Source organism: Adiantum capillus-veneris, chromosome 5 (genome assembly GCF_014529385.1).
Source record: "Adiantum capillus-veneris isolate H3 chromosome 5, ASM1452938v2, whole genome shotgun sequence".
Classification (NCBI taxonomy): domain Eukaryota; kingdom Viridiplantae; phylum Streptophyta; class Polypodiopsida; order Polypodiales; family Pteridaceae; genus Adiantum; species Adiantum capillus-veneris.
In genome coordinates, this window is record NC_140935.1 from 124,876,919 (window position 1) to 124,949,007 (window position 72,089).

The window sequence follows — 72,089 nt, forward strand, 5'->3', positions numbered from 1 at the left end:
CATAGTAGACAACGATGGTTGATTTTTTCAATTATAGAAGAAAACGAAACATTCTAGTATATCAAGTATAGCTTTTTCAATATTGTTAGTTTCTTGTGACAACTACATGCATTTTGTAGGTAGTAAGCATATCTAGTCATAAGGATCAAATTTGGCTAGATATTGAATAGTTTCTATGGGATTCTACAACACATAATGTTGAACCCAGTTTTTTCATGTTTGTTGTATTTAGCACTTCATCTTTGTCCCCAAGATTCCCCTTGGTAAGAGATGTATTATTCTTTTGACATGCTCCATGGCTCCTTATGAACCTAAAGGACAATAGGGAACTAATAAAACATGCATATATTATTTGTATTGAGTGTGGCTATAGAAACTTTGATGATAGGTTTGCAGAATGGTAAAAATTCAACTTTTTTGTACCTATTTCTTTTGGCAAAACAAAAAATAGTGAGTGAGAAGAAATCATATGTTCTGATCACCAACCCATTGAAGTTAACTAGGGAATTTATCTCAAGTCCTACAAAAGTCCCTAATCTTATTTTTATGCAACAAAACGTAAGAAATGATTGTTTTGATGAAAATGTACTGTTCCATCAACTTTGGACGCTTGGTGTGACCAAAAGATGAGAAATTTTACAAGTTTCTTATTTTTTCCATGTGTAGTAGGCCTTGAACTATAACCTCATGAAAGGATTTTACAAAATGAGTGGATCTACTATGGTTTTGGAGGTTTTTTTCAAAACCCTGAAAGGACACTTTTATGTGCTGTCACGTTACCAACCTAGTAGCATACTGAGCACCATTGTTGCTCCCTTCTTGGATACATATGATTGTTTTGCGGAGCACGATTGTCTCTAAGACTCTCTTGAATAGCCTTGGTGAGATTTGCTAAAGTCATCTCAGATATCTTTGGCTCCTTAGCAATAGGCTTTAGGGTCATTGGCTGATGCCCCGATGCTTGTGAGCTAATAGATTTAGACTCAACAGACACTCTTTCTCCTTGAATCATTAAATTATCCTCCAATTGGATCCCATTGGTGGTGACTGCTTCCCAAGTGGTGATACCTCTAATGACTAGGCCATTGTAGATATCCTCATGTCGTAATCCCCTAATGAATCTATCAAGCAATTGGTTATTGTTGAAGCGCTCATTTGGATTACAACGAGAATTCAAATGCTTCAAGCGACTTATAAAGTCTCTCACCGACTCTCCTTCCTCTCGTTGGGCTTTCTGGAGTTGAGAGGCAACACCCCAAAGCACTCCCTCTCGTATGTATTCTTTTAAGAACAGTCTCCTAAGAGTAGGGTAAATCGTTTTTTCTTCCACCCTTAGAGTTCTATACCAATCCCCAGCCTTCCCACTTAAGGTTAGGCTTAAAGCATTGCTCTTATGTAGGTCATTGTGTTTTCCTAGAGAATCGCATATTTGTTCAAACACTTCGATATGCTTTCTCACATCCCCGTCTCCACTAAATTTTTGTGTGAGCTTGGCTATTTGTACTGCCTTACTTCTAGGCTCTCTATCAGGAGCGTTACGCATATTCTCAGCAATAGATCGACCAATAGCTTGAGCAAATGTTGCCAAGTCACCTAAGTGAGCAGGTACCGTGGGTGAAGGCGCTCCAGAGACTACATGTGGAGTAGGTATTGGCATTGGGCTTGGCGCATAGGAAGCCCTTGGGTTCCACGTTGGGTACGATGTTGTGCCATGTGGTGGTCCATAGTTCATATGGGTGGCCCTAGGCATAGCAGACGTCGGATGTGACATGCTAATGCTAGCCAGTATAGTCCCATGGAAATAATAACTTGGGTGTTGCGGTTGTGGAGCATAGGTAGTTGAAACAATGGGAGGGGTAGGGACTACATGAGTACGTGGACCCATAGGTGCATACGATTGGTACGTACTTGTAGGTACTATTGCAGGCATTGAGCTACCATGTAGAGGTGCTTTACTAACAAACGAGGTCCATGGTGTGTTTCTTGGCATGCCCATCATTGGGGTAGGCATGGTATCCGTGGTGTTATCCAGGGAAAGATGAGCTAGACTTGGAAAAGTAAAGCTATCACTTGCGGGCTCAGATTGCATTGAGACCCCTGGCGAAACAACATATGGGGGATCGATGGGACTCACTGGGGGAGTCTCCATTTGTGATAGAGTGGTTTGTTTCCATTTTCCCGTGTCTAAAAATCGCATAGGGCACGTCGAAGGTATGTTTATTCCTCAATTTTGCCTCTCGGACTGGATAATCCTATGGATGACATTGCAGATCATGTGTTGTTGTTCCTCTAGACTAGTGGCACTAGATGTAGATTGTACAACTTCTAACCAGCCCACATGGTATGTGTAGCCCATGTATAGGTCGGTCAAAGTATCTGTGTGTAGGTCATATTCCCAATTTTCATTGAGAAATACCCCGTCCAAACTTGGTGTACTAGAGGGTTGCCGTGAGGTGGATGCAATGTTGCTTCCCGTGTTTTGACTTTTAGTCACCGCTACCTTAGAGGCGACTTTGGAAGGTGGTAGCTCGGTAAGGCCCTCATTAAATGAGGTAGGTAGAATGTCCACGTGGACACTCTGAGGGAGTGTGGGGTCTAAAGGAGATGTGAATGGTGATTCTACTTCCCCACCCCCTTCGTTTACTTCACTAGCCATAGGTTCAGAGCGCGTAGCTCTACTAAAAGTTTTCATCAAACGGCTAAAAACACTAGTTCCAGGTTGTTGGTCCTAGCTAGGTACGGTTTCATTTGTTCCCCCGGGGCTTTGTGTAAGATGCTCTTCCATAATATCGTAGTCAGAGGAAGAGTCGCTAGCCGCTATATTTGGGTCTTGGGTTGCACTACCTTGGGTCCCCGCCGAGGGCGTAGACCCTAGCGTGGAAGGATAGTGAGTACCCCGGTAAATCGAAGCACTAGCTAGTTGTTCGGACTCTAGCACACAGCCAGAGCGTAGATACATGTGCTTTGGGTGCCCTACAAGTGTTGGCAAGTAACCTCAAAGGTTACTTGCTTTGTTTTGTGGGTGTTTTGCACCCCGTTTTCTATTTGATTTTTTCATGTTTTTGATGTTTTTTGAATTTTTTTTAATGTTTGATTTTTTTGATTGAAGTGTGTGATAGCTCGGAAACGAGCGTATCACTTAAAGGGTCGCTGTGTGCTTTACAACACAATTTTCGGGCATCTGACGTTCCGTTGGTCCTCAAAAAATCAATTTTTAGCTACGTGTGAAGCTAAAATTCGTTTTTCTAAAGGCGACTGAGGCCTAGGCCTGAGCGTGAGCTTGGGCTTGGGTCTGAGAGATATTCTCGATCCCGGTTCTACCTTTAAATTTTTTATTTTTTTAAAGGATAAGGTCGTCGCGGCCTGCGCGAGAGCACACACACACACACACTCTATCTACCTATTTCTAACTAATATACCTACTTTTACACACTAACACACTCTATTAACTCTCACTAATCTACTTCCTACTTACTGTACATAGAAAACTAACTACCTTAATGCACAGAGAATAAACACAGAACCTTTGAAATCTCTATTAACAAAGAAAACTAACTACCTTAATACACAAAGAATAAACACAGAACCTTTGAAAACTCCATTAATAAAAAAACACACAGTATAACACCAAATCCCTCTTCTCAACACACACACACTCCTTCCTTACCTTTCCTACAATAGAAATTGCACCATGGAGAAGCACAAAGTGCTACTCGAGCTTCATGTATGGCATTCCCCGGCAACGGCGCCAAAAATGTGTGCGTATGTCGCACGTGTCAATGCAAGGAACTTGCCGATACACCATGTGCGAGCCACAAATGGCTCCAAGCACACAACAAGCCTAAACTAGTAAGCTCAAAGAAGGCGATGGTGTGTCACTCACCGCTCTATGCTTGCTTCGTGGAGGATTCCTCGCCGAGAAGAAGAAGGAGACGCCGCTACGCCGCGCTCAACCGCTTCACCGCCGTCGTGCCTTCGTAATGCTCAATCGCCCACACACTCCCTCTCTCTCAGGCTCTCTCTCACTCTCTCTCTCTCACACACACAAAGAGATGAAGAAGAAGAAGATGGAGATGGAGCAAGAGCACTCTTCTATTGCAAAAATGAGAGAATGAGTGAATCTTAGGTTTAGTTGACTTTTATATGAGCTCGCCCCATTCACACTTGGGCGCCCATGCTTAGCCAACTAATCCCTTGAATGTTCCAGTTAGAGTGCGCCTCTCATCGGCGATCACTCTTACCCTTTTCCTATTGGACCGACAAGCCCGGTACCTGACTCTAGCAAATAAATAATACAATGTCCGCCGTAGGTTACAACATCCGTCGTAGATAATAGGGTGTCCATGAGCCGTGAGGGTTAACACTATTGTTCCAATGCACTAGCTTCATTTTGACTAATTCGTAAGGTGGTTTACTTATAGGCTTGATACCAGGAATAATATCTATAACATGATCCACAAAATGTTCAAGAGGTAGCCCCATAGGCAAATCTTTAGGAGATAAATTTTTGTATTCTTGTGATAACTCATGAAGATGTAAATATTGTTACTTGATTAAGCTTGAAGGTTCTTAGCATTCACTGTATGAGTAAGAAAATGTAATAAGCATGGATCTTCGTTTGCATTTGGTAACTATAGTAGTAATTTAACATCATTCTCACTTTTATTGCTAGCATGGAATATGCTCGTAGCATTATCATATATACTCTTAGTATTTAATCTTGAACAAGTAGTAGAAGAAGACAGACAAGACTACAACGCTGAGGAATTTTGTTGAGAAGTTCCATTACGCACATCAAAACTTGAATTAGACAACAAATGACACAAGGAAGAATTTCATGTATTTCATCTTTAAGAGAGAGTTGGAAAATCTCAACAGTACATATGAGTGTAGATGGTGATACATTCTTTTGTCCTAAGAGAAACACATGTGAAAGAATTATGCTCGTAGTCTTTTTTCAAAGAAGATCCTAACCAACACAACCACTCTCGACTTAGAACAACATCTTCTTGGTCCATATTCATTACGTGGAAATTTAATTGCATCTATGTCCTTGTGGTCATGAATAGAAGTGTTCTAGACATCAGAATCCTTATCCCAAATCATCTCTACCTTGCAGATATGAGTGCTAGGAGACTATGGCCCAACTTCAACTTCTTAACCCACTTGTAAGAAAGTTATGAGAGGCACCATCATCAACCAAGATACACAAACATGTGCCCCTTGATAGAACCATGCATCCTCACCAATTTGTGTGGACCAAAAGTTTATTGCCACATAGAAGCAGTAAGACAACACTCAAAAATTGCGTCAATGTGAGAGACTTCCACACTAGCATACTTTGAGGAGATGATTCAATTGGGAGGAGTTGCACCATGTGCACTACCTTGTCATTTCCCATCGCTGATTGTTTGAGTTTAGGACAATCCATCTTAGGATGATTTCCCAAACAATCAAAACAAATATTTTCTTTCTTTGCAAGCCCCAAATCCGCATTTTGAGAGTGGTCCACAAGGCCCCTTAGGTCTCCTAGATCTTCAAAATTTTGTGTCCTCTCGATGTTTTCAAGTTAAGTTGCGACTGGTCAATTTGTAATTATTCTTGAAAATTCAAACCTGTTTATATTGGTTAATTGGATGGTAGGACCAAGAGTTCGCTCATCCCAAAAAATTTGCACTTACAAGCATCAATATATGCATTGGTATATGGTAATGCCACATCAATATCCCAATCAATATAGGCATTGATATCTGTGTCAATATATACACATAGCAACCCACATATTGATGCGTATATCGATGTATATATCAATGCTTTGTTTGCGATGTTGATATCGATGCCCGCATCAAAACCTCAGAAAGAAAAGACCAAATTCAAGTGCATCAATACGAGCGTCACAAGTGTGAAGATCCCTTATGTAGAGCTAAGATGCTCCCAATTGTTTCTCAAATTATAAAGGAACAATGTGGATGGAAAGTTCTACAAAGAGATACAATACAACCATTTTTTTATTATGAGGTATGTTCAAGGAAATTCAATCTTTTAATATAAATCTTCAATCAAAGATTGTAATTTGAGGGTTGTAACTAATTATTTGGGAGTATAGCAATTCTATTTCAGATGTCCGTAGTATAACCACTACTTTAAAAAGAGAAAAATTAGATGTCCGTATAACCACTACTTTAAGAAGAGAAAATTTTCAATTGTTATCATATTACTATTTTAAAAAAGCTACCACATTAACACGGAATTTAAGTAAAGTTAATTCCACCTCTTAAGTGAATAAAAAAGAGTACCAAGCCTAATATCTTGCATAGATGGTTCAAAAATGATTCTTTTTTAGAGCTAATCACGAACTTTTCTCCTCTTGAAATCTTCCAAGGGTGTTATGTGTCGATATAGAATTGATGGGGAGCACTACAACCAAAGAATTATCAAATCAAGGTGTCTCAATGGCTATCTCTGCCATATTATCTAAAGGGTTTCATTGTTTCATCACTTTTGCTCCCTTTGGATCCAAAAGGATGTATTTGTACAATGTATGGGTGTACATAGGATTCATTTAGTTGTAAAAAAATGTGGCTTTGTAGGGATTTCAAAACTCTCCCATTAAAAAGAGTAATGCTGAAAAAAATTGGTATGAAAACTACATATCTAGAGTTTCATCCCAAAATCCGTGGAAACCAATAGGGAACGATAATTGCTTAGGAACTTTCAATTTTGCAACTAGTGTATCCATTCCTCCTAGCCTTTGAGCATCAAGAACTAGCAAGTAGCACACTTGTTCAGCTACATCATACTGCAAAGAAAAAGACAAGGTAAGTGTCAATGTTATTAATGCCGTCTAAGCTTTACTCTCATTGTTGTAAACTTATCAAATGAAGTTATCATCTCATTAAAGAATGTGTAAAAATTTACCTGAATGCAAAGCAAGTACCCGTCATCCTCCACAAAACTAGGGTGACTGGCCTCTTGTATAGATCCACCTCTAGGAACAAAGATTGGTTCACCAAGAAAAGATCGTTTTCCAGACCACCACGAGGCTGCGCTTCCATCTGAGCTTCTAACCTTGACTATGGTGTCAAAGGGAAAGTTTTGAAAGGACTTTCTTACACCAGATGATGCACCTATGTATGTGTATTCATGTTTGAGGCCACTGACCTTAACATTTACAGAGGGAAAATCACAACCCTTTTGCCAACCATTTGGTGTTTGCACCTTGGCAGCATATCCCTCATTCTCATGTGGCTTAAATGTTACTGCAATCTTTACTAGGTGGGGAGCTCCAAGATCTCCAAATTTAGTATACGAGTTTTGCTCATCATTCATTAATTGTGGATTAAGTCTTCGTTGCTGCCAATCATAGCCTAAAGAGGAAAAACCATATTGTCACATTAAATATCTGTTTTGATAATACTAGAGCATTTCTCCATAATGAATAGCTTAGCGTTATAAGAGATGTTGATGGATAAGTGCCAGAGGAATGCCATGCGAATATGTATTTTTACGTATGCTAAGCAAAAAAAAAAATCTATATCCAAAAAACAAAAAAAAATCTCAAGTGCTTGTATTTTGCAACAATGATAGAATTTGTGTAAGAACCTAGCATAACAAAGTTGAGATGCTGCCACAAACGTTTTTCTTTTTCTTTTTCTTGTTCAAGAGCATGGTATTGGCAATCAAACCTCAATCTTCATGGAATCATAAGATGCAAAAACCTAGCATGTTCTAGTATAACCAAACTATAAATGCATGTCTTTTTTTCTTGTTTGGGAGCTTGCTATTATAGTCAAACCTAGTTCTTCACACACTCATACAAACCTTGAAGGCCACTAGGCTACCCTCAAGAGTCAACATAAGTAGGTGTGTTGTGATAGTGCAAAAAGAAAAAAAAACTTGATGCTAATATAAATAACTAACAATAAAAACTGAATGTTATTGCTATTAGAAATAAGGTGGACAAAGAGAATGGAAAGTACGGTGAAGAAAACTTTCCCGATGTTGCATACCAAATATGTGTTGTAGAGAGAACCACTCATAAGTGCAAGCGCTTGCAGACATAACTATGCTAGTGGCCCCTTCCTCTTGTGTTGGTTCCTCATATGCATTTGCAACATGAAGCAACCATAAAGGTTCTGGTAGTTTGATAGGAATGCTCCAATCTCTTTGCCTTTCGCCTTCTTTTGAGAACCTAGGAAGTAGGTACATGGGAGCATAGTGTAATGAATCATCAAGAGAAAGAGCTGAGATCATGGGAGTTACTCCAGTGAATGCTGCTATTGATCCTGTTCATTTACATTATAATTATTGCAAGATGTGAGAATTATTGATCGTTTGATTATTAAAATGAGTATGTGAACATATATGCATGTGCACAAATCTTTTTCTTTATACATACATATAGAGTTACATCCAAATTACCTCTTCTCCTCACACACATCAAACACATATATAAAAGTTGAGAAGAAGAGGTGATTACATACATCTCACATTTACTACACTTTTCTCACAAATAAGAAGAGTAATAAATAGAGACCGGTGTGATTTTTATACATATTTATCTATAAAACACATATATAATTATATTTTTTCATGGATACTTGCATTGTATATGATAAAATCTATGTGCATACTTCTATACACTTGAGATCATACAAGTTAGGTGACTAAGGAAATTATGATAAGTTCATCATACTCTTGTTTTGTACACATATGCTCTAATAATAAGAAATTACAACTCATAGAGGTGAAGGCACAAAAATTTTACCAATTTTTGGTCATAAGAAGTACCTATATGGTCAAGCTTGATTCGATTAGCGATTAGCACATAATGATTATCTGTAAGTCCCCAATCATGAACCATTTGTTGTTCTTGCATTGCAAATTGCTTCCTCTGGAGTAGCTTTAGAGAAGAGTCAAATTCTGTTTTGAACAACAAGTCATTAAGATGAATCTTTTAAAAATTAAAATTGGCCAGCCTCTTGCAACTTAATATCTGAATGGCATGGTGAACTTTTCAATTTTAACATAATTTTATAGATTTGCCTTGTTTCTTCTCAATAGAATCATTAAAACACACTTACATACATGCCATGCGCATGCACATGGACGGTGTGCGTGTGTGCATGGATGTGCACTCATGTGTGGAGATATATTTGATGGCCAATTTGAAGCTTCTCAAATGGAGCCATTATATGCTTTACATGCACTGTGGACACTTCCTACTTTTTCAACTACCTTTTTCTTGTATGACAACTCGTAGACATAGAGAAGGATGGGATTAGGTTGAGCTCCTTACCATACACAGTGAATGTGCTTGTGGGTAGAACCATGTCTTCTGCATAGCAAGTAATGGCAACCAAACGCTTCCTTTTTGCATCAATTCGACAATGTGCAAGCATGCGCTCCTTAGGCATTAAAAATACTCCTGCCCACCAACATCAAATGGTAAAAATCATATCTATTTTACCATCCTTTATCCAACCATCATGCCACATAGACACATAGAAATTATGAGTTGCTTTGAGTAGGTTTTCGTGAGGACAAGGTTCTGGCTTGGGTTTGAACAAGGGACTATTAACCCACATGGCATGGCAAGGGGACCTAGGATAGCAACGGCTATATAGTTGTTGGAGGGGTAGAGAGCTATATGCCATAACCTAGACCCACACATTGGTATTAAAGAGGCATATGCCATAACCCAAACCATCACAATTTTACACTAGCAACACACACAAGAAACATCTATAGGGCTTTTTATATTGTGGGCACTCAGTGAGAAACACTGATAGGTAATTAATAGTAGCATTCACGGAAAAATAAGAGTATATAGTGACATCCTTAATAAAGAGATGTATTGTGCAAGCTAATTTTGGTTTTTAATTGTATTGACTTTAAAGGTTATGTTGTGATTGTCAGCCAAATCAGCTATTGAGAATCTACATTTTCAATATTAGCTTGTTTTCTTTAGACTTAGTGTATAGAATTGATACCTTTGAGGATAGGCCACAGAAGCTTGCTTGCTACATTAACCACCCTAGCTTTTATGGCTTGCATTAAAGAGTCTGTTGTGAATGCTTGCTTTACTTTTGTGTATGTAATTTCATGTTTCTTTGCCGAAGAAGATGGTTGAACTTCTCCAGAGGTCATGCTGCTCCAAAAGAGATTTAAATCTATAAGCAACTAATCACTCCAAACTAGAGCTTTAGAGATTGGAAATTTCATTTCATGTCATTCCAAGCTAATTTTTCTTCGGAGGAAATTTCACCTGACAAGGCCCAAGGTTTCCAAAGAAGAAGGTTGGAGCTCATATGGCTCCCCACCTTCCCACATGCATAGTAAGCGGCCGGCCCACTTATAGACGCTCGTGTTGGCCGTGTTCTTCATCACCTTCACATTGCCAATCCGCTCACCAGGCCTTAACATTGAGAATGGCCCCCTATATTTGAAGCACCATAAGTCACTCTCCTCATCATACTCCTCTTTTCTAGCCTCTGTATCCACGTACCTGCAAATTACAAAATTGGTAAATGGAAATATGTTGTATTAGCATTCTTAACTAGGGGTGCACTGCTAAGAAATATTTTATACAATGTGTGTTTAAAGGATAATTTACAAATCTTTCTTTTAACGTGCTCGATCCCCTATTATTAATCTAATTTAGTCAATCCGCAACAATTGCAAACTAAAATACCCCTCATGTTGAGCTCACATGGTACATAAGCAGGATGATAAAATTATATTCCTAGATATTCTTGGTGGCATGCATGCACATGATTGTATATACAGATGCACCCATGTTAGGAGGCTCTATAGAACATGAGCTATAAAGAAAATCTAGAATTTCTCCTTGTCAGGGTTCTTCTGGGTGGAATGCTTTCTGCCTCATAAAAGCGCTATGCAGGTTCGTTGGATCTCTAAAAAGAAGGGTCCAAGGAATCTCTAATCCTCATACTCCATGGCACAATGTAGAATCCTAAAGCCCTCCTTGAAGAGGTGATGCTACCTCCCCCGTATATCATAGTATATGCATCTATATATGTAATGCTCCTAAGTATGGGGCTCATAGAAACAAAGCTCAAATGTCCAGTCTTATGATCGATAAAATGTTTGTCCATCTACCTGTCTTTGTTCTAGCATGTGAGAAGAAGTGTGAATCTACCTTATGGCAACTCATATAACATGAGAGAAATGTGCATCTATATACTATGGTTGAGAGAGAGGGGGGATAAAGAGGATCATTCCTAAGGTGCAAAGCCACCCCATCATTGCATCAACCATTATAGAGGCCCTCTCATGATGGAGCTACACTAGACAAAGCTATTGTGCTCTACTGAGCTTGAAGACATCGATCTCACTGGCCATGCTAGAACCATGGTTAATCACATCCAAATCATAGCCATTGTCGTGACACTCGAAGACTTGCTTTTCAACTCATCAATGGTGCGCCTCTTGACCACATTATGAAAGGCATCATGGAATGAATATGGGAGGATTTTTTTCTATCTAGCAAATGAATATGGGATGGATATTGAATGAATATAGAAGGTTTTTTTTCTGTCTAGCAAATTTCAGTATTTTGTATCATTTAGCTTTAGATGCTATTGTAATATTTCACTCCTTAGGATGAGATGATATCAAACATGGATGTAAGTTGGCATTTGTCTCTTAGGCCACATTGGCCCTTTGTAGGCGTTCATATTTCTTGTCTACCCCATTTCCCATTGTGATATACACACACAACTTTCTCAATACATGATCAACTAATCATGTTTGAACATAAGTAAATTGTAAATATGGAGAATGATCTACCTTGCTGTGTATTCAACAGAACCCTCGTGTATATGGAACTTCCTCAAGTATCCGTGGCCATCAAGGGGGTGAACACGGGATCCAAAATCGTCGGAGAAGACTCCGGGACCAGTGAGGTAGTAGGCACCTGTTAAATCTCTAGGCAAGGTTCCCTCCACAAGCTCGAGCTTGATGGGCTCTATCACTTCTTTTCTTTGAGAAGCAAAAAGAGCTTGGTAGTCCCAAAATGCATGCGCATCTCTTTGTTCAACACCCTCCTCGGTGGGTATATTAAGTTTGTCTTCTTGCACATCAGGAGGAGCTATGGAAGGAGCTTTGGGGATGGTCCCTGTGTATATACCACGACATAAGCCAGCCAAGTCATTCTTTCATCGTGTGTGTGTGTGTGTGTGTGTGTGTGTGTGTGTGTGTGTGTGTGTGTGTGTGTGTGTGTGTGAGAGAGAGAGAGAGAGAGAGAGAGAGAGAGAGAGCACATTACTAGCCCTAGTCATTCTTGCATCAAACCTCAGCTAAGTGGTTGTGTACTAGAGAGAGAGAGAGAGAGAGAGAGAGAGAGAGAGAGAGAGATTCCTACGTGTAACGTATACCTCTACGTATGTGTCTGTTGTGTGTGTGTGTGTGTGTGTGTGTGTGTGTGTGAGAGAGAGAGAGAGAGAGAGAGAGAGAGAGAGATTCCTACGTGTAACGTATACCTCTACGTATGTGTCTGTTGTGTGTGTGTGTGTGTGTGTGTGTGTGTGTGTGTGTGTGTGAGAGAGAGAGAGAGAGAGAGAGAGAGAGAGAGCTCAATTGGTCGTCGAGCTTTTAGGGAGGTCGAGACTCGAGTCGAAAGCTTATGTGCACATGCACTTGCATGTGGAGGTGTGAGAGAGAGAGAGAGAGAGAGAGAGAGAGAGTTATACATACTCGTTGGGGAGCCCTGAATGCGGACCATGGAGGGGCTACTGGAAGGAGATGCAATGGAAGACGAAGAGGGTGCAGCAGGCGACATACAGGTGATGGTGAGCCGCTGCAAGCGCTTGTGGCGAGGGCTACACAATGCTGCGTTGAGAGAAGCACTTGCGCACATACTCTCCGCCATCGCTACTCTTCCGCTTCTACACACACACAATTCGTTCTCCGGGATTTATACGAGAGAGAGAGAGAGAGAGAGAGAGAGAGAGAGAGAGAGAGCGCTTATTTTTATTCAATTTCTATTATGGTTTTCTATAGTGGCAGCTTGTTTCTATTCTTCTAAGCCAAAAAAAAAAACCCATTTTCCAAAACTTTCCTTTATAGTCGGAAGACGGAAGGGAAGAGGGATTGCACGCGAGAGGGACCATTGGATACTCCGTCGCCTTTATCTATCTATCTATCCATCTATCTATCGTACTCTACGGGCCACATTCTAAACAGTCTTGAACAATTTGCCCTCGAGGAAACTCTAATTTTTGGCAAAGTCTGGCCTTGTAGCAAGCAATTTGTATCGTGGCCCCGACTTGTCTGCTCTATTGTGCATGGGTGGCCAAAGCATGGCAAATTCCAAAGATTTTACATACTTTTGGCTAATTTAGTGTATTTTTTGGATGGTAGCTCACATTTTTACCCATTAGAACCAGCAAAAAATCCCAAAGTGTGTAAAATGCCTGTAAAAAATCCATCTTGGATCAAATTTGGCTTCTACCTAGGTTGCACAGTTAAAATCTTCGTCTATGTTCTAGCTAGCTCCTGTATAGGGTTAATGTTTTACAAGTGCCTTGCCCTTCATATTTGCAAGATTTTGGATATTTGTGGCCAATTTGGTGCTATTTTGAAAGGGTAGGTCACCGTTTTACCGGTAAATAAGGGCAAACTACTCAAAAACAAGTAAAATGCTTGTCGAAAATCAACCTTCCTTCTGTGGAAAAGTATGATATCATAATTTTCAATTTTTTAATAATAAAACTAAATTAACTAAAATTTGTCCCAAGAAAATGGGTATCCCTAGCAATGTTGACAAAGTGGGGCCATGTGGTGGTAAGCTCTAATATACCTTGCCACCAGAGCTTGTCGACTCTCTTGTGCTTGCACTAGCATCTTGAATTAAATATGGCTTCTAGCAAGGTTGCATATTCTTTGATTTTGGCCCAGTGCCTTAAAAAAAGTTTAGGCTATTGTTTTGTTTAAAACTCTAATGGTAAGGCTAATAAAAGCCCAAATCCTTTTATAAAAAAAAAGGTTAAGCTTTTTCTTTAAAAATATTCAACAGTAGTAAGGCTAATTAAGAAATTATCCCAAGAAATTGGATATGCGGCCAATACTAAAAGAGCAAGTGGCCGATTATGATTGATGATGCTCTTTTGGAAGCCTTGAGAGCATTTGAATATTTGTTTTTGTCATGGTTATGGTTATGGTTGGACAAGCAAAGCATATTAGCATCGTATCAATCCATCACACAAAAGACAATGGCTTTGCTTTGCAACCCCCTCCAAACCTTCGCCCAAACTTTTATTCTCTATTCCTCCCATTTTTGGTTCTTTCCTCTTTGCTTAAGCTAGCCTTTTGGCTTTCTTGCACACCTAATCTTTTTTTTTCTCCCTATTTACGATAAAATAATCTCACCATCATCGTCCATTTACGATAAAATAATAATCCCACCATCATCGTCGATGTTTGTCGTCGTTTTAATGTAAATTCGCCACTCATAATTGTGAGTGTGGTTTTTCTTTTTCAAAATCTCACCATTATCTCTCTTAATGGCTTAAATAAAAAACTCTTAGTCATTTTTTAAAATAATGAATATGGTATATACATAATTAAATTTAATGGAACATGAAAAAATATACAAGTTATAGAAACTTTTTTTTTTTGGCCAAACCCACAATATGCGGGTGATTGTATTAGATAAAACCAAAAAAGTTACAAGATAATTCGTCCTCTGCACAAGCCACGGATGCATAACAATTCCAAAAACCATAACCATCACCTCAAGGTTGCCACTGACCTTGCAAGGTCTGCCACTCCCAATAAAGGCAACCCTCAAGATGTCTCAAAACCAACACATTAACCTTTTGGTCCTCCGCCCCCCCCCCCCCCCCCCCCCCCCCCCCACACAAATGGCCAGAATAGGGGAGGCCAACCCTGAACACAAGACATCTACAACCATAGAAAGCATAGAAACATACCACATATGAGCCTAGAGGGTGGGGCCCTAGTCCCCATCACGAGAAGAGCCGAGAGCCACCATATTGCAGCCTCTACCACTAACTGACCACATGCCCAATAAGAGTCTTCGAATATTGTCGCATAGTACTAGAGAAGAACCACAAAAAGAACAGAGCTAGAAAGCGAAACCACCATCCCACCATCACCAACTAGAACCCGATCCGACTCCAAGCGGTGTCCATGGTATAGAAACCTAAAGAGGGAGGGGGGGGGCGGGGGCAAGACAATGAAAGGTGAAGAAATGAAGCATAACATCTATACTATCTATAATGGGAGGAGGGATTCCGGCTCCCTCCCCCTAACATGTGGCGTATTCTCCTTGCTCTGGCCAGCTCCAATGGTGTGCTCTGCAACCCAACGCTCAGTGCACTCAGAGAGAGAAAGAGAGAGAGACGACGGAGCCACCGACCATACTAGTTAAGGTTAATACCTTAACAACACCATCGCCCTTCTCTTTTGCATTTCAGATCTTTTATAACGTTTTTATTTTTTCAAAATGGTGGGCACCTAATCTCACCCTTATCGAAAATGTGCCTATCACAAGAGCTCAACGTTTTTATTTTTTCAAAATGGTGGGCACCTAATCTCACCCTTATCGAAAATGTGCCTATCACAAGAGCTCAACATTACACTTATAAATTTAAAGTTTAAAAATGAATGTGCAAAAAGCTTGATTTACAAAAAAATATTAATCCAAAGAAGAATATACTTTAACTTAAAGAGGTTGCATCCTTGTCACTATATGGCACGGCTCCGGGTCAGAGGGGATCTAGGGCCCAAATTTGCGGCGCAAGGCAGCTTTAATCTCCGTCGTCGGATCACACAGTGAACTAGGGGTGAACTAGGGGTGGGTGAACTAACGGTGAACTAAGGGCGGGTAAGCTAGGGGTGGGTGAACTGGGGGTGAACTAGGGATGCCTAAACTAGGATATGATCATGTGCCATGCCAACATGGACAGTGACACGCGCTAGCGTAGTAGTAGGACATTCGTGTGGCAACCGAGACGTCCCAGGTTCGACCCACACCCCGCGAGGCGGGTGAACTAGGGGTGAACTAGGAGTGAACTTGGGGCGCCATTTTTGCCCCGAGTTCACCCCCAGTTCACTGCATGATCCGACGGCCGAGATTAAAGCCGCCTCCGCCGCCAAATATGGGCCTTAGATCCCCCCTGGCTAGAGCCGTGCCATATAGTGACGAGGGGATTGCATAGCTTCGAACCCCTGCAATATAGTAAGTTTTTAGAGAAACATAAACAAAAGAATTCCAAAAAACAAGTGATTAATCACAAGGCCTGCCTATAAATAAATTGAGCAAGAAATTTAGGTTGGCACATTAGCAAAGTCCCCTCATCTATCCTTGATTAAGCAAATGAATCTCCACTTGACTGCGCGAATGCTACTTTTCTCCTTTTATACTAAAGTTTTGAGAACTCAACGCAGTTATAGTATGCCTAGCTTTCACTGTATCAGAGCAACAAGGTGCAACAAGGTGCATCAAATACAAAACAGTGCATAATAAAAAGATCTTACATAATATATTGTTTTGTGCTAGCACCAATGTGGATGGTATTGCATAAAGAAGCTTATGTTATATCCCAGAAATCTTGTAGTGCCCCAGCATGAACAAGCAATTACAAAACTTGGAAGCCACACCTTTTGAACAAAGAAAGTAGCACCTCAGAGCTTCAACCAAAAAAGAAAAAGAGAAAAGGGCGAAGACGGTAACATTTTAGTCACCCCTAGACCTTCAAAATGTAGTTTCCTTTTTGAAGTCAATGCCACTCGTATCAAGATTCTGCTAGAAAACTTTATCAAACCCAGTGCAACAAATTTGGAGTTCAACTTTTATAAGTGTTCGTGATATCATACATACTTTTGAATATGTCCATATATTCACATACACATTCAAGAATAATTGCATACAAGACTATTAAAGAATAGTTGTATTTATCAGACTTACATATATATGGCCTTAATCAACAATGAAAATATTATGTGTAAACTTTTCATCGATCCTGTGTTGCTACACTTTATAAGATAGAAGAAGCCTCTTCAACCAGTTATACAAAAACATATCACTATAAACTTCAGCTTGGGGAGAATACATGTAACATAACCTGCCGCTCCTGGTTATATTGTAGTCAGTGATGTCTAACACAAATTCAATAGACAAACAAATTCCAATGATGATACTCATATGTGGTTCTCGGAGGTTTCCACATTGTTCAGTGACAAAGATTACAAGGTAATGGGAGTTTAACCCTCTTACACCTGTAGTAGCAGAGATGGTGTTGAAAAACCCCCTTGCCAAGGATAATTTACATGAACTTCCATTGAGATAGCTTTGGGTAAGGCCAAGAGGTAGGCCTCTCATATCCACCTGACATTTTCTGCAACAGCATCAAATGTGCACATGACCCACTTGTTTGATTATATAGACAAGTCCACTTGTGTCAAATACACTCTCCCTATGCTTTCCGCAGAATGACCCGCCTTTCTCTCCTGTATTCAATCTCATCTCTCTGGCTCATGATAACCAAAGCCCGTCTTACCTGCATTGAAATAGAAATGTTTTTAACCAATACCTTGAGGAAAGCAGTTGAGATAAGATGTGGCCTCTTGAGACAGCATTGCAACATCCTTAGAGTAAATACTTACACTGCTCTGACCCATCCACGTTTTGCCCAGTTCATCTACGAAGCGCCTTTCAGACATGTAACTACCAATATCCATGCGCCGCTTTATCTGCGTCTCAATTTTCTGCAATGTATCAATAAGTGTATCCACAATTAGCAAGGTTGTTATGTTGTTACTCCTGCACAGGACATCCAAAGACTTGCTCCAGACTACCTGAATTTCAGTCCTCATTTCAGGAGTCACAGTGATATAGTCCTTGAGGCATGAGTGAGCCGCATCCAACGTGGATACACAAAACAATCTAAGGGCTTCGGTGACATGTTCCTCTGTGGCAGTTGCATCTTTGCCAGAGATTCACTTATCCATAGAATAGCTTCAAGCTGCCTGACTGTTATGTGAATGGATTTTGCTTCACCGGACTCATGGCTTTGTTGCCGCATTTGCTACATTAATGAACAACCATTTAAAAGCCCAAAACTTTTGCTTTACCCTCTAACCAACAACTTTATCACTCCAACACATACTCAACCTCACCCTCAGCCAACAACTTTATGATGCCAACGTTTACCTGCTGGATTCGCACATAATTATTCTGCAGCATTGTTGTTGCAGTATCTGGAAGTCTTGCAGAGCAATGATGCCGGGAGTATTCAATGTACCTACAAACCAGGAAAGAAGTCAAGCAGGATGAGAACATCTTGGGTAACAATCCAACTACTCTAGTCTGAATACTAATGAATGTGTCATAATATTTACCTCTTTAACAAGTTATCTTTTTCTTTAGTGTCACCATGCTTGCTTACTGCACCAGCACTTGTATGAACACTTACTATATGCTTTGCAATTTGCTGTAATATGAAGATAGACATCAGCAAGGCTTTTTGTGAGCAAACTGTAGAAGGTCATCAATACATGCTCACTGAAGAAGGCAGAGGAGCAATTTGTATACCATGTCTCGCTGACAATCTCTAGAATCTTTGACAATAAAGATCAAGTTGAACCGAGATAAGATAGCAATCTCAAGGTCGATGTTTTCTTGAGCAGTCTAATGCAATGCATAAACGAAACATGAGCTGAAATGGCAAAAAGAATTGAAAACCTCTATGAGGTTACAACAAAAACTCAATTCACCTTTAAATCGTCATAGTGGCCAGACGGAGGATTCGCAGCTGCCAATACAGATGTTCTTGAGTTTAAAACAGTAGTTATGCCTGCCTTAGCGATTGAAATAGTTTGTTGCTCCATGGCCTCGTGTATAGCAACTCTGCATAAGACAGTGCCACCAATTGACATCAATTCACAGCTACTTAGGAAGTCATTATGAAACTTGGTATTTGGCAGTACCTGTCTTCTGAATGCATCTTGTCAAACTCATGAATACATACAACCCCTCCATCTACTAGAACCATAGCACGTCCTTCAAGATAGAATTCTCGCTGAAAAATATTTTAATATTTAAAGCCAAAAACAGCAAAAAATCATGTAATAGTTGCAATTCCTTAAAGATGCCACTACGGGAGAGTGAAGATGCAAAATATCTTACTGTGCTTGCATCTCGGATGACAGAAGCTGTCAAACCAGCAGCTAAAGAACCCTTTCCAGAGGTATATACAGCAATGGGAGCAGTCTTCTCCACAAATTTGAGAAACTGGCCAACAGATTATTGGGCATTAGATCTACATTGCAGGACGTACACATGACCCATAAGCAATGGCACTTGACAAACCTACGATTTGGTAGTAGACGGATCACCAAGAAGCAAGACATTTTTGTCACCTCGGAGGCGAACCCATCTGGCAGCTTCTGTGACAGCTCAACACAATGCACATAAGGCAAAGCGAAGAAAGAGTCTCAAGAGTCAAAACAACTAGAAGAATAGCTCGTTTCGAGACCCTCCAAGCAGGAGACAAGCAACTGATTTTTTAACATCTTCATGACCGAAGATTGAGGGGGCAATCAAGGCACATAATGCTTGATAGGTGATTGGCCTCCTTGCGAACTGCTTGAACTCGAGCTCCTGCCATAGATAAGATCATCAGGCAAGCGACAAAAATATTTTTATTATGATGATCCTATACCACTATGCTGAAGAAGACTTACCTCATCCGCTGTGAATGAAGAGATCCCCCTTGATGAGCTCTCAGTTGCCTGCTCAATTCCCACAACTCTAATGTAGGGTTGCCTTACAGCACAGCACCTTTTTGTCTGCAAGGATCAAGTGATGGTACCACAATTGAGTTTGTAAACTGAGCAACCAATTGCTACACAAAAAAGGGACCTATCCAAGATGCAGGATTGAGAGAGAGAGTGTGCACGCACCTGAGCAGAGGCTGGGGTCAAGAGTGGTGAGCTTGCACACAGGGGGCAAAATTCACAGCTTGGGTGATGTTGATGTTAAGTGGGCCTGTGAAGAAGGTGTTGTAGAGCTGGCGAAGACATTGCGGCGAGGTACTGATAACGACCGAGAGGTTAGAGCACCACGCAGCAGGAGGCGTCGCCACGCCTCCCATGACATACCCCAGGCAGTCCGACAATTCCAGCACCACCGAATCGCAGTCGGTGATGGAGGCCGGAGCTTGCACAGGTGTCTGCCCTGCTATGTCGCTTGCCAGGAGAATCATCGGCAGCATAACTACGCACAAACCCATTACTCCATAGCCGAACTTGCTGCTAGCCATCTTCTTGGATTCCCGTCTACTGCAAGCTCTCCTTGGCATAAACTCGAATACTAAAAAACGCGCATTCTTCTCCATGCAGAATCCTTTCAGAGAAACCAGATTGACGTGCGACACGCTACCGATCGCCGCAACCTCTGCTTTGAATTGTTTATCCATGTTGTGTTGTGTTGAAACTCCAACTTGATCCAACCTCTTAACTGGCACCTTGACAAACCCATTGGCTTCTCTTTGAGATGAGGTAGAAGCTGATAGGATCTGTAAGCACTCCATGAAGTCCAGTGCCCTTCCTCTTTCTTTGAAAGTGTCAGCTTGCACTCCCTGCCATAACTTGAGTCTGTGCCAAAGCATGCCACTGTTTGACATAGCTTCTTGCAAAATATATGTAGAGCTACTACAAACATGGGCTAACACCTTCCTCAATTGGTTTCTTAGCAGCCTCTGAGAATCTCGATGGCGTGCAAGGTATGGGCAGGGTCAATTGGGACGCAAGTAGAGTTGAAGTTTGGCATTTGGTATTCCTGTGGACAACTGCATTTTCTGGTGGGCTCATCTTGTGATGTGCAAGCGGGCTTAGTGAATGTGATTTGGAATCCAGGAGGACAACTACATTCTCTGGTTTCTGGGTTGCACTCATGCGCTCATCCGCTTTCTGCTGGTGCAGGAAGTGGTGGCGCAATCAATGAGACTTGTTCCTCGAACGGGCTGTATTTGTAGCTGACTGCGTTATGACATGGTCTGCTATATACACTGTGCAGTTCTAAACGAGCGATTTTCTTGTTCGTGTTGTTGACTCCATGGTTCAGCTGAGCTACTCGCTTGGTTCAAGACACAGAATGTGCGTAAGCTTTTGCAAGCGTGCCTGCTTGCGTATGATTAATGCATGCTGTAGACGTCAAGCCACTTGTGTCGCACGTACTTGGTGTCCACACACCTTGAATCCTTCATTAAGGGGATTACCGCAAGAAGATGGAAAGATAGGTCGACAAAAAACCAACACAAACTGGATAGAGAGCAAGAGTAGAAGAAACGGAAAGGAGCAAACCAAAGATCTTAGATAGCTAGCTGAGGGGAAATTGTTAGATGATGAGTGCTGAGTTTCTTGTGTTCCGCTCAAAAGAGAATAGATGAGGGCATTATTTTGGGAGCAAAAGATGGGTGGAAGAGTGGTCTGACCAATAGCAAAATCTTGTGCCAGAAATTGGGGATGTGACAGTGGTTTTGAACCAAATGTGATCAAGCTTTGAGTTATACACAGTGGTCACATCGTGAATTTGTTGCTTGTATCCACGCGATTGCAGTTCTTCTTCCAATTCTCGATACTGTGTGTTCATGAGATCATTGTGAATGTTGAAATCACCAATGATGACGCTTGTTTGGATGTCAGTAGTCTTATCAGACACGCTATTTAGGAGCTGCACTAAAGATTGCAAAGGAGCTTTTGGTGATTTGTAAACTGAAACTATATGAAATGAAGGCATATCATGCGCAGAAAAGAATGCCTCAATTATTTCGACTCCAGGAGATGCGAATCTGTTTGTGGAATGAGTGGTCATACGCTTCCTGCAAAAGACCGACATACCAAATTTTTAGAAGTGGTGAATGTGGTTAAAATCCAGCGCAAGATAGTTAAACGCAACCTTTTCCCTTGTCTCTTGAAGGCACAAAATGTCTGATGCCATGAAGTTGGGATCGGATTTGATTTTGTGAAGATGTTTTTTGATGGATACAACGTTGAGAGACTGAATGATGTAATGTGTGTCTTTGAAAAGGGAAGGGAAACAAACCTCATATTTCCATTTTGCATCTTTTTCTAGCCTCTCAAGCTCAGAAAGGACATTTGTATCAATTTTGATCTGGTTTGGAAGTATCGGCTTGAGGATATGAAGATTAACAGTATCCTTAACTTGGGAAAGAGCTGTGTATACCAGGCCATGCGCATTGATTGCACTTAAATCGAATGCAATAGCCTGCATTGTCAAGCCTTGCGATCTATGGATTGTGCATGCATTTGCTGCTTGAATAGGGAGTTGTGTTCTAGACACGCTATTCAGCTAATTCTTTCCAATTTGGAATTCTTTTGTTGTTTCAAGTATTGGTGTCCATTGTTGCTCAATGTGTTCATTGTAGAGATATGTACTTTCTGCACGCTGCTTTATCCCCGTCGAAGAGTCAAAGAATTGTATCCATGCAATATGTGTATGATTTCTTCTCTCTATGTGTGAGGATTCCATCGGCACTGTTTACCAGGCCATCGCATATGTTGATATTTCCACCAGAGACCTCAACTATCATCTCACTTTTGAGCTCTAGGACGGAAGCCAAACCTGCAGTCATTTGGGGGTTGTTTGGAACGACAAGATTTTTTGAACATGTTTTGTGGAAGGTATCTTTTGCATGTACTATGTATGGTTGGGTTGTCAAACCATCAAAGATAAGGCGATTATGTTGATTCTTCAAGTTATTCGTGAAGAATAGGTGAGGTATGATGAACTTGTCAAAAGGCTTGTTGATGAGAGTGGAGTTGATGTAGAGTAAATCCTCGGTTGTGTGTTCAGCCTTTCATATTCTGTTGAGAACTGAAATGAACTTCTTATCTGATTGGCGCATTATTTTCTTTAGTTCGTGGCATTTAACGTGTGTATGCCATAAAGAGGGTGCGAGGAGCTCGATAGGATCTTGCGGCTCAGAAAAGATCCAGCGATCCTGGACTGAGCTTGCTTGGCAAAGATCTCCACAAAATATAACATCCAATGCACCAAATGGCTCCATGTGGTTATGCTTGATAGCACGAAGCCTTGTGTCTATGATTCTCACAAGTCTATTACCTATCAAAGAGGCTTCATCAAATACAACCAGTCTAAGATTCTTGTATAGTTGTGAGAGTTCGGCAAGACTACTTGAAGAGAGGCCTACGTTCGCTTGGAGAACAAGGGGCAAGCGCAAAGCTGAGTGAATTGTGGTCCCTCCAAGATTGAAGGCGTCTTTTCCTGTATATGCCATTAGCAAAGTTGTGGGGAGCTCAATGTCAAGTTGGATAGCTAGATTATAATGGCGAATGAGTCCTTGGACTATAGTTTGCAGCACAAAAGTCTTCTCTGTTCCTGCCCCACGCGTCAAAAACAGATTGATAGGTTGTGCTGGGTTTAATCGTTTTCTGGTCAACACATCTTCGTAAAGTGATTGTTGTTCAATGTTCATTGTTTCGATAAGTGCGTGATATTGCTCATTTGGAAGTGCCAGCTTCTTAAAAGCAGGCAAGGGCCTTGTCACAAGTGGAGTGCGTCGAAGATCAAGATCTAGATCGTACTTGTGAAGTTCTGCAGTTTGTGCTGTCGATGATGGGCACAATGAGGATTCTGAAATGTTGGAAGCTATGGGCTCCAAGTTTGAGAACTTTTGACGATTCTCATTTATGATTGCAAGGTGATCGTTATATTTGTCCTTCCAAGAGTTTGGAACTGGTTCGAAGCTTGATTCTTCACCAACAAAAGCAAGGAATAGCAAGCAAAGCTCATGATAATGTCTCTTAGGGTCTTTTGCCATGTTGAAGTTGGCATATCTAATGATGCGAGGCTTTTTTAGCTTGCATGGGCAGCCTCGTACAAGTTTGTAGTTGCTCGCATACTCAGCCAAGCACAAAGATTGACAACTAGGTGGACGATGTGTGTCCTTTGTCACCAGGTCGTCAAAGAAGATGTTTGTGTCTTCGGGTTGTAAAGAATCCAACGTGGTTCTCCTTTTAAGCAGCAATGTGCGTTCGTAGCTCCAGTCGGCATTCACAAATATGAATTGCCTGGTAGCACTATGCAAAGGTAGCGAAAGGGCGACATATGTTGCTTGTTGCGATGTCATTTCCTGTGCGTTGATCAAGGCACCACCAATTTTTTTCAATCGCTCCAATGTTGGCAAGTTGTCTTTCTTGCATCTTTCAAGTGTTTGTTTCATCGCCTTGCTTATGGATGTGTCGTTCTTTGTCATGTATGATGTACAGTACGCAGCAGCACAATGGGCATTGAAAATGAATTGAATGTCCATGTTTGCATCCCACAAAGCACATAGTTTTTTGTTGAAGTTATTTGTGAAGATGTCTTTTGGGTCTCTTTTTAGAAGCAGCGTTGGCTTTGAGAGATTTACGCAGAGCGCTTGGAGATAGTGCTCTTCATCGATGCATAGCATCTCCAACCACACATCAAATGACAATACAGGTTCACGACCCAAAGCAAGCAACTGCTCGTCGATGCACGCCTTTTTCTCAGCAAGAAGTTTTCTGGTTGAGTCACTCACTGCGACAGGATATAAAATGAGCGTCGTTCTTGTGGGTGGACGCGGAAAGCCGAAGCGACATAAAGTTTTGTGTTTTTTGCATGTTTTGCAATGAGAATGAATTTGGACAGACCTTAAGGATTCATCAAGTTCGTCTTTGTTTGTGCTTATATGTGTGTCAATAAAGTCTACTGATTCAGTGTTTGACGAAACCCCAAATATAGGTGCATCTTTTATCCAAAGCAATCCATGGTCATGCTGGCTTCCTCTTTGTTGCAACTCGGTGATGAAGAAATAATCTATGAGCTCACCACGTATACTTCTGTTGCGTTTTATTTCTTTCTTCATCTCCTTGAATCTATGAACGTAATACCGAGCTGTCGTGATGGGATCTGATTGGACGAGAGCTCTAATGTAAGCACTCTTAGTGGGTTGTTGTTCTTGAATGATATTTGGATTCAATTTTGTCAAACAATCTATCAAAGGCTTCCACCTTTGCTCTGCGCACAAGAATGTGATGAAAAAAGTGGGTTGTTTCAATTGGCGAATCATGGCAAAAGCATTGTGCTTAAGCTTTGATTTGTAGTCAGTGGAAGTGCGCAAGCTCTCAAAGTCATTATAACCAATTTGTGATGAGAGCAATTTCTCAACATTGGTTGTCGATTGGACATCTTTAGCTTGAAGGTGTCGACCTTGCAACTTCCCCTTACGCAAGCGCACCCATATAGAGCCGAGGACTTTGCCAATGATAATCTTCATTGTCTTGAAAAAAATGTTCTCAATGTCTCTTGCAAACTGCCTGTCAACATTCTTAAGCTCCCATTGGGCCACTTTTTGATATTTTCGCTTTGCCAACAGATGATAACGTCTTCTTTCTCCAAAGAATACCGTTGGAAAAGACAATTCTTCACAAGTTTCATCGTCAAATAGACTCAATGGAGTAAACCCCTCACAAGGTGCAACACTCTTAGCATGCGCATTGTGATCCACAACTTGTTGGGCTGAGTAGAGACCGTGGATGAGAGTGTCTGATGGTGCTTCAATTTCGTCCGTGGATGCGTCAAATTCAGGAGACATAGCAATATCAGATTCTAGACAAAATTAAGACGGCCAACAAGGATCAATGGTAGCACCGCTTTCGATATACAATCATACTCTAATTTTCGTTTGATCTCGACAATAATTACGGCTTGGTCATTAGCAAAACGAGGCAACAATGTTTGAATTCTTGACAAGTCTGCCATAACATTGACAATGCTTTCTCGCATTCCATATTTCCCCTCAAAGCTAAGATCTCTTATTTGAGCAAATGGAATCCTAAGAGAAACAAAACGATGTTCCACACTATTTAGTTCTGCAACACATTCAATGATATGGTTGAAAACAAGAGCACCTTGCATGCAAAACGACGGAACTTGTTGAGACTTTAACGCATACCTACATGCACCACATGCTAGTGAATCGGGCTTAGAAGTTGAAAGCACTTTAAATCCTTTCAAAAAAACCATCTCCTCATTTGAGAGTTGCGTCAGACTTTTGCGGAAAAAGAGAACATTGCAAGACGCACAAGGGTAGATGGGGACATCCAATATCTCTCTTGCAAATGTAGACAAGCGTTCTTTTGGAACTCTATCACCATTCTTTTGAGCCTTATTCCAAATTTTATAAATCTTTTTCATAACTTGTTTGGTTGAGAATGAAAAAGAACATGTGGTTTGAAACAAATTGGCTATCTCTTTAGCGTTAGCTATAGGTCTCTCTTTAATCAAGTTGGCCAAGCAAGTAATCGCATCTTTGCTCCACACACAACGAGGTTGTTTCAAATGGTTGGCAGATAGTGGAAGCCATAAAAACTCGGCAATGGCATTGTATGAAACAAGCAAAGGAGTTGTGGATGAAGATGCCAAATTAGAATCACCACAAAAGACAGAATTTTTGAGCTTGTTGTTTTGAAAGATATGCACATTACACACGACACCAAATTGATGACAAAATAAATCGACTAAGTGCATGCTTAAATACTAATAACATCGATGTGTAGCCATCAATGTGTGGAGATGGTCATGCAAGGAAACCACATCAAGAGGAGAGAACTTTCTCCAAGGTACAACCCACACATTTTTTGTTGAATCGTCATTGTTAGCTATATCTTCAACTATCACATTAAGAAGCACTTTTTCCAACTCCAAAAGAGACAAAGGACAAGTGAAGAGATAAATTAAAGCTTGCAAAACATCATGATTACTAGGAAAGGTGCACAAAAAGTTAGGCTCAACATTCAGCCTTTTACTGTTCACTACAAACGATAGAGGCGAGCTAGCCATAACGCCTAGAAGTGCATTCCAAGAACCAAAATATAAAAGAGGAGAGCTTAAGCCTCTTTGTATTCTGTTACATAGCCATTCTTGTCAAGTGAAAATGTCCCATTTATTGTGAGAGAAATGAGAGACGACTTCAACTCCACCAAATTCTCATCGAAAAGAGTAAGAAAGGGTCGCGAAAGATTTAAAACAGTGTCGACCACATTCCCTTGCAATATAACCATAACAGCTTCACCATTCTGCAGGTTGATTTTAGCTTGCAAAGAAGGCACCTTCAAAATCTACACAAGCTGCCCGCAGGAGTAGCAAAACGGATTGCATATTTGATGGCTGACATTTCGGCCTTTACATGTACCACACACATACTCCCCTTCCAAACTGTTGATATTTATAATCTCCAAACTTCCAAAAACCTGCACATAACAAAAAAAAATGTTTGGAAAGTGTCACACTCAAAGTTTGTTATCACAAGAATCTTTTACCTTCTTTCCAAAACCCATGCTTGAAACTTGCTTGGAAAGATGTTGTGAAAAAGCAGCCTTCAAGTTCTCAGGTAAAGGACAAATCAAGGTTGCATCAACAACAGATAAGGTAGTGGATGCTGATTTAAAAACGTTGATGTTGTGTGCGACATAGGAATATGATCCTTTTGTCTTCAAAGTGTCAACCATGCGATGGTAATCCACACGCCTAGAAGGAACAAATAGCAACTAGAGAAAGAAGAGAAGGGTATATCAAAACTCTACACTTTGGTCAAACTTGAACACTTAAAAACAAGTACTTACACTTGCTCTGTCACTTGAAGTAGGCCCATCTGCAATGGTCAATTTGTAACTATCTCCACCATCAGCCCTAGTAGAAGTCTCAATCTTCACAATAACAAAGGCAATAGTAGGTGCAAACTCCACCATCAGCCCTAGTAGAAGTCTCAATCTTCACAATAACAAAGGCAATAGTAGGTGCAAACTCAATAGCACCTTTAGCGGCAAGCAAGTCTCTGATTTTGTGCTTAGGATATAGCTCCAAAGTGCAATCGAAACTTTCAGCCTTTACAACAAGAGTTGAGGCATTTGCATATAGCGTCCACATGCTAGTTCCACCATCTTTCCAAACCTTTCTCTTTACGTATGAACCCTCTATGCGCACAAACTCCCCACAATCAAAGGACTCAACAAATTCGTTGATGAATACTTCGGTAACGACAAAAGTAATGGTGTTTTTTGATTCCCTATCTATCAAATCGGCTTTGAGATGACGAGCATAGTTGGCTTTGGCAATCTTATAGGTGCCGTACTTACACAGTACCTTGCCCTCGAAAGCAAACCGAAAGGTTATAGCATCAGAGTGTTCAGAGATACACAAAACTCTAAGGGCAGGCACAAGTGCTAATTGAGAAGTGAAATTATCACTTATAGGTTCCTCACTCTACTTTGCAAAATTGATAGATGCAGCACGAAGGTCTTGATTTGGCTTCGAAGAAAGACCTAGTTAATAAATACCAAAACTTCAATCTCCGAAAAGCAATGGTTCATTCTACAAACTAAAGATTGGAATAATCACAAATCAACATTACCACGAGCAAAAGTAAGGGCCTTTTTGAGAGCTTTCGATGAAGGAGATTTTAGCAGTTGTTGTTTAGGACTAAGCTTTTCAAATATCTTCAAAGAGACCAAACCCTTTTGAGGAGAAGACAAGGCAGACTTTGAAGTCGTCTTGTCAACAAAAGGTGACTTAGAAGTGCTACGAGCTACTGAGATGCTTTTTTTCTCAATACTAGAGCTTTCTGATTCCAACTATGCATCATGAAGCTGAACATCATCGTTGTCCGTGTTTGGGTCTACAAAGATGTATTTCAAATCAGTACAAGCTTTTCGAAAAACGTTAAGTCAAGAATATTCGTTAGCTCAGTAGCTCTAGCTGCGAAGATTCCAGCTCAAAAACACTTACCAGCTATATCTTGATCCATAGCTGGTCGGATTAAGAAAAAGGCAGAAGATACACAGAGCACAGAGAGTCAAGGTAGAGCACAGAGTGCCAAGGTGAAGCAAGAGAGAAGAACCAGCGCGCAGAGATGTCAATAGAGCGCAGCTAGCAGAGAGATGCCAATATATGCTTTCAATTTCAGCACATATCTACTTTGGAAAGAACGTAGTGTTCAGAAACACTTTTATAGAAGGAGCTAAAAGGGACCCTTTCATAAGGATGAGTCAAAAGATCTTGGTGTATCTTGACATATAAAGCACCAAATTTAAGCAATCACTATTCCAGAAGCTAGCCATTATACCATCATGGCATGATGTTAAAAAAAATACCGACCCTTTAAAACTAAAAAATAAACGAGATTAAACTTTTTTAAAATATCCACGTCATTCTCATTATTTAATAAACAAAATTTGAGTGTAAACTAGACACAAAACAACAAAAAATCCCAAACGGAAATAGTTTTAACATACTTTATAGTCAATAAAATCGACAGAAAAGGCATTCAAGGTACATGGAAATTGTTCCTAAATGTAGTTTATGTTACCATATACATGTGGTAGTAATGTGTGTGAACACACTAGGACCGTCGGGGCATTTTTTCCCTCTTTAGGAGGTTTTTTCCCCCGTGCATTGTATATACGCCCATCACTCTAGGGCTATCTATCTTTCCATTGCACACTAAGTAACATACTCTCTATTGTGTGCCTTGAGCTTCCTTCGTCTTCTCCAAGCTGTGTGTGTTTCTCTGCAACCCTAATTCCAACAATTGGTATCAGAGCAGGTCACGTCCTCCCAGGCTTAGTCGCCAGCTGCTACAGCACACGCCTGCTCACTTTCTCCGATTTCAGTGAGCTTTGGCGAGCGTTCGCACGTCGACAAAAATGTTGGGAGAGCTTGAAGAACTCAATCTGCTCAGAATTTTGATTTGGGCTCATTTCGGCATCCGTTTCCACTACAGGCAGTACTGCACAGGCTATTTCGTCATTTTGTGCAGAATTTTGTCAGTGCCGTTTTCTGCATTACAGGTGCCTTATAGTCTTCTACGGTTTGTGCTATATCGCACAGGTTGTTCCCGCTCCGTTTCTCCTATTTTCAGGCAGTTTTCACATTAGGTGCAGCATTTACCATGGCTGACAACAACAACACAGATGTGTTCAAGATGTTTTCTGCTGAGGACAGGTTGGATGGGGACAACTACCCTATGTGGGCTTATATGATGCAACATGTTCTTGTGTCAAAGGGTGTCTGGAACATTGTGCAGGGCATTGATGTACGTCCTGGTTCTTGAGGATGTTGCAGGTCTTGCTGCAAGGATTGCAGCTGATAGAGTTGTTTTGCCTACGGCAGAACAAGCTCGTTGGGATGTTAAGGATGCACAGGCTCATGCATTGATTGCGTTGTCTGTGAAGCGCACCATTGTTCCTCACATCCGTTCAGCAAAATCTGCAAAACAGGCTTGGGATATTTTAGCAGGTCTTTATGCAAGCCGCAATGAGGCTAAAATTGCTTTGCTGCATAAAGAGTTGGAGTCGAAGATTATGCATGAGGAAGATGATATGGACACTTTCCTTGCTAGTGTCAAGGATATCAATGAGCAGCTTATTTCTGCAGGTGAAGTCATTTCAGACAGTTCCCTTGTGCAGACTGTTCTTGATGCCTTACCAGATTCCTACCAGACTTTTGCTAGTACTTGGAGACTGATGACCCAAGGAAATCCTGAAGCTGTCAAGTTTGATGCATTATGCACATTGCTGTTGCAAGAGTCACTTTCTAGAAAAAACAGGACTAGGCAGCGTGCAGTTGAACACGCTTTTATTGCTTCTCAAAGAAAGGGTGGTAACAGTAATGCAGGCACTTCTTATGGTTCTGCTGCGAGTGGCAAAAATTATGTTCCTAATGCTTCTGCCGCTGGCAGTACTTCATCTGGCAATTTTGGTGATAAGGGCAAAAAGAAGATGCGTTGCCATTATTGTAAAGCCAATGATCACTTGATCAAGTCGTGTCCTAAGTCGAAGGCCAAAGAGGCTAAGAAGAAAGAGGGTGGTTCCACTGCAAATGCCGGTTCCACTACAAATGCAGCCATTGTTGAGTCTTCTGTGAAAGGAGACTGTGTTGCTGATGTTGATGCAAAATGAGCTTTTAGCGCAGAGTGCATTTACAATCCTGCTGTCCATGATGCATGCTTGTCAGTTGTTGCAGATTCACATGTGTGGTATTTCGAAAGTGGTGCTACAAAGCACATTACCTCACATCGTGAATTGTTTACCTCTCTCGAGTCTGTCCCTCATGGGAATTCAGTCACTTGCGCCAACAACGCCTCTTATCCAGTTCAGGGAGTTGGAAAGATTGTGCTCACTGCTGCTAATGGCAGTTCCTTCACACTTGTTGATGCACTTTATGTACCTGGGATCAAGAAGAATCTCTTGTCTGTATCCGCACTTGCTAGACTTGGACTTGTAGTCAAATTTGTGGATGACAGATGTACAGTTCATGATCTTAGTTTCGGTGATGAAATTGTTGCATCTGGGCTTTTGTGCCGTGGGCTGTATAATCTCACTTTGTATGACAAGTGTGGACAAAATTTTGCAAATGCTGTTGCACATTCAAGGGCTATTTCAGATGCAAAACTTTGGCATGCACGTTTTGGTCATCTGGATTTTGCCAGTTTGCTGCGTTTGCAGAAATCTGATATGGTTGCTTCTTTGCCACCTCTTGAAGCACCTGTCAAACATGTTTGTGAAGGCTGTATTTTGGGTAAGATGCAGCGTTCTAAGTTTCCAAAGGATGGTTCAGTTCGGGCCACATGCAGGTTGCAGCTTGTGCATAGTGATGTTTGTGGGCCCATGCAAACTCCGTCCTTGGGCAATTACCTATACTTCGTGACTTTCATTGATGATTACTCCAGGCATGCATGGGTATTTCCGCTTAAAGCGAAGTCCGAAGTTTTTATGTGCTTCAAACAATTTTTGGCTATGGCTGAAAATGTCTCAAAATGTACCATGGGCACCCTCCTTTCTGATCGAGGGGGGGAGTATATGTCTCATGAATTTAATGCATTTCTGGCTAGTCGTGGGATAAAACACCAATGTACAGTGCCTTATACGCCTCAGCAAAATGGTGTTGCTGAGAGGAAAAACAGGTCACTCACGGAAATGGCACGATGTATGGTCAAAAGTCAAGCTATACCGCATTCTTTTTGGCTTGAGGCCATCATGTGTGCCACTTATGTACTTAACAGGTGTCCTACGAAAGCTTTGCAGTCTATTACTCCATATGAAGCATGGCATGATAGAAAGCCTTCTATTGAGCACATGCGTGTTTTTGGCTGTTTGGCATATGCTTTGGTGCCACAAGTGCAGCGCAGAAAATTGGATGATAAGGCTGTCAAATGTATTTTTGTTGGTTATAGTGCTGAAAGCAAAGGTTACAGGTTGTATCATCCGCAAACAAAACGTATTCTGGTTTCACGGGATGTAGTGTTTGTGGAAGATTCTATTCAACCCTTGGTGTCATGTACTAGAGACAGTAATGTAAGCTCACAGGACATTTATGACACTTTGTTGCCTCTTTTCAGTGGTGGAAATACAAATGAAAGTTCCAATGAGGCAAATGTACAGCCTATGGGGGTTTCTGAAAATGTTCTAGATCAGCCTATTACTGATACAGATGTACATGATGTACTTGATGAGGAAAGCGTTGAAAATGAGCAGGCTAGAGGTATGCCAAAATGGCTGGTGCACACTTTGCGTGACAGTAAATTGGATGCACCTTTGTCTAGTCGTACTTGTTCAGGCTCTCGCCATGCATCTTATGCATCAGATTGTTATGCTTTGGCTGTGTCTAGCTTACATGATGTTGAGGAGCCTCTGACTTTTGATGAAGCACAAAATTCAAAAACTTGGATGGCTGCCATGCAATCAGAATATGATGCACTTATAGAAAATGACACATGGACTTTATGTGATTTGCCTCTTGGCAAAAAGGCCATTGGTACGAAGTGGGTTTACAAGTTGAAACGCAAGCTGGATGGTGAGATCGATCGCCATAAGGCTCGACTTGTTGCAAAGGGTTATGCACACCAAAAAGGCATAGATTATGAAGAGACTTTTGCTCCCACTTGTCGTATGACTACTGTGCGTTTTCTATGTGCATTGGCAGCTCATTTTGGTTGGGATGTACATCAATCAGACATTTTTACTGCTTTCTTGAATGGTGACATATTTGAGGAAGTTTATGTAACGCAGCCTCGCGGTTTTGTCATAAAAGGACAAGAAGACAAAGTGTGCAAATGTAACAAGGCTTTGTATGGGTTGAAGCAATCTCCTCGTGCTTGGTATGAGAAAGCTGACACTCATTTGGTCAAACAAGGCTTTCGTAACAGTCCAACAGAAAGCACATTGTATGTAAAGCGTGAGGGTGATGTACTTCTCATTGTGGTTCTTTATGTTGATGATTTGTTGATCACTGGACCAAATGAGAGACATATTGCTGAATTTAAGGCTGATTTGAATGCTACTTTCAAGATGAAAGATTTGGGGTTGTTGCATCATTATTTGGGTATACACTTTAAGCAGTGTGATGATGGTATTGCCTTGTGTCAGAAAAGTTACATAGAGACATTGCTATGTATGTTTGGACTTGAGGATTGCAAACCTATTGCCACTCCCATGGAAACAGGTTTGAAGTTGAGTCTACATGATGCTGGTGATCCTGATGATGTCACTCTTTACCAAATTGTTGTTGGCTGCCTCATTTATGTATGCAACACGAGGCCGGATATTCAGTTTGCAGTCTCACAGGTCAGCAGATTTATGCATAGCCCAGGGTCTAAGCATTGGCAGGCTGTCAAGAGGATTTTCCGCTACCTTAGTGGCACTTTACATCTTGGCTTGTTTTATCCCAAGGGGGGATCTATTCCTCCAGACTTACATGCTTTTTCGGACTCAGATTGGGCTGGTTGTTTTGACACGCGAGTGTCCACAAGTGGTTTTTGTTTCATGCTTGGCAGTTCATGTATATCATGGTTGAGCAAGAAGCAACCTGCTGTGGCCACTTCGAGTTGTGAGGCTGAGTACAGGGCAGTCTTCACAGCTACGGTTGAGTGTGTATGGCTCAGACGCCTTATGGCTGATTTGGGTGTTGGACAGGACACTGCCAACACTATCTACACTCAGAGTCAGAGCGCATTGGCAGTTGCGAGGAACCCAGTTTTTCATGCTCGCACAAAGCACATTGAGGTGCATTACCACTATGTCATGGAGAGGCTCTCAGCAGGAGAGATCAGCTTGGCTTATGTGCAAACACAGGAAAACCTTGCAGATCTTTTCACAAAGGCATTGTCTCGTGAGAAGCTTGAAGCTTTCCGCAAAGATTTGGGCTTACTCCCCTTTGTGGATTGATCCTGTCCTCAAGGCATGGCACTTCCCTTTACTCATGTGCCAACTCTCGTTCACCGCATCACTCCAGGGGGGATTTGTTACCATATACATGTGGTAGTGATGTGTGTGAACACACTAGGACCGCCGGGGCATTTTTTCCCTCTTTAGGAGTTTTTTTCCCCCGTGCATTGTATATATGCCCATCACTCTAGGTCTTTCTATCTTTCCATTGCACACTAAGTAACATACTCCCTATTGTGTGCCTTGAGCTTCCTTCGTCTTCTCCAAGCTGTGTGTGTTTCTCTGCAACCCTAATTCCAACAGTTTACAAACCACATCAAGCAAACAAAATAACCTTCCAGAAAACTCAGGCCAGCAAGCTTGGAGAAAGGTACCTACCATTTACAACAAGATTCAGGCAGCAGGCAATCATATCAATTATCACACATACTCTATCTTAGAAAACAAAACAAACTTCTACGCACTCTCGAATCCAGCAAGCTTGGTGATATGAACCTACCATTCCCAACCGGCTCTAATCAGCAGACAATCGGATCAGTTATCAGCTATAAAACAAATTGGAACCAGTTATATCAAAACAATTAGACTCCAGCTATACAGAACTTCTCATGCATCTAAATCAGCGCATTTAAAAACAAAAGTTGATCAGTTTTCAACTCTAAACAAACAATCATTTGAGTTCTTAACAAGAGTATATGCTCCAACTACATAAATGAAGGTGACACCAATTGACTTCGAGCGCGTGCTGTCACCAGATTTCTCTTTGGCCGGACAATGAACATTACAAAGAGTGCCACCAGAGTTGGGCCTACGGCAACAATAAAAAGGTATGCCGCCTCTTCTGGGGAAATGAACGTGGTGTAGATCTAAGTGAAGATTGCACTGCATAACCCATGCCCTTAAGCAAGCCTACAATATGTCCTCTGCTTTTTGGAAAGTTTCGCACATTGGTGACCAGCGATGCAGTGTTGAAGTACAAGTTCAAGGCATCAATAAACTAAGCAGGTTCAGGTTCATAAAAAGCTAACCAAAAAGCAAAAAGTAACCAGCAGGTGGAAGCCCATAAAAACTAACCAAAAACACTAAATTTCAAAGCAACATGACAAAACATCAATGCAGCAAATGACCTTACACCATCCTTAATTCAGAAGCCAGAGGAGCAAGCTTCAGAGCCTTAATCCGAAAGCCAAAGAAGCCTTCATTCAGACCCTTTGATACGAGGCCACATAAGCAAAATTCTCGCAAAAGGGCATCCACAGCGAAGAGGGCAACCACTGCCTGCACTAGCATTTCGAAGCGTCATCACTAAGCATCAAAAATTAGAACTCAAAAGAAATGCAGTGAGCTGCAGCAACTCGGGTGAACACCGCACAATGCCAGCCTCACAACGTCAACACGCAGCAACGGACTGAGAAGACAAACTTGACAAAGATCTATGCACACCACGAGTACCTAAAAAATGAGGTCAAAGCTGCAAACGCTGCTGTTTTCAACCACAATGGAACGTGAGCTTGTTGGCACACCATACCAGACAGACACCGACGAAGACAAATCTACTAGCCACACATTATCGAAGGCCACACACTATAGCACTAGCAGAAAATTTCGCACAGAGCTTAAAAAAACTCCGTCGCCTCGAGCAAGGTGAAAAAGGCACAACAAAAATAGGCACGCTTTAGAAACAGGTCTTCATTGCATAAGCTCAGACAAATGAAGGCCCCCTCTCTAACCATACAAGCCAAAGAAAATCTTGGAAGAGGCAGCCTTGGAGCTCTCGCACACTCATGAGAGCATGAGAGCGAAGCGAAAGCAGGCAATCATAACGAAATTGAAGTGCTCAACCCTAACCTCTTTATAGACAGTTTTTGAGAATTCTTGAACCTACAAAGACCCATCCGATAAAGTAACATCCAATCAGAAAGCCATAAACCATCCTACGTGGCCTCACCCATCGTCAATCACCTAGGATGCTCTTCCCCTTTTTCCCTACCAACCTTTCTAACTTCCACCCAACTCAATCATGAAAATAAGTGCTATTTTCTATTAACCTCCCATTAAAATCCTCTAATTTTGTGTGTATTTTAAGCCAGTAAAAAGGTAAGGGAACACTATAGGCTTTGCTCTTTGGGCAGGCCAAAAAAGAAGGAAAAATGCTCAAAGACTTCGCATGCAACTAACAAGTCTCCAAGAATGCTATCACACAAAAAAATAATAAAAATTCTCCACATTGAAAAATAAATCAAGGCATTACAAAAAGTCTTCATCAAGTTCTTTTTGAAAAGTAGTTGTTGGAGAAGATGTCTTCCTCTATCTACGATGGATTTTGCATGGTGGCTCCCTTGTCAGCTAAGCCTCCCTCCCTTGGACACGTGGCAGTGTTTTCTTCAATTGACGAGCTTCGTGGTGTGTGCGCTGTAGCTTGACCATAGAGAGAGAGAGACAAAGAGATAGAGAGACATTCTATCGAGAGGCAGCCGAAGGCCATCGGCAGTACTAGTGTTGATTATAGTGGGATGGGTCTTTTCATGTCGTAAACTCACCCTTCACTTATTTCCTTTAATGTTTCTAAAGGCTTTTTTAATTTTTTGAGATCGGGAGACCTAATAGCTTGAATTTTTTTTCGAACCTTGTAAATTTTTGTGACTACTCCACGATTTTTATGAAGAGTGTGTATGATGTTTTTCAAATTAATTTCACCACTCACATTTGTGAGTTTGGAAAAACAAGCGAAAGGGTCATGATGGCTTTCTAAAACAATAAGAAAATGATAAAATCATTAGCTTGAGTTTAACTAGAATTATATAAGGTAAAGCATTGTTAAGGAATATCTCTTTTATTAAGGGAATGAGGTTCCTCCTTCCAAAGAAGCAAACCGGAAATCCTTTACCATGGTTTGCTCATTTAGTGTGTGTGTGTGTGTGTGTGTGTGTGTGTGTGTGTGTGTGTATAGAGGGACGATTGTGTAATTTTTCCACTTTCAGAGGGACGATTGTGTTTTAAGAATAGAGGCCATGTTTTTCTTTAGCCGAAGCATCGTGCGGGTCACATACTAGTATGTATAGAATTTACTAGAATTATGCAAGGTGAAGCTTCACTTTAACATTCTAAAAGAATAGAATGCAAGTGAAGTGAGACCGTGTAAGATGTGAAATAAAGGGTAAAATAGAAAATTTCATTTAATATTTTAAAATGGAAGGTCGTGTAAGGATGTGAAATGAAAGGTGAAATAGAAAAAATCATTTAATATTTTTAAACAAAAATAATATTTAAGGTAAGTCTCAATCGTGGCACTGTAAACAATGAAAGTATACCTAACCAAATTCAACACTAAGGCTTCTTTTAGAAAGCCAAAAAGAGCAAAAGCTAAAAGCTTAATATGCAATATGTAATCAAGTTATCATAAAGTGAAGTGATCCCAGCAAAGTTCTAATAAACCTTCAGGTCCTCACCTTCTTACTATAAATCCCACCTGGTCTGTAATGAAGACTATGTCATGGGATTTACTAGGCGTGCGCGATGCGAGGTAAGCTCAATCGTTTGATTTAGTCGGGTGTGTTTAAGTTTACCTTTTTTGTCTTAGTTTATTTTTGTCTCTGTCCAAGTTTACTTATCATGCATTTGTTTCCAATTATAATCATTGTATGTGCATAGGAGGGTTGGATAGGCCACAAGTCTTGTACAACACTCGCTAGGGTTTAAATATTGCGCCATGCCACATTTTTTGAGTCCTCCAATCTCCTCGAGATTCGTGCGTGTAGCCCCCCTCAGTTGATCCCACCACTCCCCCTCATTTAATAGCCCCTCGCCTTTATTGTCATGGAAGGCCTCAAGCATTTCGTTTTTTGATGCACCACTCTTACTCACTCTAACTCTATAGATTGTTAGAGCTCGGGGCTGCCTTAATGATGGCGTGTAGTTATAAAAAGAAAGAGAAGTGTTCAAAGCTTCCTTGCTCTTTCCGGCCTTTTTGGCTTTCTAAAAGAAGTCTTAGTGTTGAGTCTAGTTAGGCATCCTTCCAATGTTTTCAGTGCCAACGATGGAGACTCATCTTAAATGTTGATGGAGTTTGTCAAATGGGTCCCTTTCATTTCATAGCCTTACAAGGCATTTTAAGACTTTGCCTTGTGTTTGTCCTTGCTCATCTTATATTATTTTCAACATGCACACACAATTTATACTTGTTCTTTTTTCTTAAGATGGGACTACATTACTTTTATTTTGTGTACCTTTTTATTTTTAAAGCTTTTAAAGAGTAAAGAGCTTTTTTCACAAGAACAAGCGATCGTGACTCTCTCTCTCTCTCTCTCTCTCTCTCTATATATATATATATATATATATATATATATATATATAGTATTTTTATTTCCCTCATATCTTGATTTCCTTTTTGGAAAGCCATCGTGAAATCTCACCTTGTTGTACACATTCCAGATAGGAACTTGAAGTCCATGAAAGCAGCCGTTTGAAGTTTAAACTTTGTGCATTCAAAGACACCACATTTTTGGCATACATGTCAACTAAAGCTCTGCAAAGCTAGAGTGTCAATGTCTTTTGTAATGCCACCCACATGCCTTTCACTTTGCAGCCCAAGGCAAGCCTCTTCACCCTTTTCTTGTTGGACATGCATCCTAAAACTTCATCACCATGAGTACCAAGACCCCACTTGGAATAGAAGGCTCATCAAGAACACCAGCTTTGCCATCAATGTAGACCATGACATCTTAAAAATCTTCTCATCAACTCTTTCTCTATGCCAACTAGTGTTCGGGAAAGTCTTTTTCCCTAAACGGCCAAGTTTCTCCCTTGTAAAGATGCATATTGGAAATACTCGTAGACTTTTCCCAATTTGTAGGATTTTTTTAATATGTTCTTGTATATTTTACCGGATTATTTTCCTTTCCCCTGGTTTGCAACCGGCTAATCTCCATTTTCAACCAGTTCAAGGCTAAGCTAAACCAAACCTTCTTGAACACTAATGCCAACTACATGCATAACTCAACATGCCTTCAAGATGCTCATCAATAATTTGTTTACTATGTCTTTTGTACTTCATATGCATTTAAGATGCTACAAAAGTACGACCATTTTTCCATACATAAAAGCCAAAGCTTTGCAAAGCTTGAGGTTGTCGCGTGCATTTTTTGACGCCCCCTTTTTGTAAATATGTGCATATGGCGTGAGAACGAGGGTCCTCTAGGGCACAGGCCTAAGATAATGGCACATGGGTCCTATTTGCTAAAGATAGTGGGTTGGATGGGAGGCATGTGCTTAGTCTCCCACCCCCTATCCTCTCCATGGTATTAGAGCAGAAAAAACAAGGGGGGGGAGGGAGGAGAGGAAGGGGGGGCCTGGCTTCCAAATCATGACTTTCACTCTCTATCATCAATCTTGAATGGCACATACCCCCACCTCGAGACCCTATTGGGTGCTCTTGAAAAAATAGGATGAAATTTGTTTTCACCTTAAGCATACAAAGAAGGGGCCCTTCTCTTGGGCATCAAGAGCTTTCTATAGCCTTGGTCAAAGGGCTCATTATTATCGATCATGCTCAAATCTTGTGTGTGTGTGTGTGTGAACGTTGGTGCAGCCAAATAGTGTCGAAGCTAGAGGTGGGCACATGCAGAAGTATGTGTGCTTGCAGGTGCATGCCAAGGTGTTAAAGCTGGTGTGAAGGTCAAGGGTAGCTGAGGAGATCTGGAAATGTATGTTTATGGTGGTGTTTTAGGCCAAAAAGGCTCTATGATAGGCTAAACAAGTTGTCTACTCAAGGTGCCCCAAGAGCTGGAAATATACAGCAAGATGTGTTCTTCAATCGGAGCTACGAGGCGAGAGTTATTGAAGTTTGAAGGTGGAGTACTTTATACATCCCCACCGGAGTGAATGAGTGTGGCAGGGCCTTGAGGTGTAGGTGATGGTGCTAGATCTGAAGTGCTGACAGTATGGAGTGTGTTGTTTCATCAATCTGAGTTTGAATGGCCGAGATATGAGCAGCTGAAGTTAAGTCGGGGGCCAAGTCTACTCCATTTTGGCTGCCTCAATGGGAGTGCCATCAATTGTTCTCTTGAGCTTGCCAGGGTTCTCAGAGGTAGTATGCGGCATATGAAGCCCCTGGAAGTGGTTGTGCATTGATAAAAGATGTGGCCGTCAGGTTATACTCCATTGAAGTCTATGGACAAGGGTGGAGGTAAGGGACCAGAAGATTTTTTCCTTTATTTCGGCGTATTGTTGGATTTGGAGTGGTTGACGGCCATTAATGGTGGTCGTTGGCATTGGTTTGGTGCTCGTAAAGGCTTGTACACACATGGGGTCCCTTGAGAGCCCCTTTTTTATAATATTGAAGGAAAACGGTACGGGGTGCATTTCCCCAGGGGTGTCCCAATGTTCACCTGCCAAATTGTATGACGGCGTCATCTCCCCCCCCCCCCCCCCCCCCCCCCCCCCCCCGCGCGCCCCACCCCAACTAAAGATATCGCTAGTGCTCACACACACACACACAAGTGGGATCTTGGGGAGCACCAAAGGGGCACCGCCCTCTCTCCAAGTTACTAGGTCATGTCGAAGTTACTAAGTCGAGCCGACAAGTAGGCCAATGAGAAAGAATTTTTTAAAAAGGTGATGGCGTCTCTATAAGAAGAGTTTTTTTTAAAAAATTGGGGTCTTTTGTTTGGTTTTGGACAGAGGAGTGTGCCTATCAAACCAAGGGTTATTTTTCCTTGGACCTAGCCATAGTTTTGGCACTCAAGATGTTGTAAATGGTTTTTTTAGAGTAAGATCAAGCCTTGATGATTTCCATGTCTGGTGTCGTTCTCTCACTCCCCCTCTCTTTCTCCTGCTCTTATTGTGTTCCACGGTGTCGACAATGTGGATGTGGGTGCCCCCCCGAACTGGCAATATCAGCGTAAAGAGAGTGAGATAGAGTGGTGTAGCGTTGAAGGAGTTGAGATGAACTTGATGGTGTGTGTGTGTGTGTGTGTGTGTGCACGTTGTGTGGGAATTTTTCCGGGCGTGTATGCATTAAAGTGTGTGTAAAAAATGGTTTGCTAGTGTAATTTATATATTTTAAAGGTATTTTTGAGAGGATAAGGGTGTTGTGAATACCATCATCTATAGAGAGGTAATTTGTGTGTGTTTCCCATTCCCCCCCTCCATCTTCTGGTGCCTCCACCGAGGAGTGTACTGATTGCTCCTTGATTGACAAAATGGTGTTTTTTTGCATTGGGAAGCATGGGAATCCCTATACATTTTTGGCTTGGCCATATTGGATTGCTATGGTTAAATGATCTGCCCTTTGATCTCTTGATGAATAAAAAATATCTGGTGGGACCTCACCCATAATACCAATTGGGTAATGGGGTAATTATCCACCACCTACCTTAAGGCATGGTATGTGGCCTCTGTGCTACCTTTAATTCTCCCTTCTCGGCCTTTCCTACAGAGTGCTCCACTATTGCTCCTGCCCACCTACTGCTAGTTGCATGATATGTGGCTCTCCCTATCTCTCTTCACCCTATGCTATCACGGAGGAGGCCTACTATGCACCCCCGTATAACTCATGAATCTACACTACATGCAGGCTTAGATTGTCAGCTCATTTTGTAATTTGAATAATAGGGTCTCACTGTTTAAGGGGTGTTGGCTGGACTTCTACTTGTAAGCTATTTAACACCTAGTGAGGGACACGCTTCTCTCTCACTTAGCCTTGCTCTGCGTGTGGTGTATGTTTTGGAAGTGAGTGAGAGAAGTGATAATTTTCACTGATGGGTTGGGGTTGCAATAGAGAGTGAGGTGTGTTGCTATGTTTGCTATCTTAAGCACTACAATATGGAACTTATTGATCAAAACGTTGCCTCTCAGGTTGGTGCCAAGCTGCTTGCAAGTTTTTTCATAGTTAAACAAAGTACTAAAGACTGATTACTCGATTGGCTTCTAAGGTGGCTTGATTTATCATCTTTTGAGTTAATTGGCAGTGTCGTTAATTATCTTAAATGGAGCTTCTCTATCGTAGTATAATTCCCAATGCATTTTTTCTCCATACTGGATGGTGGGCTCCCATCTAATACAACATTTGTTTTCATATTTATGTATAAGATGTTGCATTTGGATTTTGGTTTAATCTACTATAAGGTTATGCTGCTACTTGTTGGGATTACCGATATTAGCTGACCTCTATAATTAAAATGATGGTTTTTTAATAATCTGGATGGGTTAAAACTGCAAGGTTTTAGGTACGTTGTCTTCATGTGGTTATTTGTTACTTAAAACATGATCATGAATACTCCATTCACTGCACCCCCTGACTCTTCAGAGCTATTTCCCTTCGAGGTTATATTACCTGATGGTAGAAGCCTTGCCAAAGTGCAAGAGGTTGAGCGATATATCATTGCGGCTAGGGATAAGAAAATCGAAAGCTTACGCAAGGCGGAGCAACGAAGAGAGTTAAAAGCGAAAGCCCCTATGTCAATATCCTTGCTAGGAGAGCAATCGAGTGCTCTTGAATTAACAACCACTAAGGGTCAACCCATAGAGAGCCACATTGCATCTAGTTCAAAGGACACCCTAGCACCTCCATCCTAGAGGGAGCGTTTCTAAATGAGAACTGGGAGTACGAACTACAAACGAAAGCTCTAACCGACCTATACACAGGTCACACCTATCACGTGGGTTGGTTAGATGTCCTACAATCCACAACGAGTGCTACTAGTGTAGAGGATCAACAACAAAGAGTTTGTGAGGTCATCCATAGGGTTATTGAGCTAGATAGATAGAACAAGGGGATCCACATGCCTTCAACAGGTCTCATGAGATTCTTGGGTACAGGGAAGGCTAAACAACCAACCTTATCGCAAATGGAGACTCCCTCAGTAAGTCCGATGGATCCTCCATATCTTGTTTTGCATGGGGTCTCAATGCAATCTGAGCCCACAAGTGATAGCTTTACCTTTCCAGGTCTAGCTCATCTTTCCCTTGATGAACCACGGCTACCATGCCTACCCCGGTGATGGGCATGACCAAAAACACTCCATGGACCTCATTTGTTAGTAAAGCACCGCTACATGGTAGCTCAATGCCTGCAACAGTACCTACAAGGGTGTACCAATTGTATACACCTATGGGTCGTCGTACTCATGTAGTCCCTACCCCTCTCGTTGTTTCAACAACCTATGCTCCACAACCACAACATCCAAGCTCTTATTTCCATGGGACCATACCGGCTAGCATTACCTGCTATGCCTAGGGCCACACATATGAACTTTGGGCCACCACATGGCACAAAACCGTATCAAACTTGGAACCCAAGGGCTTCCTATGCGCCAAGCCCAATGCCAATACCTACTCCACATGTAGTATTTGGAGCGCCTTCACCCATGGTGCCTGCTCACTTAGGTGACTTGGCAACATTTGCTCAAGCTATCGGTCGATCTATTGCTGAGAATATGCGTAACACGCCTAATAGAAAGCCTAGAAGTAAGGTAGTACGAATAGCCAAGCTCACACAAAAATTTAGTGGAGTCGGGGATGTGAGAAAGCATATCGAAGTGTTTGAACAAAATATGAGATTCTCTAGGAGAACACAATGACCTGCATAAGAGTAATTCTTTAAGCTAACCTTAAGTGGGAAGGCTAAGGATTGGTATAGAACCCTAAGGGTGGAAGAAAAAACGATTTACCCTACTCTTAGGAGGCTGTTCTTGAAAGAATACATATGAGAAGGCTGGGGATTGGTATAGAACCCTAAGGGTGGAAGCCTAACCTTAAGTGGGAAGGCTGGCAATTGGTATAGAACCCTAAGGGTGGAAGAAAAAATGATTTACCCTACTCTTAGGAGACTGTCCTTGAAAGAATACATACGAGAGGGAGTGCTTTGGGGTGTAGCCTCTCAGCTCTAGAAAGCCCAACGAGAGGAAGGAGAGTCGGTGAGAGACTTTATTAATCGCTTAAAGCATTTGAATTCTCGTTGTAATCCAAATGAGCGCTTCAATAATAATCAATTGCTTGATAGATTCATTAGGGGATTATGACATGAGAATATCTACAATGGCCTAGTCATTAGAGGTATCACCACTTGGGAAGCAGTCACCACCAATTCAATCCAATTGGAGGATAACTTAATGATTCAAGGAGAAAGGAGAAAGAGTGTCTGTTGAGCCTAAATCTATTAGCTCGCAAGCATTTGGGGCATCAGCGAATGACCCTAAAGCCTATTGCTAAGGAGCCAAAGATATCTGAGATGACTTTAGCAGATCTCACGAAGGCCATTCAAGAGAGTCTTAGAGACAATCGTTCTCCGAAAAATAATCATCTGTATCCAAGAAGGGAGCAACAATGGTGCTCAGTATGCTATGGTCCGCATAGTACCAGTAAATGTCCTACTTTTAGAGTAAAATTCAATGAAAATTGCAATGCCTGTGGAAGGAATGTTCATCAAGCTAAGGATTGCATAGTATTTAAGCGCGCAATGGCCATTAGACCAACCTTAGCATGGATAGACACACCTCGAGTGCCTGCATTGATGCCGGCTCCACCTTTGGAACAAACGTCACAACACATGGTCCCTAGGGCCCAAAACGTTGTTCAAACAACACCCCTATCACCTTTAGTGCTAGGACCGTAACCACCACATCTGAGAATCACTTCTGTGAATCAAGTGGGTTGTGAGTCATCTATTGCTTGTTTGGAAGGCTGTGAGGAAGAAATAGACCCTAATATTTCCTATGGGATGGATGCGCTTATAGAAAGTCCACAATACTACATAGAGGACTATTGGGGACAAGTCAAACCTATATATCAAGTAGTTGCTCTTGCTGCAAGAGGCCAAAATATCAATTACACTGCTAAGAGACCACCTCTTCAATGCTATGAGTGTGGAGGTCCACATCGTGTGGCTGAGTGTCCTATTAGGCTACAAAAGAACGCCACACTAACGCAAACCAATCAAGCAAGCACGTCTACAATGCCAATACTCATCTGTAATCGATGTGGCATAGATCATTTGATTGCCCAATGTCCAAATGATCCAAATGCACCAAAGATCACGCCATTAAACTTGATTGAGGTTACCGAGGATCCATCACAAAGTACGCATATGGTACCAGTAAACGTAGTCACATGATTGATGCTCCAAAAACAAAATTAAATTGAGACACGACATCAATTGCCCAATCTCAGAAGAAGAAGAAAACACGAAGGAAGAGATCGCAAAAAGCAGTGAAGTCAGACCCCAGTTCCAGACCCTAGTTCAAAGACCAACATAGGGACTGGTGACGACCCCGTATATATGAACGACGCTGAAGAGGATTCTGATTCAGGTAAAACCGCGAAGACCAAAACAACCACTAAGAAAGAATCCAGCAAGGAAGATTGTCATGAGCCACAATGACCAGGATCCAAGAAGAAGATAGGAACTTATCCAAACCCTACAGAGAAGATCGAGTGGGTCAAGCAATTAAGGAGTTTGGTAGAATATACCCAAAGGGATCTAGAGCTCGCACCTAGGCAGATCCAGATTATAGACACAATGTTCCCTACGCAACAACAACCGCAGAAAGTCCATAGACCCCTAGCCATACCTAGTGTCATCCAAGAAGAAAGTGACTTAAAGTCATGGGAAAGTGGTCGTACTCACTTCTTGTTGGAAAGAATGTTTACAGAGGGACTACCTGATCCTATCGAAGAAATGGAGATCCCATCTTCCCTGTGTCAAGGGACTGAAGCCCAAAAGGTGTCGTTAAACATTGCAAATTTATGGATTTCATGTCTTTAGAAGTTAGAACTACCATCATGTCCAAACTAAAGGGAGACCCTGAGCTAGTCTTAGCTCTTTGAGCTTTCCTCAATGGAGAACTGAAGGTTGGGCTACCACAATTTTCACAGATGGATGGAGCTAGGGAGATGCCAATAGAGGAGGAACACTTAGATCCACAAACCCAACCTAGATAAGAACCTTGTTGTAGAAATACGTGTTAACAAGTTGGGACAATACTTTGAGGGAGATGAATCCAATGCAACCATAACAATCACTACCAAGGGATTAATTGTGAAGGGAACCCTTGATGGTGGCGCTGGGGTTAACATTGTGACTAAAAGTTGTTGGGAAACTATGGGAAGACCTCACCTTGGAACCACAACCATAGTAGTAAAGATGGCCAATGGGTCTATTGTTAAACCTATTGGGATGCTAGAATATCTCAAGGTCAAGGTCTTTGGACATAAAATAAGAATTACCTTTATTGTTATGAATTTCCCCAAGCACACTATGGCATCTGAGATGATCTTGGGACGTCCTTTCATGAGGGAAGCAAAAATGGTGCATGACTGGTCTAAAAACCATGTCTACTTGCAGTTCCAAGATTATGTCATTCGAGTGGATCTAGTAATTGGTCGAGCACATCCTCTAGGAAACAGGTTTATGATTGATCATATATCTGACACCACAGTTCACTCGGCCCCATTGCAGTATTGTTACACGTGTAAAGAGGACACTGATGTTGGGGAAGATTCTCCTTATATGGATGTACTACCTGGAATGACTGAGTCGGACAATGTGGATTGGGTCCACCTAGCACAGCAACCATAGACACTTGGGGAAATAGGGTGATGACCTGGGTAATACCTAAGGGGAATGAAATTCCACCACTCGTACCCTTAAATATGCTAAAAGCAATGCATATAGCTTCTGATGACCTACAAGATGAAGGTCTAACTGGCATTGGAACTAGTAGCGTCTCCCAAGACTATAGTTCACACAATTTGGGTTCAGAATCATCAATTGAAATTAAATCTGAGGATGAAGAATCTGAGTTAAATCTTAGTGAAATGTGGGGACAAACCATTCAAGGCCACTGGTACCCTAGATGACAATCTATCCAAGGGAGTAGAAGACACAAGTAGCGACTCATCTAGTGACTCTTCACTAGAGATCGGCCTTAATTGAAATCTAGACAAGAAGAGAGTAACAGGTAACGATATCAAGCAAATGTGTATGCTAGAATAAATGAAAAGAAATCTATCGCAGAATGGCCTAATTATATAGGGGCATGTGATGCTCATCGAAAGTTGGTAGATAATTGGGGTAAATACCTTCAAAGTGTTATGTGGTGTAGTCCACAACACCTTGACATCACACAAGTAGAGGCTACAGAGAAGCCAAAGTTGAGTTGTACTGTAAGGAGACGACAAAATCAAGAGTTAACTCAACAACAAAAGGAATTGAAAGTGAAATCACAGTCCATAGAACAACATAACCCCATAGACTTACACCCTGCACCACCTGAACATTTCAAATCCTACAACAGAGAGGAATGTAAAATTGTGTATACAAAGGCTCAAAGAAAACCTATCGATGGAAGAAATGGAGTTTATGATGGTCCCGCGAGAGTTAAGAAAATAGAGTTAGCAGACCCGGGAGAAGAGTCCAAACTTGTCTTCATTGCCCAAGATCTGACAGAGACTGAGTAGTGTGTACTCAAAGAACTTCTCAAGGGATATATTTGCTTGGACATATCATGATATGAAAGGTGTTCCACCTTCCATGGTGCAGCACACAATCCCCATGATAGCATGGCTAAACCAGTTCAGCAATGGAATTGGCCTATTTAATTTGAGAGTAGCGGAAATTAATGAGAGTACTTTTGAGAAATGACTTTGTGAGCATAGCGGGTGAACATAATTGAAGATAGCAACATAATCATAGCAATTAGTTAACTTGGCATGAACAATACTTTTGCAAGAGAGATAATTTAGAGAACATGACAACAGTTGAGGACCGGATTTATGTGGAGCCGGTCCCCCCTCCAATAGGCATTTGTATTATGATTTCTCCCATTAAGAGAGACTTGTTACAATACAATCTTTGTGTTCCTTGTGACCTAGGTGATGCAATGAACATGGAAAGCTTCATGCATCACAAACATAACATAAACTTGAAGAAAGCTTTAACTATCCCAAGCCTCAGTCCCAAGACCTCAAACACCTTCGAAGGTGGAGAGAGCTAGCAGGGAATGAGGGTAGGGAAGAGGAAGAAGAAACATTTCGTAGGAGAAAGAATTAGTTCCTCACTTATCATAACTCTTGTTGCTAGCATACATAATAGCATAGTAAAGAAGAAGGAGATGGAAATCTTAAGCATTGAAGCATGGCTCTTGGTTGGATTTGCACTCCATATCCAAGAGTGGTTGTGTAGGCTCTCAACCTCTACTTGCTTGGAGAAGGAGAGGAAGCTCTTGCACTTTGCATAGCACACAATGAGAGTGTTTGTGAGTGTGTGTGGGTGAGTATACCCCCTAGGAAACCCCCTAGCTTTCTTGGGTCGACCCCCCCTTGTAGCTCATGCTTGAAGCTCATTGGACCCCTCCAGGCCTAGCCAATCACAAGCAGGAGGCATTACAAGCAGCAAGGGTAGCCTTGAGACAAGTGTCCCCCTTTCCCCTTTGAGAGAGAGGGCTAGATAAATGATAAATCAATTAATTAAATCTCCTAAATTATTATTGGACCCCTTGGGTGGCCAATCAATAGGCTTCGGGCACACCATGAGGGCAACATGAGGAGGAACTTGACAAGTGTCCCTTTTGCTTTCTTTGTACCATGCATGACTTGTGTGAGTGTGTGGGTGTTCTCTCTCATCCCCCCTCATGTAGGGCTCGCCCCCTCCTTGTAGGGATTGAATCTTTGACTTTTTGACACCTCTACCCCTCATGCATAGGCCCGGCCCAGTTCCCACCACAAGCTTGGCTCATAAGCACTTTAAGCTTGGGGTGGGTTCTCACCTTAAGTGCAACCCTAACATCTCAAGCATGTCAAGCACCTCAAGAATCTTAATAATTAAGCATCTCAAGCACCTCAATCATCAAGCATGACAAGCAGGACAAGCACCTCGAGCTGGGTCGGGTTCCCGCGCCTCAAGCTCAGCCCTAGCTTACCTAAGGTCAAAGGCCTTTTACACACATTATTGGAGGTCTTCAATGAAGCTTACTCTAAGGTCTTATGCTCCATTTGTTAGCCTTGCTCTTTGATAGACCATCTCTTATTTGGGCCCCTTTACCATTGGCCCCGTGTTGAGATCGATCTATAAGCACATGTCTATATCTTAACACTTGTTCCCGTTTATTCTCCCACATTAAGTGATCAATTTAATATGAGAAAATCATTTGGGTTGGTTAGATATTAGATATTAGATTTTATGACAACGACCCTACCCAATGAATCCTAAATATGCAAAGATTGTTCAAGAAGAGATTGAAAAGCTTGTGAAATGCCAATTCATATACCCTATTGAGCACTCAGAATGGGTGTCTCCAATAGTGATTGTACCAAAAAATAATGGGAAACTCAAAGTGTGAGTGGATCTCAAGAAGGTCAATGCCGCCACTAGGAGGGACCATTACCCCTTGTCATATTCAGAACATGTGCTTGAAAGAGTTGCAGGAAAGGAAGCTTATAGCTTTTTAGATGGGTACTCTGGATACAATCAAATCACAATTGTGCTAGAAGACCAAGCTAAAAAAACCTTTATAACCTAATTTGGAGTGTTCGCATTCCGTGTTATGGCTTTTGGCTTAACCAATGCCCCTGCTACCTTTCAAAGATTAATAAACACTGCTTTTAGAGAATATTTGAGGGAGTTCTACGAAGCTTTCTTAGATGACCTTTGTGTTTATTCCTCTTGGAAAGAACATCTACATTAGAAGAAAGTTGGACTCACTTTTGGGCCTTTCAGTTCTAGAGAGAGAGTGGCGCTCGACCAATGAGGAAGAGGCTAACGTTACGTTGAAAATTGACATTTTGGAGTCAAGCTCTTTTAAAAAAAGGGAGGAAATATTATTTTTGTTCATCAAATTGCACAATTTCACGCTTTCAAGGAATAAATTCCGTAAGTCGTACTAACTCTGTACCGAAGAATTTCATAACTTTCATTGAAGACTCTATCTAGTATCTTTGTTCCCACCCAAATATGACTTTGAGTAGCTCTACTTCCCTCTCAAAACTTCTTCCCTTTTTCATATTTGCGCTAAACTTTCCTGTGTATTCTAGTGCACACCATGACTACTTCTCGAAGTCCTTGCACTACCATTGACTCTGTTAGCATTTTTAACAGTTATACTACAGATGATCAAGCATGCATATTATCTCGAATAATTATTGGAAGTTGGGTTCTACTGCAAACTAGGAGGAGGATGAGGAGGCAACGCAATGATTTTGTAGAGGCTTTCAAGGGACAAGTTAAAGAGTTTAAAGTGTGAGCACAAAGAAAGCGGGTGAAAGAGGTCCTCATACAACATGCTTTCCAGTATGCAGACTTAAGGTTGCAAACATCTCCTCCAAGTTTTCCAAGGCATCAACCCAACTGTAAGTTGTTTTGAGCATCTCGCTTAGTGCATGATTATATTTGAAGGTTAAGTGGCAGATATCATCTTTGGTATGTTTCAGATATTTATCCATCGAATAGGACAGATTGGCAACCAGTTAAGAGCATAGTTGGGAATTTTGATGCTTTCCATGCATTTATTGGTGAGCAAATGTACCGAGGAAGACAACACAAGGAACTTACAGATAATGGAATATTCTTTTATGATATGTCATATGTGGAACCGAGAACTTCCATTGGTTGGGGTCGTGTAGCTCCTTTGTCACTTCCATCCTTTGATAGCAAGGATTGGTCTTTGCCAGCTTCGCAAACTAGTGAAAGCTTTAGGAATAAGTTGTTTCAGGATATACAAAAGTCCCTCAAGTATTCAATTGCCACAAAAATAGTTCGGCTCGCACTATTTATTCCTCTTGAAGAGTTTGTAGATTTTTTCTTCGATGAGCATTCATTTGCAAGTCTGAGAGCTGTTTGGACTTTTTAGATGATAATTGGGATAGGAAACAATCACATAGCAAAATATGTATTTTGCAAAAGAAGTCCATAATTTGCAAGTTCATTATAAGCTCTCAAAATTTCCTAGTGTCGTTTTACTATATTAGATATCATCTTCTTAGTGGGCAGCTTATTCCACTCGACCAAGATACAAAGTATAGCCTCAAGAACAAACCTTTATCAATGGAGCTCTACTTTCGAAACAGCCTACTTACTATGATGGAGACAATGTCAAGCACAACTCTTGCAGAGCTCGGGGTAGATCTTACATGTGAAGAACTTCCACTTTTGCCGAAATTGTATGCATTCAGTCTCAACAATAGAAAGGTGCTTACTAAATGGATGAATTTTGATTGTCTTTAATAAATTAAGACAGAATCTAACTTTTTCTTCTTTTCAGATTCCAAGATGCAAAGAGAAAACAACATTGTGCAAGGAGTCACTCACAAATACACTTCACTTAATTGCTTCCACCGGAAGCTAGGTCACATACCTTGTGCACGCAAAGAGCTTTGATGCCATGCAAACCATGATGTACTCTTCAAAATGACTAATGTAGAGACATTTTGTGGCACTCAAACAATGTTTTAAAAATGTACATTTTCATTATCTCAAAACTTTACATATGTGTTGTTTCTGTGAGATTTATACAAGTTATTACTCCCTTTCAATGCTACTGTCCTTTCCCCCGGTTTGTGCCGGTGGTCCCCTGTCCTCTCCCCCGGTTGCTGCCACTGGTCCCTTGCCCTCTGTTCCGGTTGCTCCCCTGCCCTCTGCTCCGGTTGCTGCTACTTCTGCATCTAGGGACACTGGTCTCGGGCATTCTTTCGTGTCGCTCGAAATCATGGGCCTCTTCCATGGCTTCCGATGCATCTTGCACCTGTGAAGCTTCTCTCTGTTCTTGCTCTTGCCTTCAACGTGTAGCCCATTCCTCTACTTTTGTGGCATCCGCATAATATTGATTTATTGCTTCTTGCATATTTTGAACTTGAGTCTGATTGTAGTGCTGCGTCATTTCGTTAACGCGAGCCTGTTTGAACTCCTGAGCTCTCGCCCCTTCCTCTCTTGTGCGTCTGTTTACCGAGATTATAATGCTGGATGGCCATTACAAAAAAATGTTGCACATCGTGGGGGTGTAGTTATGTAATTGAAGTTCCTGTAGAAGCGTGATAATAGGAAAGTAAGTAAAGATGTTGCTTCATACAAACGTTGCAGCAAACAATGAAACATCACGATTACTTACGTTCGGTACATCCAAAATTTGACTGAGGAGCAACAGGACATTTAAACAAGTTTTCTAGCCATAGCTATAGTCATCAATCTGCGTGGGCACGATTCGTTCGTGCCGGATGGTATTTGCTAGATCATGTTCTAACAAAACATGCTCTTCATAGCATACAAGTTTTTTCGCGGCACTACATACATAACCACTTGAGTCAGCAACACATTACAAAGAGACACTACTTCCAAATGTACCCAGATGGGCCTTACATTTTTACACAATCGTGAAAGGCCCTGCTTTGCCCGGAGTTTGCATAGTAAAAAATCTTAGCTTCAATGTCAAATAACATCAGACTCCAATGATCACTACACCAAAACCATCAAGATGAGGAGAAAGATTCTAAATGCAATATGGTGCTTACAAGGCAAGAAAAAACTCACGATTGATTGTATGCAGTGACCAAAAAGCACGCTAGATCAAAGTTGACTCTGTTAAACCAGCTCATCATAGCCAAAAAGGAAACTCCGTTGTTCTGCAGCATAGGTGATATTAGCGAATCTATTACGTATACTTTGTTTTGAACCTCAGGGGGCAGAAGCGAGACAGCGTGCCTAACATGAATCAATGGCAAAGATTAGACTTAAGATATTTCAGCGGGCTGTCACTGCCACAAACCCATGAGTCAATACCGAGTGAGTGGGGCAGCTATCGAATTCCATAATCCACTGACTCGCTTGGTATTGACCTATGTCTTAACGGTAGTGAGCCATTTAATGAATCAAGCGTGACTTATAAAGAAAAACTTGACGACTGCCGCAAAGACATGGGTCAATACCAAGCGAGTAGTATCACTATCCAATTCCATAAGTCATTGTCTTGCTTGGTATTGACCCATGTCTTGGTAGAGAGTCGTTTAATGAACCAACCGTGACTTTTAAAGAGCATAAAAATTACCACAAAGCAATGTTGACGACCCCATCCGTTGCGGTGGAGTTGGTGAAACTGTGCATGCACATGAAGTCTTGTTGATCGAGGTTGAAAATGCAGGCCTCCTTTGACCTTCCAGGCAGCAGTATATGTGCATGCAAAGGCGTTGCGCTGAGCAGAACTTGCAACTCCTCTTCGTTCTCTTCATTCATTTGCTCTAAAATAATTGACTTATATGATAAAGGCTCCTTGTTGGATGGCCCTTGTGATGCAGAGCCTTGCCCTTGCCTTTCTTGAGCTTTATCCCTGGCTGCCTCAGGCTCCTCCCTAACAGCCATAGGGTCCTCCCTAACAGGCACAGTCTCCAAATCATTTTCCTTCAATATTGGTTCCTCCATAAATGCCTCAGGGTCCACCCTGGCCTGCTCTTGCCCCTCATCAACCCTTACTGGCTCTGGATCCTCCATGACTTGCTCATTTTGGTGTCTAGCTGGCTCCTCCATAACTGTCTCCATTTCTTCCATGACTGCATCAGGGTCCACTCTGGCTTGCTCATGCCCCTATGTGGCTATCTCAGCCTACCCATTTGTGTCGTTTCTCTCGACCCATGATCGTGTCCTTCTGCTATTTATTTCAGCCCTAGACGGCTCTGTTTGTCGTGCATGAGGATGGAGAGGGGGGATGTTGAGAATACCCATGGTTCTACTATCCCGGATAGGTACTGGTTGAAGCAGCCCATCGTAGCGGAAACGCAGCCTCCGAAGAGTATCAAAATCCCGCTGCATGATAGTAACGCGGTGTGCATGGGTAGCCAGGATATATCCATCGCTAAAGAATTCAACAAGGTAGACTTCTGCAATTTCTTAAAGGTAGAGTAGTGCACTGCTGGCCCATCGCATGCCGTCTCTCCACTGCTCGCAACTCTCTCACACTACTCACTGGAAAGGGAGATGTGGAATAGCCGGTTGAACGTGTCGTCCTATCCTTCACAGCTCTTGCAGTATACCTCTCTGCGCCTCATATCAGCGTCTTTTTGCTTGAGCATTCAAATGTTCACCTGTTGCCCTCCTAGGCATGGCCTTTGCACGAGGCATCTCTACAAATAGCATAACAGAAAACGACATTTCATTTGTCAGCAGAAGGGACTTAAGATTTTAGAAAAGGTCAGTACCAAGCGAACAGGTGCATCGGATAGAGTTTGCCTTCCCTTATTCGCTTGGTAGTACTAACCTCAAAAAAGTGTAATAGCAGACATCACTTATATTTTTTGAGGTCAGTACCAAGCGAACAGGTGCATCGAATAGAGTTTTCCTTCCCTTATTTGCTTGGTATTGACCTCAGAAAAAAGTAATACCAGGCATCACTTATATTTTCTGAGGTCAGTACCAAGCGAACAGGTGCATCGGATAGAGTTTGCCTTCCCTTATTTGCTTGGTACTGACCTCAGAAAAGTGTAATAGCAGACATCACTTATATTTTCTGAGGTCAGTACCAAGCGAACACATGCATCAAAAAGAGTTTGCCTTCCCTTATTCGCTTGGTAGTGACCTCAGAAAAGTGTAATAGCAGACATCACTTATATTTTCTGAGGTTAGTACCAAGCGAACAGGTGCATCGAATAGAGTTTGCCTTCCCTTATTCACTTGGTACTGACCTCAAAAAAGTGTAATAGCAAGCGAATAGGTTTGCATCCCCTACAACAAAATACCAATGTGAAGGAGACGTTTAAGTCCATGTTGTCCTAACTGTCATGCCGTGCCCTCCCATCACCTCCCCTAATCTAGGGGGGGTGGTACCATTGCTTCTCCCTCCTACGTCTACCTCTCATGAAAACGCATGGTGGTACCACCGCCTCACATACCACTTATCAGCCAAAACCCATGCCCTGCTTTTCAGGCACGTCCATCTAGTCTATTTAACCAGCAGTTTTTGCAGAACCTCCCTCAAGGTTTCATAGAGCAACTACAGGAAGCTTAGGATAGTGGTGATGCCTTTCCAAGGGATACTCCCGCAGCACCAGCAGGACCGCATATGGGCCCTCCTCATGAGGTCCCCCCTTGGCCCTCTCCCGATGGTACCCTTAGCGTTCTCGACGAACACAGCTCAGGAGTGGCTGTTGTCAACACGGGAGTTAATCCTCGAGGTAAGCCGTTGGTAATTCTTTCCTTTTTGTTCCCAATTTCCAAGCTCCTAGTTTGAAGATCTTATGTGCTAAATGCTATGTGCAGGATGCTAGCCTCAAGCTGGAACAAATGAGGATTTATAGGCACAGAGTCTCAATCCTCAAAGACTCTCTGGAAGCAAGAAGGCCTGAAGACCTGCAAGGATTGCTCGCCGTGAATGGATCTCTAGATGCTATATATAATTGGCTATAGGAGATGAAGGATGAAGTGCTTGAGCTAGCTAGTAAATATGAGGAAGCCTTGAACTTTGCCAACAAGCTTCAGGAAGAGATAGTCTGGCTGTGAAGGAAAAGGATTAACTTCTAGCTGGTTATTGCTAGTTGTATCCCCCGGAAATTAGTAGGCCACTTTTTGTAAAGTCTGAAACTTGGCCTTTGCGCCTGTCCCTAGTGTTTTCTAACTCAAAACCCCCTACATGGGTGTTAAATTGTAATTTTGCTTCTCCCTTATAAATTCAAAACGCGTATTTGGTAAAAAAACCATAAACCCGCAACAAAGAGGGTTTACCTTCCCCTTATTTGCTTAGTACTGACCTCAGAAAAGTGTAATCGCAAACATCATTTATATTTTTTGAGGTCAGTACCAAGCGAACAGGTGCATCGAACAAAGTTTGCCTTCCCTTATTCGCTTGGTACTGACCTCAGAAAAGTGTAATAGCAAACATCCTTAATAAAGACGATGGTCAGTACCAAGCAAAGAGGTGCAACAAACAGGGTTTACCTTCCCTTATTCGCTTGGTATTGACTACACAAAATACAAGTGCACAAAAGTGTAGTAGCATACCTCTTCAGTGTGTGTAGAGTTCTGTGTCACTAAAGCACTGCAGAACAGGAGTAAGAGAAGGATGCGCAAAAAGGAGGAGCACTAGAGAGTAAGAGGAGATGCACAAAAAGGGTTGGGAGGGTTTGCTTACCGCGTAGCGTCGATGGGGGTAGATTTAATTAAAATGATGGGCAATAGAGGGCACAAAAAGAGGCAGAAGAGCGCTCATCTGGGGCGAGGGTATAGTTGAAATGTTTGGCGGGGGAACTGCCTCTAAACTTAGAATGCTTACCTCGACGAGGGTGACAACTTCACTTATGCGCATGATTACACCCGAGATTGTGGTTGTTAAATCGTACTACATGGGAATCTGAGCCCATTTATTACTGGTTGTCCTTGTGAGCGCAGCCCACGATCCTTTTTCGAGTGACCGTTTAGAGTCAGACGCCAATCGCCCTTGCAGTCTCCATCTCCATCTCCAAGTGGAACAAACAGATCACCGTTGCCTTTGGCTTTTCTGCGCTCTTCCCCTTGGCGAGCTCTTGTGATCCTGCGTTTAGAGTCAGACACCGATCGCCCTTGCAGTCGCCATCTCCATCTCCAAGTAGAACAAACAGATAGCCGTTGTCTTTGCCTTTTATGCACTCTTCCTCTTGGCCACCTCTCGTGATCCTGCATTGAGCGACCTCCACTGGGTTGAGTCCTTTGCTGTCGCATCGCCATCGCCACCTCTGGTTCTTGCTGTCGGCGGCCTGGGACATCACCATCCAACTCGGAGCCATTGGATATTGCAAAGATAGGTTCTTTCTCCCTGCCTCTCTCCCCTTCCTGTGTGCTGTTAACTGTGTGCGCACCAAAGCCACTGCGTTACGGGGCTAGAGCACAATGGGAACAACACTCCAAGGGCCAAAGAATGGCCATTAGGGTAAGATTAGAAGTCTCGCACCGCATGATTGGAATAATTACTCCTTATGTGACAGTGCCTGAGTTTGGGCATACTGAGTGAGTAGGCCTATATCTATCACTGATAAAATTAAATGCTTTGTTCTTATCCACCTGTTCCGAATGCTTGGGTTAGAACCAAGCAAATAGGGCCCTTCGGAGATTCTTGGGGCCCCTATTTGCTTGGTTCTTACTCAAGTGACGTCACCTTTTATGACATTAGTGCAAGGGATAGAACCAAGCGAATAGAGACCTTGAGGGGTACTCGAGGCTCAATATTTGCTTGGTTATGACACCAAATTGTTTTGGCTTGCTTTTTCTTTTAGTCATGGGGATCATAGTCCTGGAGACAGACGTTGTGGGCGAGGATACATGAGAAGAAAAACTATTCATGTTCTTATACAACACCCGTGCTCATCACCGTGCACCAGAACTATCAAGAATGTTTAATGCAGAGTTTTTTATACAGAGGATTATAGATTGCTCATTTGAGTACCTACAAACCCATTTGCAACAGTATGAGGTAGTCACTTGTGACAATTCCATGAAGGTTGATGGCATGAGATATGTGCACCCAGCCGACCTTGACCCTGACAAGAGTGCTTCAAGGAGACTGAATCGTTGTCTAGAAAAGTGTCCCTCCAATGCACTGCTTGTACAAGACAGGTGTATGAAGCACTTCAAAAAGTGTCGCTCAGTGGAATTCTACCACGGGTTTGTCTGTTACTTATACTTGCAGACAGATGGTGAGTCAGAGACTTCCCAATCAACAACTTTCGGTAGTTGTCCATTGGCGCCGGAGGAAGAGGTAGAGGATGTGGAGGTGCAATTCGACCCAGAAGAAGAGCAGGTAGAGGTATTAAAGAAAACATTTGATGCGGGCTTAACTCTTGCTTCTCTTGCGGATGCAGCAATAGGGTGCAAGCAAGAAAGCCCTAGTAAGGAAGTGACTTTGCCTCTGAATTGCGCTCCCAGCTTTGCTATGGCGGGTGACACTCTATGTTCTTATCACAAATATCATGCATGAGCTCAATATATGGGAGGAATACTGCCTAGCTGCAATTGCGAATTTTTGTGAGGCAGACACGGGGTTTGTGGATGATGATGGAGTGGACCAACATCTTATTGCTGACATAGCTATCCGCGACTCACAATTCACTTCAGGGTGGCAATTGATCAAAGATACATTCAAGGAAGCGAAGTCCGGAGAGGCCAATTTTCCAACAGATGAGCAATTTGAATCGACAACAAAACAACTCGGCTTGGAAAACATGGGTAGGCCCGTGGCACCCATAGCTCAGGTAATGAATAGTCAGTCTATTTACTTGTGGGGGAGGTCGATGTTGGAAATGGACGAGAACCAGATGGTAATTTTTGTCGTGCATTCAAATGGTATTGGAGATGGCCCAGTGATAAAATATCATGATCATTTTTTTTGTTGACAGGTGCTAGTGTATGACAATAGTTTCCTTAGAAGAGCGGGAGGCTCACAGCAAGGGCTTGTCACTGGAGTCCAAGGCAAGGATGCGGCGTTGTCTCACTACATCGGGCATTTCAACCACAAAAAGGTTTGTAGAAACAATTCAAGTACCTGGCAATTGTATTCATCTCACTTACGGCCCATAAATTCATTATAATTTTTATGTAGATCATAATATACCACAAGGAATACTCCAAGGACAATGCAAAGTTCCCATTGTTTGCAATGAAAGTTATTACAAGATTGTGTGGTGGGCACCCCCTCTCACAACGCAGAAAGACTAATTCTGATTGAGAAACAGTTTGCTCTACGCGTATGTGGCATTGGGTATGGGAGCCAAGCACTCAGAGCCCCCTATTTCATGTCCTACATAGCTCAGGCTCTGGCTACAGGGGTTGAAGACCCGGAGAGCTTAGATCCATACAACAAGCTGATGTTTTTGAGGGAAAGAAGACGCCTGATGCCCGTGGGGATGCTGCCATCAACAGAGGAACGAGCTCGTCTACAGAGCTTGCACATCGAAGAGGTACAAAGTGAGGAAGAAGGAGGTGCATTGAAGAGGATAAAAACGACGGGCTAGGTCCATCTTCTCCCACTCTTGACTTGTGACCGTCACCACCTCGCATGGCGCTCCCCCCACATTTGAAGCTCTCGAAGCCATCTGTTTCTTCTCTTTGCGGATGTGTTGTAAAGACCGTGTAATTCCTGAACTCTTAAGAAGTTCCTTCTACCTTGCTCTATAAATTATTCGTCTATAAGTCCATTTGTGTAACTCTAATAGGCTATTGGCCTTATCCTTTCCTCCCCCATGTCTAGTGTGCTTAAAATAATCTGTTCTTGCCATGTAGTGGATTTTTTCCATGCCTAGTGTGGACCATATTGATAGTGAGCCGTATGTCTTGGCAAAATATGGACCATGGTTGAACAGTATGTGCTGCATTGAAATAAAACAAAATGATCAGTAGAGTACAATTTAAATTTTGTTTTGTATACGTAGAATGCTAACCCACCATGTAATGTGTGATATGTTGCCCACCCCACCCTGTAAGGTAAGCCTTCTTCCAATCCATCAAGGCTGCTTGAAATGATGTGATCTTACTTTGGTCCCAAGAATGCTGCTCAACGTAGTGGAATATTTTATCTAATTATTTTCACACGTTTGCCTTTTGATTCTGGATTGCCCCACCACCAGCATTGTCTTTAACCACTTTATGTAACTGTTTTCATTTGTTGAACATGTTCCTCCTTTCTTCTCTATCTGAATCTTTGAGGCTAAACCCAAGAACCCTTCTTGCCTTCACGCCGCCTATCAATGCTTTCCTAGGTACCTTGTAACGACTTTGAGACATCTTAGGGTCCTCTTCAATTTTGACATTACCTCCATGCAAATCAATGTCTGAGAGCACTCCCTCTAATGCTTTAATCACTCTTTTTTACTCACTCTGTGGATTTAATGTCCATGCAAAACATATGTACAAATGAACCACCTTTTCAATTATTACAGAGTGCATGAAGTGTACAGACGTGAACTCTACTCAGAGGAATATCAAGCACTGGTCTAAAAGTTTTATCTTGAAGATGTCTGTTGGGAGCTCTATTCCATTGCACACTCTCAAGAGATTGTGCATCAGCCATTCAATATAAGCATGGATTTGCCACAGTTGCTTCGTGTGTTATGTTGTACATACACTTAAGAGTCTTTAAGTCGCCTGCCATGTGCCATGTGCCATTCCACTGTATAGTCACCAAATCCTTCCACTGAAAGAACGGCTCCGTTTCTTTGTTCACTGATGATAGAAGGAATTTGGGTTTGACTAAAAACCCAATCGAGGATTTCAAAATTTTCCTTATCAACCTGCAGTGAAAAACGAAAACACAAAATCAACAACCAAATAATCAATATTTTTGTTATCATAGAGTGAACAAAGTATACCTAAAATGATCCTAGAGTTAGAATGTTGCTTTTGGATTGCACGCAGAAGTATCATGGATCCTCTTTCGTTATTGATGGATCCAACGCTCTATCATGAGGGTAATGGTGACTCTCTCCAGCTTCTTGTTCTTCAGGACCTCGCACTCGTCGAGCTTCAAAACAAACTTGAGAACCCCACCGCACTCCTCTCGACTGATGTCAAAGAAGTGAACTGCATACCTTTGCAATGCTTCAAGATCAACGAAGAGGTTGTTGTGCTTGTTAAAGTGTACCTCTCTGCCACCCTTGCCTAAGAACGTTGCTTCAATATGGAATGGGGTGACCCAAGTTTCTCAAACACCTCATCGTTTACGTGCCAGCGAGCAGCCTTTACATGTGATGGCTTTGGCTGCAATGATCCTCTTTGTAGTTTATTTTGAGACTTTTTAGCTAATGCTTTGAAGATTCCCCTGTATCCCATCTGTGAGATGCCACTCATCAAGTATTTCTTGCACTTCCATTGGTTCCAGCTGATTCTCGTTCATGAAGGAGGTAAGGAGCCTCCCTTTCAACTTACAAATTTTTTTCTAAGTTATCATCCCTTCAACTACTTCTTTTGGAACTAGACGGCTGTAATGCACTCCGGCATTGAAGCCTGCACCCTTCGAGTTTGGATGCAATAAAGACCTGCCAAAAAAGCACCATGCATTATGATCATGTATAGGAAAGTGTATCCATTTCTTAGTGAAGCACATTGAAGATACAAAAGCAGAAACAAACTTCGAGTTACCTTAAAGCTCGTATTCGTTTTTTCAGACCACCACTACCAATCTTCATGTTCTCAATGTTGCACAGATCTCGTTTTCTTCTACCAAGCACGGTGTCTTTCTCTCGCAAACTTGTGATCTTCTTCTCAAGGCCTTGGATTGTCTCTTTGTTTGATGAAATCTTTTGAGAGCATGCTTCATCAAATTTCTTCAGCTGCCTGTTCTCCAGGAAGTTTCTTTGCCTTTCCGCATTCAATCCTCTCATTTCCAAATGTTCGGTGTATCCCAATAGCCCATCCTTGCCATCGCCTGTGAAATGTAAGAGGTTAGTGATATTAGCAAAGGGAGGTGGCGCATTTGTCGTAGGATCCTTTGGATAAATAGAACCATCGGTCCACAAATCCAAATGATGTTCCTTGTTTGTCCTTCTAAGTTCTCTCTCCCGTTGAGATAAGAAAGACTCCCTCCTACATTTCTGCAACGGTGCGTACTCTTCAAATACATCAACATGAAGATGATGTGTGTTCTTTCTTTGGGTAAGTGTTAAAGATGAAGTGGCTGAGGATTGCAAGTTCAAATTGGTGTTTTCATCATGAAAAGAAGCGTTCTCCATTCCTAGAGTTGATAGAGAAAAAGACGGACACTCGAAACTCATGAAATATCTCAGTTTTTGGGAGGGAAGACCATATTCTCAAGTTTAGAGTTGATAGAGTTCGTGTGGCTTATGTTTCTGGAGGGAACGCTTGTAAGTTGGCAGTTCAAATCATTAGTCATATGGTTAGTTGGATTCCTGACAAGAGAACAAAGGATAAGAATGATAAAGACGGCGGCTACCTACCAAAGAATGTCATTTTGGCTTTTTGTTGCGCAAAAAAGTATCACATAAAATGCACAATTTAACATTTTCATTTTTCTCTCTCTAAGCCGACGTGGCACTTCTTACAGGGCCCAAAAGTGAGTCCAAATTTTTCCTAATGCCTACAGCTCGCTCGAGAAAAGTGAAGTTCTAGAGGAGAAGGAAATTGATGTTGTAGTTGAGGAGCAGGAGAGTTCAAACTTTGATGTTGCTCAATTTTAGAGCTAGTATTGTCATTGATGAGCTCACAGAGAGCTAGAGTTATATGAGGCCTCCCTTACTTTTCCAAGCCTTCCCTACTTTTATATCACTAGAAAAGAGTATATCTCTCTCCACCATATTCAATATCTGCTTAATATCAGGGAGAACTACTGTATTGCAACCATTTTTGAAGCTTCTGAGGTGGCCAAAGACTTTATTGATATAGAAGAAGAGTTGAAAGAGGAGTTTTTGGCACTTGATTTACAGACATCCGATAACTTATTTTTTCTTGCTCTTGATGCACTTGCTCTATGCATGAAAAGAGTGGAAGAGGAGAAACCTACTCTTAAAGATGACGATTTTGAGAAGAAGCTTGTTGAGCTTGGTATCCAATCTTTTGGCAGAGACTTTAAGTTAAAGGAGGTTGAAAAGGACCTTGACAAAAGAAAGATGACTGGATCATGCAATCTCCTTCAAGAAAAATTCATTTCAAGGATGAGTTTCAAAAGGTAGATTCAGTTTCACTTGATCTCCTTCCTATAATCTTTCTTTTTTTCAAGTTTTTTACTATTAATCATTAGTTCTTGTTTTGCAAATTGAACTCCTTGACAAGGACAATTTTCTTGGGAGAGCTAAAGACTCGAGAGGGAAAGCAACAGAGGCCACTTCCAAAAGGGATGTCTCCTTTCTCATGCACTACATGCCTACATTGGATAGTGCCACCTTTTGTGCTTTTCACATGCAGTATTTTGAAGATCCTGAGTTGCCACTATTTTCCCTGAAGATATTGTCAGAGTTTTTGGGGTACACTCCCCTTCAAATCAATGCAAACAAGATCATGCTACTTGAGAGAGCTGCAACACTTAAAATATTTGGGTATGCTATAGGATTTAATGCGTTAAGAGCGGGATACTTTCTTTTCTACTCTAGTTATGCAATGGTAGCTGAGGAGACAAATGTCAACCTTCTTGGGGGCTATAGAAGAATAAAGTTTTTGAGATACAGGGGTGACATGCCTAGTGATACCAAAAGAATCAAAAATTGATGTAAAATTGACAATATTTTGCGTAAGATATATATTTTGAATTTGGATCTTTTTAGAAAGACTCGGTACAAAGCTTCAAAGTGAAGCATTCATTTGTGGTTGAGCAGCATGGTTGTTTGATTTCATCCGTTGTAATTGCCTCCTATAGAACCAATTGAATAATTCCTTTAGTGCATTGCTTCTTCTTTGTCCCCCTCCCTTTCTCGTACATCTAAAAAATGAAGCCCTCGCTTGATAGTGAGATTTTTCCATTCCTTGAGTATTCCATGTTGCAAGGGGTCCTTGTTTTGCAAAATATGGTCCACGCAGGTAGAGAATATGCTAAAAAAAATTTAAAAATGTTAGTTGAACTCATAGGATGCAATGTAAAAAACTATCTAGACTTTAAGAAGTAATTGAATACTCACCGAGTAATATGTGATGTCTTTTTCTCCCCATGCATCTTTGATAGCAGTTATTAAAAGCTTTATTGCCTTCTTAAAGTCATCTACATAAGTAGTAGGGCGAAATTGTTGTCTCAAGGCTTTCAAAAAATTATCAAGCTCCTTCCACACTTCCATGCGTTTGTTGGCTACATCAAGTCTACTTTTGACATTGCTTGTCATACATAGAGATCCTTCCAGCAGTTTCACATAGCGTCGACTTGTTTATTGTCATGGTTTGTAAGATCTTCAAATTTTGGGTCTCTTTTAAAAATAAGAAAAATAGATTCCAATGTTCATTTTGTCAGATTTTAGATGCCTAATTGGTAGTATTGTAAGGTTCTAAAATAAAAAGCAAGGTCGTTTCCATGTTCCAATAGGTCAGACGGACGTTTGGTTCAATTTCAAAGAAATCCACTATTTTTAGCCTTTTCATGTTTTTTATGCTTTTAGATGCTTTTTTGCAAAAAGCAAGGCGGGATCGTTAATCTACGAGTTTTGGGGAGCTATGGTTCAATTTTGTAAAAATTTGCTTTTCGAGTGCTTTTCACACTATTTTTAGCTTTTCATGATTTTTAGTATTTTTTTAGTGAAAAGCGAGTGCATTTTCTTATTCCAGTGGTGGACAAGGGGAACCCGTGGTTCAATTTTAGAAAATTTTCTTATTCCAATGGACAAGGGGAACCCGTGGTTCAATTTTAGAAAATTTTGTTTTTTACGTTATTTTTAGCTTTTCATGCTTTTCGGTGTTTTTGAAAAGCAATGTGATTTTTAGGACGACCTAAGCATAAAAATATTAATTATAGTTTCCATCAGATTTAAAAATGATCACTCGAAGAAAAGATGGGATTAAACGGGATCTTTACAGGAATTATATTTATTTAAAGCAGTACCGTAAATACATCGGGGCTTTACGGGAAAGTCATAATTATGTCGAGGCATCATTGTGTGGCATAGTCTAGTCACGGTTTCATTAGTTGGCCGGATACTATTCAATTAGTTAATTTTACTATAAAAATTGAATGGTAAGTGGGAGGGTTGACTATCAAAAGTTGTGCCATGTTTTTAGCAAAGTGCCCAAAAGCTTGCAGCTATTCCTAGTTGAGAAAGTGGTGCTAGTTTTTGGCTTGGGGATTTTTACAAAAATTATTTATATAACAAGAAGTATTGTAAATACGCCGGGGCTTTACGGGAAAGTCATAATTTTGTCAAGGCATCACGGTGCAACATAGTCTTGCCACGGTTTCATTAGTTGGCCGTATACTATTCAATTAGTCAATTATATTGTAAATTGAATGGTAAGTGGGAGAGTTGACTGTCAAAAGCTATGCCACGTTTTTAGCAAAGTGCCCAAAAGCTTGCAGTTATTCCTAGCTGAGAAAGTGGCGCTAGTTTTGGCTTGGAGCTCACTCCAGCTTTGTCCAGTGCCTATAAAATCATATGTAGTGCTCAGTTTTCCGTGCCGTCAGTTGCGTCTACTATCGCAAGGCAATACGTACCTATTATACGGAGTGGTGAAAGCTCTTCATCACCGTCTCCATAAGCTCTTCTCTCTTGTTTACGAGAAGAAGAAGAATACTCTCTCTCTACTTGCTTACTCTCTCCTCTCTCATTTCAGGGTGTACGTGCTCTTTGAAGGCTCTCGTGGTGAGAGAAGCTCTAAACTCCATAGTCATCGTCATCATCCCATATTCATCGTCATCATCTCTCTCTCTCTCTCTCTCTCTCTCTCTCTCTCTCTCTCTCTCTCTCTCTCTCTCTCTCTCTCTCTATCTATCTATCTATCTATGTTGTTTTTCAAAGTAGATACCCTCTCAGTGGTTATCTTTTTGTATGCGAGTGTATGTATGGATTTTTTGAGTGCATGTGAAGTCGCCCCATGATTATTTCATTATGTTTAACACGCTGATTTATGCACACGATGTGTTTGCGCTTTCCGTTTCACATCATACATAGAAGCAATAGGAACACTGTTTTGGTCATAACTCACAAGCCATTATGAATCAGCCCAAACCCTTTAAACAAGAGATAAAATACATCATTTCGAACATTTTCTCTGTTGGTATCATGTGAAAATCACGCACGAGCTAAGAGTTATGGTCAAAAAACAACTTGCTTCCCACTGCACATTCAAAATTTTGGACCCTATGCTCCTTGGAGAACCACTATATAGATTCCCCGGATGGGCAAACCCACTTAGCATTGAAAAGCTTGATTAAGCTCAATGATAAATGTATTTAGGTCTCTGTTATCAACTTTGGGTATGCGAGTTATTAACCATTCCATAACCGGATTTACCTAGGCGTGTAGGGGTACTACCGAGGGGGAGTACCATATGACATCGTGAGTTAACCGCAATATTTATATATGATTTATGGTTTATTTTGGTGAGCTGATTTCAAGTATTATATGTCCATAAACTTATGTGGGGGTATATGGTTAGCCAACACGAACCGCACATGCAGATATGAATAAAGTGGCTTTCTTTTTGTGTTACTGTTTGTTGTATGAGTATCATATTGGTAAAGTGATGTGATGGAGTGTTAGTCTATATTATGGATTGAGATTTATGCATTGGTTTGAGATCAAACACTTTCATTTTCATGTTATGCCTGAAGATGGTAAAACGTTGTTTTTCACATACGTGTGAAGTTATGGTTTATGGTCGACCTAAGGGTCGGAGCTGTTTTGCATCGTGATTATGGTAATGGAATGATATCACATGATGTATGGAACCTTATGGATAAATGTGGATGCCTCATGTGCATGGATATGATTGCTTTTCACCTTTCTAAGTCAAAACCAGCTCTATGTGCTAGAGGGGTGAAGTGCAGATATGATGCATCTCTTTTGCATGATTGGATGTTGTCAGAACTGTAATAAAGAGAATGATAGTGAGTGAGTCTTATGAAAAGGATAGAGACAAAGGAGTTGGGAGGTGGGGTGGTAGAACAACACCAGTTTTACACCGAACGCATTCGCTTAGATTTAGCTCATCAGTGGTACAAAACTTTGGTGGAAGGCGGGAATATAAATAGGGGACAAGGTTAAAAAAACTGTACAGAGTACTACAAACAAGGTAGGATGTGGCTAATTTAAAGGAGAGTTACTCCCAAATTCTATAGCAGGGACTACATAAAGAGGGGAGAACTCTTAGGGGATATACAAAAAAGGAGGCTATTAAAGAGAGTACCAAAATTGGAGGCTGGTTTAAAGTTTAATGGAGTTGTACAAAAAAGGAGGAGGCTAGATGAGGTTTTTGTAAAGCACCATGGTTTCTGAGGGGAGAAATACATTGAGGGGTAATTTTTTGGCAAAGGAGGAGTGTAAGACCTTTGGGGAGTGAGGGGGGTCGCGGGGGGGAATTTTTAGGTAAGACTAGGTTTTTCCGAGAGAAGAGCCAAGGTTTGGTGCATTAAGCCAACACACGACTGGTTTTGGAAGGTGTGCAAGCTCAGGATTAGCTTTGAGAAGTTTAGAGAGAGGTTTGTTAATGGAGAGGGAGAGGTTTAGAGTGCGGGTAAGGGGTGAAAAGGGAATTTTTACAATGGTGGGAGGTGTTTTGGTTTTTTGGCTTTTATGTAAGAGAGAAGGTCTAGTGTTGTAAGAGACAAGATGGAAGCAAGCTTCCAAGAGAGAGGGTGGGTAACCTTTTGCCCTTAGTCTGGCAAAGAAGAGGTTTCGGATAGCAATAAAACCCTCAAGGGGAGCTCTTTCGAATGATGTACCTTTTGAGTTCTTGGAGAATGAAGGAAATCTTTTGGTGTGTCGGATGCCAGGACTGCCAAGGGATATAATTGTAGGAGTTGAGACTCTTTTGATGACACTTAGAATCAAGAATCCCATGGGTGGCAAAAGAGGTTCCTTTGAAAAAATGGATATCCAAAATAGCTGCCTCTTGAAAGGAGATCTTTATATGCTATTGGAGAGGGTGTCCATAGTTTTGAAGAAGCTTGCCCAAGCTAGCAGAAGGGCCATCCAAAATACCAAAAGCGTCGTCTACAAATCTTTTAAAGTAGGGAGAGGTGAGGAGGTTCATGCTTTCTTTTAGGGAGCAAAGAGAGAGGCATGCATAAACCACGGCAAAGTTGGAGCCCATTGCCATTCCTTTGATTTGGTGCCAGCACTCTCCTTGAAAAGAAAGATAGTGATGGTTGAGGATAACGGAGGCTAGGGTTATGATAAAGTGTACTTAAGGGCCATGTGTGTGGACTCAGATTTACTGCAGTGGATAGGTCGAACTCCAAGTGTGGGAGTTGGTTCAATGTGAATATGATTTATGGTTAAGGGCTGAGATCCCTCATGGATTATGGTTGTGATTTTTATGGTGGAAGCTAGTGTGGCTCTTGGGTTTTTTTTTGGATATAGTTATGTTGCCGAAATGGTGCCGAATTTTTTGCATCCATGTCATGTTCTAAAGTGGTTATGCAGGATTGGTTGTGTCTCACCTCGAGTTGGGTAGAGTGCTCACCCATGTGATGTGATTGGGTTATGGGTTATGTTTTGGAATTGGATCATGAAGTGATTTGGATGGTTTATGGTAAATCTATAAGGGTAGAGACCCTGTACAATCTAGTTACTTGGAAAAGATTATTTGTGCATATAGGAGATTCTATTGTGATTGGACTCACGTGTTATGTTTCTCATGGTAGCCTTGCTACCATGGTAGCCTTGCTTACAGTTTAGTTACTTGGAAAATATTATTTGTGCATATAGGAGATGCTATTGTGATTGGACTCACGTGTTATGTTTCTCATGGTAGCCTTGCTTACAGTCTAGTTACTTGGAAAATATTATTTGTGCATATAGCAGATGCTATTGTGATTGGACTCACGTGTTATGTTTCTCATGGTAGCCTTGTTACAAGACTAGAATCACCTACATTGCTTAGCCTTAGATAAAAGGGTCGTTGACTTGGGGCTTTGGTGGATCGGGGGTGTTGCCTAGGTTTTCTATTTTTGTTAGGCTCATCTACACGGTTAGTGCATCAGGGGTTGAATGACCCACATGGCTAATGCGTCAAGGATCTTGCTTTGGCTTTGCCTAAACATCCGATGCTAAGCATCAAAGAGGCATGGAGCCTAAACTGGTATGCTTGGTGTTGATACCCTACCACCTGCTGGTATTTGGGATCCTTTCAGAGCTCGGGTTCATGGAGGGAGGTGAAGCGGCCTCAGCTTATTCTTGGATCAGGTAGGTTGGAGATGTTCTGTCTCGCTCTCAATGAAATGAAATTCTTTGTGTACTAGTAGAGGGAAAGTGGATGGGTGGACCGATCGATCCCTACACAGGGTCCGGTGCTCTACTAGTTATTTTGTTATACTTCTTTTTCATGTTATGGTATACCCAGATTTTGATATTGCATTAATACATGGTTTCCTATTTCATTTAGATGGGGCATTTAAAGATTCTATGTTATCATTTTAATTTCTCTCGTGTCTTTTTGCACTCTATCTCATCCTCCACTATATTCTCTCTCTGTACTCCCGCGATGCGGTGTACACATTTAGTCACCTTCCACGACATTATTTTTTCTTGAATATGCTTTCATTCATAACACCCATTCAGAGGTAGCACTAGTCGCTAGGTGCCTCTAGATGTAGTCCGGCTCATGGCTTAAACTCCATGCTAGGTCGGGTGCTGAGAACTCTTCCTCTATGCAAATGCTTCCGCAACTTTGATGTATATTGAAGATTATATTAAGGTGTAAATTGTATATTTTGTGCACAGACCCGTAGGGAGGGGTATCTCTCACCTGGTATCAGAGCATATGCTTTAGGTTATGGGGATATCCTAAAGCCTGTTACTAGTCAGTTTAGTTATGCACGCATTCATGCATGTTGTTTGGAAAAGGATATTGTATTCATGATGCATTCATAAGTGACATTGATTGGTGATACCTGCTTGACTTGTCTTCTTGAATGAAAGTATGTGGTTAAGTTATGGTGAAGTGGTTGAAGTGTTCAACAACGACATTCAAATTTCTTTGAATGTTTGTTTTGTAGTAACAAATGGCTCCCAAAGTGATGTCTAAGTGCTTTAGCTAGGGGAATGAGGTTTTGGCCATAGTGTTCAACAATATGGCAACACGGTTATCAAGGGATGCAAGGGAGCTCTGTTATTTAGAAATCGGGACCAAAGTCTTTGCCATGCCAGGGAGCACAACTTGTTGGAATAGGGTTGACCATAGTTGCCTTACCCGTCACCAAGAACCCTTCCGTCAGTTCTTTGTTTACATTGATGATAGTCCAAGAGACTGGTTTACCAACCTCAAGCTACTTCAACCCAAAATGTGGTTAGGGCTAGAAGATATATTCTACTACTTGGCAATGCGCTTCCAAATTTTAAGGATTGCCGAAGTTGCCAAGAAGTTTAAGGCTCTTGTAGCTGTCATAGGGAGAGAAAAACTAGAAGATAATTATAGACCACGTTGTCGTGTGGGAGGTTTAAGAGAATACCCAGTCATGAGAGTTAAAAAGAATATTTAGAGAGTTGGCTCCGAAGGCACCAGTAATATTGTAATGGAATCATAAAAAATCAAATTTTGATGCATAAAAAGGACATAGACTTGGTTTTGGTTCACATGTGTACTATGTTTTATTTCTCCTTCTCTTGTTTTTAGATGGATCTTCTTAATTGTTTAGATGAACTCCCAAGTAATTTTGTACAAAGGGTATTTTTCAATTACGTGATCGGATTCAATATTCATTGGGGAGTTGAAGTGTTTGAGCTTCAAAGGGGACTAGAGATTACCTTGTTCCAAACACTTATGTAGCATGGGAGTAGTATGTTGAAGCCCAACCTGAACATCGAACACAAGTGGCTAATATGTATATGATCGATTCACAGCTCTGGGTCAAGGAAAAGATCCAAGAAGGCAATGTCAAAGTACAGGGATATGTTCTTTACCTTAACCTGTGTTCGCTTTTGGGGACATACCGAGTCGAGAGATCATTCTTAGTAAGAAGGCCCTCACGCTAAACCAAAGATACGGCTTCTGTGAAAAAGTCATAATCAGGGTTTGGAAAAAGGCAAATGGAGGAAACCGATTTTATTATGTACCTCAGGATTGGTTCAATAGAGTCTACGATTCTTTAATACGATCCTCACAATTTCATTATTACCTCTGATGACTATGAGAAGCCTAGATGCATTAAAGACTTTGCTCAGGCACATCCAATGGTAGTGAACTCGAGTAGATATTTCTATAGAAATGATGTAAATGAACGGCACGCTCACGTAAAATGCTTTAATGAAATACTACCCACGGATGTATCTCGAGGGGAAGAATGGTATGAAAAGGAAGACTCGAATCTTAGTGCATATGTTGAAGTTCTAAACTTTAAAACTCGAGAAGTGAACAAATATAAGGGTAGAATCTCCGTTAAAGGAACCAAAAATTGGTTCATAGGACCTTTTCATATTCATGTATTTTACTAAAGACACTATGTATCTTTTTGGCTCTTATGGTTATAAAAATTTAATTTTTATATGATTCATATTGTTTTGAAGTTATAATATTTGAGTTTGGATCTTTTGTTTTATCACTCTAGCTAACTTGAGTGATGGGTATGTGTGTAGATGAGTGACACCTTACCTCAAGGGATATGGGACGAATATACTCTCCCACCTTATGGTGGAAGAGCATCTTCAAACAAGAGTGGAAGTGCAACGACCTGTCACTACCATGCATAATGGGAAAGAGATGAAAAGGTTATTGTCCACGGATTGTACTGTACCTAATACATTCTGAACTTGGTACCATTACGTTGCAGGAAACCCCAAGTTTAACCCAGTTGAACATAAACCCTCGCCCATTGGGAGTATCAAATGGATCCAATCCAAGTTGGGAAAGGAGATCATTGTCACTAACCAAATGTTGTACATAAGTGTTTATGAACTTACTCTGAGATCGACAAATGAAATGTGGATAGCTAAGAACGTACTTCCCTTAGTAATGGCTACGGGATGTTCAATGTATGGGGTCGTCGAATTCAGACCAATGACCAACATTCCTTTAGTCTGGTACCTTGAAAGTTGTTCTTTGACTTGTTTGAAAAGTCCATAATCCACAATCTTCACCATGTAAAAATCTTATACAATGCCTATAACAAACCCCAATGCCTTGCAAATTGTGCAAATATACACAGCTCTGATGGATGGGACACACCAGAAATGTTTCCAAAAGACTCTTCTTACTTTGATGACTACTTCGTGAAGGAGTACGAGCGGAAGTGCGACGC

At 41.4% G+C, this 72,089-nt stretch overlaps 3 protein-coding genes and 1 pseudogene across 3 annotated transcripts; all 4 read right to left on the reverse strand.

Annotated features, from left to right (window-relative positions):
- Window positions 1-6,368: 6,368 nt before the first annotated feature.
- On the reverse strand, window positions 6,369-12,892 carry CCD7 (carotenoid cleavage dioxygenase 7). Its single transcript, XM_086511746.1, has 9 exons — window positions 12,718-12,892; window positions 11,812-12,139; window positions 10,268-10,507; window positions 9,993-10,150; window positions 9,299-9,427; window positions 8,791-8,922; window positions 8,010-8,285; window positions 6,919-7,367; window positions 6,369-6,799 (listed from the first exon to the last, which is right to left on the reverse strand). The coding sequence occupies exons 1-9, from the start codon at window positions 12,890-12,892 to the stop codon at window positions 6,647-6,649; spliced, it is 2,040 nt and encodes a 679-aa protein (XP_086367872.1). The 3' UTR covers window positions 6,369-6,646.
- A 4,570-nt stretch (window positions 12,893-17,462) lies between these two features.
- Window positions 17,463-20,672, reverse strand: LOC147458049 (DNA replication licensing factor MCM5-like). The gene is made up of 15 exons (XM_086511747.1): window positions 20,149-20,672; window positions 19,951-19,981; window positions 19,732-19,836; window positions 19,547-19,648; window positions 19,362-19,434; window positions 19,175-19,279; window positions 18,976-19,030; window positions 18,763-18,895; window positions 18,581-18,676; window positions 18,388-18,479; window positions 18,200-18,290; window positions 18,047-18,074; window positions 17,845-17,972; window positions 17,653-17,754; window positions 17,463-17,546 (listed from the first exon to the last, which is right to left on the reverse strand). The coding sequence occupies exons 1-15, from the start codon at window positions 20,670-20,672 to the stop codon at window positions 17,463-17,465; spliced, it is 1,749 nt and encodes a 582-aa protein (XP_086367873.1).
- Window positions 20,673-22,868: 2,196 nt separating this feature from the next.
- LOC147458050 (uncharacterized) lies at window positions 22,869-25,649 on the reverse strand. Its single transcript, XM_086513391.1, has one exon. The coding sequence runs from the start codon at window positions 25,647-25,649 to the stop codon at window positions 22,869-22,871; it is 2,781 nt and encodes a 926-aa protein (XP_086369517.1).
- Window positions 25,650-26,943: 1,294 nt separating this feature from the next.
- Window positions 26,944-28,859, reverse strand: LOC147458051 (uncharacterized; annotated as a pseudogene).
- Window positions 28,860-72,089: the final 43,230 nt, after the last annotated feature.

What these genes read in the sequence shown, in the direction of transcription:
- CCD7 (XM_086511746.1), bottom strand. Translation starts at nt 12,892, where the DNA reads ATGGCGGAGAGTATGTGCGCAAGTGCTTCTCTCAACGCAGCATTGTGT. An exon ending in TCTGTGGCCTATCCTCAAAG is followed by an intron (nt 9,428 to 9,992) that starts GTATCAATTCTA and finishes GTTGGTGGGCAG; the next exon opens with GAGTATTTTTAATGCCTAAG. An exon ending in CTCTCTACAACACATATTTG is followed by an intron (nt 7,368 to 8,009) that starts GTATGCAACATC and finishes TTTCCTCTTTAG; the next exon opens with GCTATGATTGGCAGCAACGA.
- LOC147458050 (XM_086513391.1), bottom strand. Translation starts at nt 25,649, where the DNA reads ATGTCTCCTGAATTTGACGCATCCACGGACGAAATTGAAGCACCATCA.
- LOC147458049 (XM_086511747.1), bottom strand. Translation starts at nt 20,672, where the DNA reads ATGTCAAACAGTGGCATGCTTTGGCACAGACTCAAGTTATGGCAGGGA. An exon ending in GATCCGTCTACTACCAAATC is followed by an intron (nt 19,280 to 19,361) that starts GTAGGTTTGTCA and finishes TCTGTTGGCCAG; the next exon opens with TTTCTCAAATTTGTGGAGAA. An exon ending in GCCACTATGACGATTTAAAG is followed by an intron (nt 18,677 to 18,762) that starts GTGAATTGAGTT and finishes GCATTGCATTAG; the next exon opens with ACTGCTCAAGAAAACATCGA.